Source organism: Dama dama, chromosome X (genome assembly GCF_033118175.1).
Source record: "Dama dama isolate Ldn47 chromosome X, ASM3311817v1, whole genome shotgun sequence".
In the NCBI taxonomy this organism is placed as follows: domain Eukaryota; kingdom Metazoa; phylum Chordata; class Mammalia; order Artiodactyla; family Cervidae; genus Dama; species Dama dama.
In genome coordinates this window covers 103,969,159-104,041,247 of record NC_083714.1, presented here as the reverse complement: position 1 = coordinate 104,041,247, position 72,089 = coordinate 103,969,159, and the positions used below count along the sequence as shown (strand labels likewise).

Genomic DNA, 72,089 nt, shown 5'->3' with positions numbered 1-72,089 from the left:
TGCCACCTTTTCTTAATATCTTCTACTTCTGTTAGATCCATACTGTTTCTATCCTTCATTGTGCCCACCTTTGCATGAAATGTTCCCTTTGTATCTTTAATTTTCTTGAAGAGATCTCTAGTCTTTTCAATTTTATTGTTTTCCTCCATTTTTTTTTCATTGATCTCTGAGGACGTCTTTCTTATCTCTCCTTTCTATTCTTTGGAACTCTGCACTCAGATGGGTGTATCTTTCCTTTTCTCCTTTGCCTTTCACTTATTGTTTTCTTAGATATTTGTATGGTCTCCTCAGACAATCATTAATTACACTATATTAACAAATTGAAATATTAAAACCATATTCTCATCTCAATAGATGCCGAGAAACATTTTGATAAAATTCAGCACCCCTTTATGACTAAAACTCTCCAGAAAATTAGCATAGAAGGAACCTACCTAAACATTGTAAAGGCCATATATGACAAACTCATAGCAAATATCATTCTCAATGGTGAAAAAACGAAATCATTTCCCCTAAGATCAAGAACACAACAAGTGTTCCCACTCTCACCACCATTATTCAGTATAATTTTGGAAGTCCTAGCCATGGAAATCAGAGAAGAAAAATAAATAAAATAAATTCAGATAGGAAAAGAAGTAAAACTCTCACTGTTTGGCAAGGTTGTGATTCTATACATAGAAAACCCTAAAATGCTACCCAGAAAGCTACTAGAGCTAATTGATGAATTTAGTAAAGTCACAGGATATAAAATTAATACACAGAAATCCCTTGCATTTCTATACACTCACAATAGAAAAAAATCAGAAAGTGAAATTAAAGAAACAATCACATTCATCATTACAACCAAAAGAATAAAATATCTATGAATAAACCTACCTAAAGAGATCAAAGACCTGTATGCAGAGAATTATAAGGCACTGATGTAAGAAATCAAAGATGACACACACAAATGGAGAAATACACCATGTTCTTGCATTGGAAGAATAAATATTGTCAAAATGACTATAATACCCAAAGCAATCTACAGATTAAATGCAATTCCCATTAAACTACCAATGACATTTTTCACTGTGCTAAAACAAAGAATTCACAATCTGCATGGAAACACAAAAGACAGTGAATATTGAGAAAGAAAAATGGAGCTGTAGAAATCAGCCTCCCTGAATTCAGACTATATTATAAAGCTACAGTCATCAAGATAGTGTGTTACTGGCACAAAAACAGAAATATAGACTAATGGAACATAATAGAAGGCCCAGAGACAAATCTACACACCTATTGGCACCTTATCTTTGACAAAGGATGCAAGAATATACAATGGAGAAAAGACAGCCTCTTCAATAAGTTGTTCTTGGAAAACAGTTATAATGAAATCAAAGCTTCTCCTAACACCATACACAAAAATATGGATTAAAGTCCTAAGTGTAAGGTCAGAAACCATAAAACTCTTAGAGGAAAACATAGGCAGTGGACTCTCTGACATAAATTGAAACAAGATTGATTCTGATCCACCTCCTATATTAATGGAAATAAAAACAAAAATAACTGGGACCTAATAAAAACTTTCACACAGCAAAGGAAACTATAATCAAGTGAAAACACAGCTCTCAGAATGAGGGAAAATAGTAGCAAATAATGGAAAGTGAAGAGGAACTGAAGAGCCTCTTGATGAAAGTGAAAGAGGAGAAGGAAAAAGCTGGCTTAAAACTAGACATTCAAAAAACAACAACAACAAAAAGATCATGGCATCGGGTCCCATCACTTCATGGCAAATAGATGGGGAAACAATGGAAACAGTAAGAGACTATTTTCTTGGGCTCCAAAATCACTGCAGATGGTGACTGCAGCCATGAAATTGAAAAACACTTGCTCCTTGGAAGAAAAGTTATGACAAACCAAGACAGCATATTAAAAAGCAGAGACATTACTTTGCTGATAAAGGTCCATCTAGTCAAAGCTATGGTTTTCCAGTAGCCATGTATGGACATGAGTGTTGGACTATTAAAAAAGCTGAACCTTGAAGAATTGATGGTTTTGAACTGTGGTGTTGGAGAAAACTCTTGAGAATCCCTTGGAATGCAAGGAGATCAAACCAGTCAAACCTAAAGGAAATCAGTCCTGAATATTCATTGGAAGGACTGATGCTGAAGCTGAAACTCCAATACTTTGACCACCTGATAGGAAGAACTGACTCATTGGAAAAGACCTTGATGCTGGGAAAGATTTAAGGAAGGAGGAGAAGGGGACAACACAGGATGAGGCGGTTGCTTGGCACGAGTTTGAGCAGGCTCTGGGAGTTGGTGATTGACAGGGAAGCCTGGCATGTTGCAGTCCATGTGGTCACAAAGAGTTGGATGCCACTGAGAAACTGAACTGAACTAAACTGCATAGGAAATAAAATAAAACAGGTGACAAAGGATTAATCTCCAAAATATACAAGCAGCTCATGCTGCTCAATTTCAGAAGAACAAAGAGCCCAATCAAAAAATGGACAGAAGACTTAAATAGACACTTCTCCAAAGAAGATATACAGAGGGCCAATAAATACATGAAAAGATGCTCAACATGGTTCATTATTAGAGAAATGCCAATCAAAACCACAATGAGGTATCATCTCACACCAACCAGAATGCTCATTATCAAAAAAAAAAAAATAAATCTGCAAATAGTAAATGCAGTAAAGGATATGGAGAAAAGGGGACACTCTTGCACTGTTAGTACAAATGTAAATTGATACAGCCTTTATGGAGAAGAGTATGGAGATTCTTTAAAAAACTAGGAATAAATCCACCATATGACCTAGCAATACCTCTACTGGGAATATACCCTGAGAGAACCACAATTCTAGAAGACACATGTACCCCCAATGTTCATTGCAGGAAAAATTACAATAGCCAGGACATGTATGCCACCTAGAAATCCACTGACATCTCTATCTCTATATATCTATACATATCCATTGATGAATGAACAAAAAAGTTGTACATATATAAAATAGAATATTTCTCAGCCATAAAACAGAATGAATCTGAGGCAGTTGTAGTGAGGAGGATAGACCTAGAGCCTCTTGTACAGAATGAAGTCAGAAAGAGAAAAACAAGTATCAAAAAGTAATGCATATATATGTAATCTAGGAAAATGGTACTGATGAACCTAGTAGAGAACAGACTTTTGGACACAGTAAAGGAAGAGGGTAGGTCAAAATGAGAAAGTAGCATTAACATATAGGCACCATCATGTGTAAAACCGGTAGCAGAATGTTTCAATGCAACACACAGTGCCCAGCCTGGCACTCTCTGATGACCTAGCAGGGTAGGATGGGTTAATAGGAGGGAGGTTCAAGAGGGTGTTGAAATATTCATAATTACGACTGATTCACATTGTATGGCAGAAACTAACACAATGCAGTAAAGCAATTTCCTACCTATTAAAAAATAACTACTAGACATAAACCAAAATAGTGGATATAATGTACAGCACAGAAAACACAGCCAATATTTTATAATTACTTTATATATATATATATATATATATATATAAATCTTGAAAAAATTGAAAATAAAGCATATTGTATGCATGTGTGTGCTCAGTCGCTTCAGCTGTGTCCAACTCTTTGCAACCCTGTGCACTATAGCCTCCCAGGCTCTTCTGTCCATGGGGATTCTCCAAGCAAGAATACTGGAGTGGGTTGCCACAACTTCCTCCATGGGATCTTCCTGATCCAGGGCTCAAACCAGTGTCCATGGTATCTCCTGCATTGGCAGGTGTGTTCTTTTATTTTATTTTTAAAATTTATTTATTATTTTAATTGGAAGAAAATTACTTTACAATATTTTGGTGGTTTTTGCCATACGTTGACATGAATCAACCATGGATGTACATGTGTCCCTTCTCAAACTTCCCTCCCACCTCCCTCCCCATCCCGTACCTCTGGGTTGTCCCAGTGCACCAGCTTTGAGTGCCCTGTTTTAAGCATCGAACTTGGACTGGTCCTCTATTTCAAATATAGTAATATACACGTTTCAATGCTATTCTCTCAAACCAAGCCACCCTCTCCTTCTCCTACAGAGTCCAAAATTCTGTTCTTTATATCTGTGCCTCTTTGATCTCTCACATATAGGGTCACTGTTACTATCTTTCTAAATTCCATATATGTGTGTTAATATGTGGTATTGGTGCTTTTCTTTCCAACTTACTTCACTCTGTATAATAGGCTCCAGTTTCATCAGTCTCAGTAGAACTGATTCAAATGCATTCTTTTTAATTGCTGAGTAATATTCCATAGTGTATATGTATCACGACATTCTTATCCATTCATCTGCTGATGGACATCTAGGTTGCTTCCATGTCCTAGCTAGTTTAAACAGTGCTGCGATGAACACTGCGGTACATGTGTCTCTTTCATTTCTGGTTTCCTCGGTGTGTATGCCCAACAATGGGATTGCTGGGTCATATGACAGTTCTATTTCCAGTTTCTTAAGGAATCTCCACACTGTTCTCCATAGTGGCTGTATTAGTTTGCATTCCCACCAACAGTATAAGAAGTTCCCTTTTCTCCACACCCTCTCCAGCATTGATTGTTTGTAGACATTTTGATGGCAGCCATTCTAACCAACATGAGATGGTACCTAATTGTGGTTTTGATTTGCACTTCTCTGATAATGAGTAATGTTGAGCATCTTTTAATGTGTTTGTTAGCCACCTGTATGTTTTCTTCAGAGAAATAACTGTTTAGTTCTTTGGTCCATTTTTGGATTGGGTCATTTGTTTTTCTGGAATTGAGCTGCATGAGCTGCTTGTATATTTTGCAGATTAATTCTTTGCCATTTGCTTCATTTGCTATTAATTACTCCCATTCTGAAGGCTATATTTTCAACTTGCTTATAGCTTCCTCCATTGTGCAAAAGCTTTTAAGTTTAATTTGGTCCCAGTTTCTTATCTTTGCTTTTATTTCCATTATTCTGGGAGTTGGGTCATAGAGGATCCTGCTCTGATTTATGTCAGAGAGTGTTTTGCTTATGTTTTCCTCTCAGAGCTTTATAGTTTCTGGTCTTACATTTCAATCTTTATTCTATTTTGAGTTTATTTTTGTGTATGGTGTTCGAAAGTGTTCTAGTTTCCTTCTTTTCACGTGATACACCAGTTTTCTCAGCATTACTTGTTAAAGAAATGTTCTTTACTCCATTGTATATCCTTAGCTCCTTTATCAAAGATATGTTGCCCACAGGTGCGTGGATTTATCTCTGGGCTTTCTATTTTGTTCCACTGGTCTATATTTCTGTCTATGTGCCAGTACCATACTGTCTTGATGACTGTAAATTTGTAGTATTGTCTGAAGTCAGGTGGGTTGATTCCTCCAGTTCCATTCTTCTTTCTCAAGATTACTTTGGCTATTCGAGGTTTTTTGTAGTTCCATACAAATTATAAAATCATTTATTCTAGTTCTGTGAAAAATACCATTGTTAGCTTGGTAGGGATTGCATTGAATCTATAGATTGTTTTGAGTAGTATACTCAGTTTCACTATATTGATTCTTCCAATCCATGAACATGGTATATTTCTCAATCTATTTGTGTCATCTTTGCTTTCTTTCATTAGCGTTTTATAGTTTTCTATATATAGGTCGTTTGTTTCCTAAGGTAGATTTATTCCTAGGTATTTTATTTTTTTTGTTGCAATGGTGGATGGGATTGTTCCCTTAATTTCTCTTTCTGCTTTCTCATTGTTAGTGTATAGGCATGCAAGGGATTACTGTGTGTTAATTTTATATCCTGTAACTTTGCTATATTCATTGATTAGCTTTAGTAATTTTCTGGTCTTTAAGGTTTTCTATGTAGAGGACCACGTCATCTGCAAACAGTGAAATTTTACTTCTTTCCCAATCTGGATTCCTTTTATTTATTTTGCTTCTCTGATTGCTGTGGCTAGGACTTCCAAAATTATGTTGATTAGTAGAGGTGAGAGTGGGCACCCTGTCTTTTTCCTGACTTTAAGGGAAATTCAATTTTTCACCATTGAGGATCATGTTTCCTGTGGGTTTCTGATATATGATTTTTATTATGTTGAGGTATGTTCCTTCTATGCCTGCTTTCTGGAGAATTTTCGTCATAAATTGGTGTTGAATTTTGTCACAGGCTTTCTCTACATTTATTTTATTTATTTTTTTTTTTGAGTTTCTAATTTTATTGCAGATAACTTGCAGGCCTGAAAATGATTAAAGTTGTTATACATTTCTTTTTTTTTTTTAATTTTTTTATTAGTTGGAGGCTAATTACTTCACAACATTTCAGTGGGTTTTGTCATACATTGATATGAATCAGCCATGGATTTACACGTCTTCCCCATCCCAATCCCCGCACCCACCTCCCTCTCCACCCGATTCCTCTCGAAACATCCCACCCTCGCCTTCTCCCAGAGAGTTCAAAAGTCTGTTCTGTATTTCTGTGTCTCTTTTTCTGTTTTGCATATAGGGTTATCGTTACCATCTTTCTAAATTCCATATACATGTGTCAGTATGCTGTAATGTTCTTTATCTTTCTGGCTTACTTCACTCTGTATAAGGGGCTCCAGCTTCATCCATCTCATTAGGACTGGTTCAAATGAATTCTTTTTAATGGCTGAGTAATATTCCATGGTGTATATGTACCACAGCTTCCTTATCCATTCATCTGCTGATGGGCATCTAGGTTGCTTCCATGTCCTGGCTATTATAAACAGTGCTGCGATGAACATTGGGGTGCACGTGTCTCTTTCAGATCTGGTTTCCTCAGTGTGTATGCCCAGAAGTGGGATTGCTGGGTCATATGGCAGTTCTATTTCCAGTTTTTTAAGAAATCTCCACACTGTTTTCCATAGCGGCTGTACTAGTTTGCATTCCCACCAACAGTGTAAGAGGGTTCCCTTTTCTTCACACCCTCTCCAGCATTTATTGCTTGTAGTCTTTTGGATAGCAGCCATCCTGACTGGCGTGTAATGGTACCTCATTGTGGTTTTGATTTGCATTTCTCTAATAATGAGTGATGTTGAGCATCTTTTCTCTACATTTATTGAGATAATCATATTGTTTTTATCTTTTGATTTGTTAATGTGGTGTATCACATTCACTGATTTGTGAATGTTGAAGAATCCTTGCATCCCTGGGATAAAGCCCACTTGGTCATGATGTATGATCTTTTTAATATGCTGTTGGATTCTGTTTGCTAGAATTTTCTTAAGGATTTTTGCATCTATGTTCATCGGTGATATTGGCCTGTAATTTTCTTTTTTGGTGACATCTTTGTCTGGTTTTGGTATTAGGGTGATGGTGGCCTCATAGAATGAGTTTGGGAGTTTACCTTCCTCTGCAATTTTCTGGAAGAGTTTGAGTAGGATAGGTGTTAGCTCTTCTCTAAATTTTTCATAGACTTCACTGGTTCTTTATCACTAGTGCCACCTGGGAAATCATTAGAGTTACTGGGAGTAGGTTAAAGATGCATATTAATCAACATAGTGAAAATGAGTATACTACCCAAACCAATCTAAAGATTCAATGCAATCCCTATCAAGCTAACAATGGTATTTTTCACAGAACTAGAACAAATAGTTTTACAATTTGTATGGAAATACAAAAAACCTCGAATAGCCAAAGCAATCTTGAGAAAGAAGAATGGAACTGGAGGAATCAACCCACCTGACTTCAGACAATACTACAAATTTACAGTCATCAAGACAGTATGGTACTGGCACAAAGACAGAAATATAGACCAGTGGAACAAAATAGAAAGCCCTGAGATAAATCCACACACCTATGGACCACACCTTATCTTTGACAAAGGAGGCAAGAATATACAATGGAGAAAAGACAATCTCTTTAACAAGTGGTGCTGGGAAAACTGGTGTACCACATGAAAAGAAGGAAACTAGAACACTTTCTAACACCATACACAAAAATAAACTCAAAATAGAATAAAGATTGAAATGTAAGACCAGAAACTATAAAACTCTTAGAGGAAAACAGGCAAAACACTCTCTGACATAAATCAGAGCAGGATCCTCTATGACCCACCTCCCAGAGTAATGGAAATAAAAGCAAAAATATACAAATGGTACCTAATTAAACTTCAACACTTTTGCACAATGAAGGAAACTATTAGCAAGGTGATAAGACAGCCTTCAGAATGGGAAAAAATAATAGCAAATGAAGTCACTGACAAAGAATTAATCTCAAAAATATACAAGAAGCTCCTGCAGCTCAATACAGAAAACTAAATGACCAAACAAAAAATGGGCCAAAGAACTAAACAGTTATTTCTCCAAAGAATATGTACAGATGGCTAACAAACACTTGAAAAGATGCTCAACATTACTCATTATCAGAGAAATGCAAATCAAAACCACAATTAGGTACCATCTCATGTTGGTCAGAAAGGATGCCATCAAATGGTCTAAAAACAATAAATGCTGGAGAGGGTGCAGAGAAAAGGGAACCCTCTTACACTATAAGACTGCAAACTAGTACAGCCACTATGGAGAACAGTGTGGAGATTCCTTAAAAAAATGGAAATAGAACTGCCACCCAAGCAAAAGGTGTGCAAAAGAACTAAACAGACATTTCTCCAAAGAAAGCATACAGATGGCTAATAAGCACATGAAAAGATGCTCAACATCACTCATTATTAGAGAAATGCAAATCAAAACCACAATGAGGTATTATCTCACACCAGTCAGAATGGGCATCATGAAAAAGTCTACAAACAATAAATGCTGGAGAGCGTATTGAGAAAATGGAACCCTTGCACAGTGGTGGTGGGAATGTGAGGTGGTACAGCCACTGAGGAGAACAGGGTGGAGATTCCTTTTAAAAACTGGAAATAGAACTGCCATATGACCCAGCAATCCCACTGCTAGGCATACACCCTCAGTAAACTAGAATTAAAAGAGACACATGTACCCCAAAGTTCATTGCAGAACTATTTACAATAGCTAGGATATGGAAGCAACCCAGATGTCCATTGACAGATGAAGGGATAAGGAAGTTGTGGTACATATACACAATGGACTATAACTCAGCTATAAAAAGGAATACATTTGAGTCGGTTCTAATGAGGTGGATGAAACTGGAGCCTATTATACAGTGTGAAGTCAGAAAGAGAAATACATATACTGTAAGTAAATGCATATATATATGGAATTTAGAAAGATGGTAATGACAATTCTATATGCAGGGCAGCAAAATAGACACGAATGTAAAGAACAGACTTTTCAACTCTGTAGGGGAAGATGAGGATGGGATGATTTGAGAGAATAGCATTGAAATATATATATTATCTTATGTAAAACATATGACCAGTGCAAGTTCGATGCATGATGCAGGGGACCTAAAACCAGTACCCTGGGACACCCAGAGGGATCGAGTGGGGAGGGAAGTGGGAGGAGTTTCAGGATGAGGAGACACGTGTGTACCTGTGGCTGACTCATGTCGATGTATGGCAAGAGCCATCACAGTACTGTTAGGTTATTAGCTTCCAATTAAAGTAAATTAATTAATTTAAAAAATTTGTATGGAAAAAAAAGACCCCGAATTTTCAAAGCAAACTTGAGAAAAAGAACAATGTTGGAGGTACCACTCTCCTTCAGACTATACTACAAAGCTACAGTCATCAAAGTGGCATGATACCGGCACAAAAACAGAAAAATAGATCAATGGAAGAGAATAGAGAGATCAGAAATAAACCCACACACCTATGGTCAATTAATCTATGACAAAAGAGGGAAGAATATACAATTTAAAAAAAGACTGTCATTAGTAAATGGTAAGGGGAAAACTGGGCAGCTACATGTTAAACAATGAGATAAGAATATTTCCTCACACTACATACAAAACTAACCTAAAAAAAATTTAAAAATTAATAAATATAAGAACTGAAACTATGAAACTTTTGAAGAAAGCATAGGCAGAAAACTTCTTGACATATATCATAACAATATTTTTTGGATCTCTGTCCTAAGGCAAATGAAATTAAAGCAAAAATAAACAAATGGGGCCTAAGCAAACTTATAATCTGTTATACAGCAAAGGAAAGGATCAACAAAATAAAAAGAAAACCTAATGAATAGGAGAAAATATTCACAAATGACATGACCTACAAGGACTTTATATATTTTGGATATTAATTACCCAAAATATAAACAAAAATTTGTTCAAAATTATAAATATCCAAAATTTTGGATTAATATCCAAAATATATAAACCCCCAATATGTCTATATTAAAGAAAAATACACAACACAATAAAAAGTGGGCAGAAGAATTGAATAGAAATTTTTTTTTCAAATAATACATACAGATGCCTAATAGGCACATGAAAAGATATTAATCATCTCTATTTAATAGGGAAATGCAAATAAAAACAACAAATGAGGTATCACCTCACACCTGTCAGAATGCCTTGTCTACCATCAAAATGTCTACAAATAGAAGTAGCAAATGTTGGACAAAATATAGAGAAAAGAGAACCTTGGTACACTCTTTTTGGGAATGTTAACTGATGTAGCCAGTATGGAAAACAGTACAGGGTTTTCTCAAAATACTAAAAATAGAACTATCATATGATCCTACAATTCCAGCTCAATGGACATGAATCTGAGCAAACTCTGGGAGATACTGAAGGACAGAGGAGCCTTGAATGCTGTAGTACATGGGGCTGCAGAGTCAGACACAGCATAGCAACTGAACAACAACAACAATGATCTTGCAACTTCACTCTTAGGTATATATCTGGATAAAACACACTATTTTGAAAAGATACATGCACCCCAATGCTCGTAACAGCAATATTTACAATAATGATAATATGGAAGCAATCCAAGTGTCCATCAATAGATAGATGGATATAGAAGTTATGGTATAGATACAATATTCCATGGGCTTACTCAAAAAATTCAAATGGATGTATATGAATAAAGAAAACACTCACAGATATAAAAAAAATGACTAGTGTTTACTAAAGTGGAGAGAGAAGAAGGGAGGGGCAAATAAGGTGTATGGAATTAAAAGATTAAAAACTGCTAACACAGGGAACTAGTAGTATTATCTTCTAATAACTTTTAATTGAGTGTACTCTACAAAAATACTGAATCATTATTCTGTACATCTGAAAGTAACATAATATTGTATATAATATTATAAATCAACTATAATTCAATTAAAATATATTAAACCAAATGTTTTACCTCTAAGATGGGGAACAAAGCAAGGATATTTCTTTTCATCACTTATTCAACATTGTACTAGAAGTCTTATCTAATAAAATTAGAGAAGCAGAGAAAAATATAGATACCTACTTTGGAAGAAAGAAATAAAACCATCTTTGTGACATGACTATGTAGAAAATTCCTAAGAATAATAATACAAAAATAACATTTTTGAGTTTATGAACTATTATAGCAGGTTGTAGGATACAAGGTTAAGATACAAAAAGGAAAGGAAAAACAATCGCTTTCTTATATACCATCAAAGAATGATTAGAATTAGAAATTAAAACACAACACCATAACATTAATACCATAAAATTTAGTCATAAATCTATCAAAATATGTGCAAGATCCATATGAGGAAAATTACCAAACTCTGATGAAAGAAATAAAGGACAGTGCAAATACATGTAGATATACTGCATGTTCATGGAAAAGAAAACTCAATATGTTATGGTATCAGTTCTTCCTAACTTGATCTATAGATTTGCAATGGCAATCAAAATTATAGCAAGTTACTTTGTGAATATAATTTTTAAAGGATTCTAATATTTACATGGAAATTCAAAAATATAGATTAGCCAATGAAGTATTGAAGAAAAATTTAGAATTCATAAAACTGACCCTTCTTGACAACAATATAGTTATAAAAAATGCAGTGTTATTGAAAGAATAGACAAATTGATCAATGAAGTAGAATACAAAACATAGAAATACACATACTTAACTATAGTCTACTGATGTTTGATAAGAGCAAAGGCAATACAATGGGAAAAGAATAATCTTTAAACAATAGGACTGGAACAACTGGGCATTCATATGTAAAAAAATTGATATTGACCTTACGCTTTTCACAAAGATTAATTCAAAGTGGATCTCAGACCTAAGTTAATTGCAAAACTCAAACTTCAGAAATATAACATAGGTGAAAATCGAGATGACCTTCGATTTGACAAAGTTTTTTTTTTGACAAAACATCAAAGGCAAGATCCATGAAAGAAAAATATATAAGCTTGGCTTCTTCAAAATTATAAATTTTTGCTGTGCCAATTACACTGTTAAAATAATGAGAAGACAATGCACACACTTAGAAAAATATTGTCAATATTTGCACATCTATTAAAATAGCCAAAATTCAACATGCTGCCAACACAAAATGCTGTTAAGAATGTGAAACTGGCACACTCCTTTATTACTGGTGGAAATATAAAATAGTACAACCACTGTGGAAGGCAGTTTAGCAGTTTCCTACTAAATAAACATACTTTTACAATGCAATTCAACAATTAAACTTCCTGGTAGTTACCCAAATGACTTTAAAACTTTTGAACTGGCAAAAATCTACATACAAATGTGCACAACAGCTTTATTAATAATTGCCCAACTGTGGTTGCATCTGTAGGTGTGCATCCCTCCTGCCTCATCGGGTTCTGGGAGAGCAGACACACCCTGTATAAGTTACCTCTGAGGGCCTTCCCATTGCCTGTATGCTCACCAGGGCCTGGAGGTGGCCAGGCCTGGCCAGCTCTCTATCACTTCCGAGCCATTTACATGGGGCCTGTGCTTTTCCTGAGGTGTCCCTAGTAACTCAAACCATAGAGAATCTGCCCTTAATGCAGGAGACTCATGTTTGATCCCTGGGTCAGGATGATCCCCTGGAGAAGGGAATGGCTGCCCACTCCAGTATTCCTGTCTGAAGAATTCCATGGAAACAGGAGCCTGGCAGGCTACAGTCAATGAGGTTGCAAAGAGTCTGACACAGCTGAGTGACTAACACTTTCACTTTCACTTTCTGTGCTTTTGCTAAGATTTTTCTCCTTCTGGAAATTAAAAGTCTGTCCGAGCTGGACAGGGTTTGAAGTCACCCTTTTAAAATAAGAAATGTTAGGACCAGGGGAAAAAAGATCACTTGTTGCAGGAGGCTGTTGAGAGATGTGTGGTCAGTCGATGTGTGCTGGTCATGCTGTGGAGGTCAGGAGGGCCTTAGACCAGGACTAGGAAGGCAAGGAAGAGGGCACCAGCAGGGATGGTTCTGGTGGCTCCTCTCACAGGGTGTGGGCAATGGAGTGAACTGTGTTGTGACATTCAGGAACGGGCCTGTGGCTGCTTCAGCCAGTTCCAGCAGCTCCTCTTTAACAAGCACTGTGCTTTGCTGTGGCAACTTCTTCCATGGCATGGCCTAGCCCATGCTGAGTACAACAGCTGCAACTGGGAAGCACAGACCAATGCTGCAACCAGCTGAAGTATGTGGTTTAGGATCAGATGGGACAGACAAGTATTTGGAATAGACATCAGGGGATCATGCCTAAACCGTGACAAATCTCCTTCTTAAAACTTCAGGCCATTCTGCTGGACTCCATCATCCCACCTCCCTGACAGCTAGGTGTGAGTTTGCCAGTAAATACTGGTCAATGGGAATTGAATGAAAGGAATGTGTGTCACTTCGGCAGTGCCCTGAAAAGCATGGATGTGTCTTGCCCTTTTCACTTCTCTGCTGTCTGGTGGCTATGGGAACAGCCACCTTGAACAAAGAAATGGAAATATGAGAATTGGGGGATTCACTTCCAGGCTGACAGCCACTTTCAACCATCTCAGCAGAAGCCAGGAATAGAGATAGATTACCCAGAAAAGATCTGGGGAGAAATCTCTTGTCTAATGAAGTGAATTCCCATGACACACACAAGAGACTCCCAAAGCTGAACATTTCACACCAGTAGAACCACTGCCACCTTGGACAGTGAGAGACAGAGAGGGGACAAAACAAAAGAGGGCTGTTGAACTCCCAAAATTCTAGGGGCAGGAAACAGGCTGATTAAAGGACACAGATATAAACAGGTACTTAGCTGAGTTCAGTTCAGTCACACAGTTGTGTCCGACTCTTTGCGACCACATGGTCTGCAGAGTGCTAGGCTTCCCTGCCTATCACCAACTCCCAAAACTTGCTTAAACTCATGTCCATTGAGTCGGTGATGCCATCCAACCATCTCATCCTCTGTCGTCCCCTTCTCCTCCCACCTTCAATCTTTCCCAGCATCAGGGACTTTTCCAATGAGTCAGTTCTTCACATCAGGTGGCCAAAGTATTGGAGTTTCAGCTTCAACATCAGTCCTTCCAATGAATATTCAGGACTGATTTCCTTTAGGATTGAGTGGTTTGGTCTCCTTGCAATCCAAGGGACTCTCAAGAATTTTCTCCAACACCACAGTTCAAAATCGTCAATTATTCGGCACTCCACTTTCTGTATAGTCCAACTTTCACATCCAAACATGACTACTGGCACTATCCTTCAGGAAAAAGAACAGATGGCTCCTGAGGAGGCAGTTCAAGTCCAGAGGATGTGCTCAGGCCCTAAAACCTAACAATGTTTGTGCTGCTAATTCTGTAACTGGTTGAAACCAGTGATGTCCAAAGCAATCTATAGATTCAGTGCAATCCGTATTAAGCTACCAACAGTATTTTTCACAGAACTAGAACAAATAATTTCACAATTTGTATGGAAATACAAAAAACCTCGAATAGCCAAAGTAATCTTGAAAAAGAAGAGTGGAACTGGAGGAATCAACCTGCCTGACTTCAGACTCTACTACAAAGTCACAGTCATCAAGACAGTATGGTACTGGCACAAAGACAGAAGTATAGATCAATGGAACAGAATAGAAAGCCCAGAGATAAATCAGCGAACCTATGGACACCTTATCTTCGACAAAGGAGGCAAGGATATACAATGGTAAAAACACAACCTCTTTAACAAATGGTGCTGGGAAAACTGGTCAGCCACTTGTAAAAGAATGAAACTAGAACACTTTCTAACACCATACACAATAATAAACTCAAAATGGATTAAAGATCTAAATGTAAGACCAGAAACTATAAAACTCCTAGAGGAGAACATAGGCAAAACCCTCTCCGACATAAATCACAGCAGGATCCTCTATGACCCACCTCCCAGAATATTGGAAATAAAAGCAAAAATAAAGAAATGAGACCTAATGAAACTTAAAAGCTTTTGCACAACAAAGGAAACTATAAGTAAGGTGAAAAGACAGCCCTCAGATTGGGAAAAAATATTAGCGAATGAAGCAACAGACAAAGGATTAATCTCAAAAATATACAAGCAACTCCTGCAGCTCAATTCCAGAAAAATAAATGACCCGATCAAAAAATGGGCCAAAGAACTAAACAGACATTTCTCCAAAGAAGACATACAGATGGAAACCAGTGATGTCTTTTCCTTCTATGGTCTCCCATTGTGAAGGTTAGTGTCCTCTGTCTTATTTCTGGTGTCTTATGCACCTCCCACTGATTTTGAGAAGCAAGCAAGTTATAAAACTTGATAGGAAGAAAAAAAAAAACCTCCTAAAAAAGATAGGAATTTTGTTCCAGGATGAATCATACCCAGAACTCACTCATACCTGATTTTAGACAATGAGATTGGAGATTTTGGAGCTAATGAAGTTTAGATGAGACTTCAATGGATGGACACTTTTGGTGATGTTGGGATGAGATGAATGCATTCTGCACAGGAACTGACTGTGGATCTTGAGGCTACAGACTCCAGCCTGATGTAGTAGCATACCCTCACTTTATGTACATTTTGGTCTCCCAAAATTGTGAACATTACCTTATATGGCAAAAGACTTTTGTAGCTGGAAAATTATTAATATTACAGTGGTTGACTCATAATCTAAGTGGATCTTGGATCATTTTATTCTTAGTGGAAAATAAAGATATGACAATATGAAACTAAAATAATAGAAGTATCCCAGAATATGATTCATTCTCACTTCTAGCATCTCAGGTTTTAATCAACTTTGGGCTTCTATGTCCCAATCTAGAGTTAACCAGTCGAAAATGCTAGAAACTTTCATACTCATGATGAGATGGCATTCTTTTAGGCCTAATAGGCCTAATAGTAATAACACCCAAGAAAATAATAAAAATGAGTTATTGTAGAATCCCAAAGAAGGAGTAAGATTGGAGCATCCCAAAGTTATAAGAAAAATTTTAATTATTAGTAAAACTTTAATTCATTAAAAGAATAATTTCCCCAAATTTAAAAAAAAAAAAACCTAAGATCTCTTTCAGAAAGTGAATGATTTCTTTAAAAAGCAAACCATGGAGAATTTCCTGTGGTCCAGTGGCTAGGCCTCTGTGCTTTCACTGCTAAGGGTTCAGGTTCAATACCTGGTTGGGGAACTAAGAGCCTGCAAGCCACATGCAGTGTGATTGGGAAAAACAAACAAACAACAACCAAAAAAAAAAAAAAACTATGGCAATCCTTAAAGTGAAATATTACCAATAATTAGAAAAAAATGAACTTTCAAACCAAGGAAGCAAGTGGAGAAATCATAAATAACTGTTACTATGTAATTCAATTAAAAAGGCTACATAGTGTATGCTTCCAATTATATATTCTGGTAAAAGCAAAACTACAGATGGTTAAAAGATCAGTGGTTGCCAAGGGGGAGGGTGAAGGAATGGATAGGTAGAGTACTGGAGATTTTTAGGTCAGTAAAACTACACTGTAAGATAGTGTAATAGTAGATACAATCCATCACGCATTGTCAAAGTTCATAGAATTGTACAACAACAACAACAACAAAAACAAACCCTAATGTGAACTAAAGACTTTAGCTAATAAAAATATAGAATTATTGCTTCTTCAATTGTAACAAATGTACCCCATCAGTGGAAGATGTTAATATGTGAAACTGTTAGGGGAAGCACATTGACTGAAATCGTCCACCCTGGCCAGGCACCATAGTAACCATTTGCTTGAGTTGTTTTATGACAGGAGGTCCTGCTAAGGAACACAGAACTAATAAGCCACTACCAACCGGAAGAGTTTGGGAAAGGTCAAAAGGAGACACCACAGGTCTGACCACCTTCAGAATCCTTCTCTCTGGCATCCATCTTGGCTGAACAAGGTGTGCACCACCAGGAAGGACTCTGAGTCAGAATGATTGTCTAAGGACAACCCAGAAATGAATCCCATCACCATAAAACCTGAGACTGCAAGCCATGTGGCAGAGCTGTTCTCCTGGGTTCCCTTACCCTACTGTTCTCCACCCGGGTACTCTTTCCCAATAAAATATCTTGCTTTGTCAGCGCATGTGTCTCCTCAAACAATTATTTTCCCAGTGTTAGACAAGAGCCCAGTTTCAAGCCCTGGAAGGGGTCCCCCTTCCTGCAACAAAACTGTCCACAGGAATGAGGAAGCATATAGAAATTCTTTATATTGTACTCGGTTTTCTTATAAACTTAAAATTGCTCAATGTTTTTCATTAATTTAAAAAATGTCAATTGTTTGGAAACAAAGCAAAAATCTTCTAAATAACATATAGGCCAAAGAAGTCAAAAAGGAAATTAAAAAATTATCTTTAGTAGGCTTGATTCTAACTATAGCCCCCAGGACTTCCTGCTTTACTGTAGGGACTGTGAATATTATGGGCTATCACTTTCGTGAATATACTCTTTGTTACATGGCAAAAGAAGCTTTCACATGTAACTAGGTTTACTAATCAGTTAACCTTAACAAACAGAGATTATACAAGTGAGTCAAAACTAATCAGATAAGCGCTTTTATTTAATTTTTAAAATTTTTTTAAATTAATTAATTAATTTATTTATTTGTTTGTTTTTTATTAGTTGGAGGCTAATTAAGCTCTTTCCAAAAATTGCAGAGGAAGGAACACTTCCAAACTCATTCTACAAGGCCACCATCACCCTGATACCAAAACCAGAAAAAGACAACACAGAAAACTAGACTACAGACCAATATCACTGATGAACATAGATGCAAAAACCCTTTACAGTCTTCTAGCAAACAGAATTCAACAGCACATTAAAAAGCTCATACACCATGATCAAGTTGGGTTTATTCCAGGGATGCAAGCATTCTTCAATATACACAAATCAATCAATGTGATACACCATATTAACAAATTGAAAGATAAAAACCATATGATCATCTCAATAGATGCAGAAAAAGCCTCTAACAAGATTCAGCACTCTTTTATAATTAAAACTCTTCCAAAAATGAGCATAGAAGGAACCTTCCTCAACATAGTTAAGGTCATATTTGATAAGACCACAGCAAACATTATTTTCAATGGTGAAAAACTGAAAGCATTCCCCCTAAGATCAAGAAAAAACAAAGGTGTCCACTCTCACCACTATTATTCAACATAGTTTTGGAAGTTCTAGCTAAAACAATCAGAGAAGAAAAAGGAATAAAATGAATCCAGACCAGAAAAGAAGAAGTAAAGCTCTCACTGTTTGCAGATGACATGATACTATACATAGAAAACCCTGAGGATACTATCAAAAAATTACTAGAGCTAATCAGTGAATTTAGCAAAGTCACAGGATACAAAATCAATACACAGAAATCACTTGCATTCCTATATGCTAACAATGAAAAATCAGAAAAAGAAACTAAGAAATCTGTCACATTCACCATTGCAACAAAATTAATAAAATATCTAGGAATGAACCTACCTAAGGAGACAAAAGAACTGTATACAGAAAATTATGAGAGACTGATGAAAAAATCAAAGGTGACATAAATAGATGGAGAGATGTTCCATGTTTCTGGGTAGGAAGAATCAATATTGTGAAAATGACTATAGTAACAAATGCAGTCTACAGATTCAATGTGATCCCTATCGAATGGCCAATGACATTTTTCACAGAACTAGAACAAACAATTCATATGGAAACACAAAAGACCCTGAATAGCCAAAGCAGTCTTGAGAAAGAAGAATGGAGCTGGAGGATTTAACCTTCCTGACTTCAGATTGTACTACAAAGTTATAGTCACCAAGACAATATGGTGCTGGCACAAAAACAGAAGTACAGACCAGTGGAACAAGATAGAAAGCCAAGAAAAAAGCCCACACTCTTATGGTTACCTTATTTTTGACAAAGAGGCAAGAATATACAATGGGCCAAAGAAAGCCTCTTCAATAAGTGGTGCTGGGAAAACTGGAGAGCTACATGTAAAAGAATTAAATTAGAACACTTCCTAAAACCATACACAAAGATAAACTCAAAATGCATTAAAGACCTAAATGTAAGATCAGAAACTATAAAATTCTTAGAGGAAAGCATAGGCAGATCTCTTGATGATATAAATCAAAGCAATTTTTCAGCGCTCAGCTTTCTTCACCATTCGACTCTCACATCCATACATGACTACTGGAAAAACCATAGCCTTGACTAGACGAACCTTTGTTGGCAAAGTAGTGTCTCTGCTTTTAAATATGCTATCTAGGTTGGTCATAATTTTCCTTCCAAGAAGTAAGTAGGTTTTTTTTTTTTTTTTAACTTCATGGTTGCAGTCACCATCTGCAGTGATTTTGGAGCCCAAAAAATAAAATCTGACACTGTTTCCTATCTATTTAACCAAGTTAAAAAATAAAACTTTTATTCACACACAAAAACCCTGCACTCAAATGTTTATAACAACTTTATTTCTAAATGTCAACAACTGGAAACAACTCAAATGCCCATTAAGAAGTAAATTAATAGGCAAATAACAATTCATCCATATGATGGAATATGCTTAGTAATAAAAGGAAGGAACTACTGATTCACATATATCACGAATGCATCTAAATATGATTTGCTAAGTGAAAGACACCAAACCCTCAATGCTACAAAATATTTGATTCTGTTTACAAAGACATTTTGGAAAAAGTAAAGAATATGAGGAAGGAAGAGATGAGTGCCAGTGATTGGGAGTGAGAGAATGTGTTGATTACAAAGGGACAATATTAAGAAAATTTTAAAGCTGGTGGAACTGTTCTGTATGGTAATATGATAATGGACATATAATTTCACGCATTTGTCAAGCTCTTAAAACTGCAAACCAAGAAAAGAAAAATCTACTGTATGCAAAGTAAAAAACCTATCAATTGGAATATCAGGAAAACCAAAGATACAGACAGAGACAAAAGAATCCAACTACATTCCAAATGAATGTCTTAAGCACACTGAAAAGGGTGAGGAAGAAACGTGACTTTGTAATTAAGTGATTTTGGAAGATAGTATCTTATCTGACAGTGAAGATAGAGACAAAAAAGAACTGTACACTAACACAAGCATTGTATTTACATTGGCAATTTGGCAAATTTGCTTTTAACATGGGCATAGATTATACATTGTGAAACTAGTTTACATATCCAACAGGTTGAACTGATATGTAAATATATTGCACATAATAGGGCATAGATTTCTTACTATTGGATAAGGAAGTTACAAATAAGCAAATGAGGAAAAATGGAATAAACACTGTGATCAAAAAAAAAAAAAAAAAAAACAAGAATTAACCTGAACATGCCCCCAGTTGTCACAATAGGAAAATTTTGTGTCATGAAATAAACATGGTATTTCATTATTACCCAGAGAATTCGTTACCCAGAGACTCATATATCTGAGTCCATACTGAGGTTTAATAAATGTTTAAGTAAATACATGGAAGAGTAAAAGACACCTCTGTCGAGAACTATGAAAGGGTCTGTGTGTTACCCTACTTAGTACTGTGGCAGATACTGTTATGCTCATAGATACTGGTTTTTCTCCTCTTTGAGTGTTCAACTAATATTAATTTCTTATATCCCTTCCAGGAAGATTTGAACTATGAGCTCTGTTCAAATGGAATTTTGGTAGACATGATAGGTACAATTTAAAGGAGTACCCCATAAATGACTACAAATATGCCATCCAATTATTTATGGGGTAGCTCATTAAATTGTATCTATCATTTCTACCAAAGCACTTTACACATGGACATCACTAAATGGTCAGATACTGAAGTCAGATTGATTACATTCTGTGTAGCTAAAGATGGACAGGCAGTCAGCAAAAACAAGACCTGGAGTTGTTTGTGGCTCAGATCATCAACTTCTCAAAGCAAAATCCAAACTTAAATTAAAGAAAGTGGGGAAACCACCTAGGCGAGTAAGGTACAACTTAAATCAAAATCCCTATGAATATACAGTGGAGATAATGAAGAGATTCAAGGTATTAGATCTGGTAAACAGAGTGCCTGAAGAACTATGGACAGAGGTTCATAATATTCTACAGGAGGCAGTGAACAAAACCATCCCAAAGAAAAAGAAATGCGGAGGGAGGAACTAAGATGGTGGAGGAATAGGACGGGGAGACCACTTTCTCCCCTACAAATTCATCAAAAGAACATTTGAACGCTGAGCAAGCTCCACAAGACAACTTCTGATCACTAGCAGAGGACATCAGGTGCCCAGAAAAGCAGCCCATTGTCTTTGAAAGGAGCACGACTGAACAAGCAAACCTAAACAAGAGACCACCTCCGCCGGCTTGTGTCAGGGTGGAAATTAGACACTGAAGAGACCAGCAAACAGAAGAAAAAGAGATGCAAGAAGGCAAAGTGGTTGTCTGAGGAGGCTTTACAAATAGTTGAAGAAAGAAGAGAAGTGAAAAGCAAGGGAGAAAAGGAAAGGTACATCCAATTAAATGTAATTCAGTTCAATTCAGTTCAGCCACTCAGTGGTGTCCAACTGTTTGCGACCCCACGGATCACAGCACGCCAGGCTTCCCAATCCATCAACAACCCCCAGAGTTTACTCAAACTCATGCCCATTGAGTTGGTGATGCTATCCAACCATCTCATCCTCTGTCCTCCCCTTCTCAGCCTGCCTTCAATCTTTCCCAGCATCAGGGTCTTTCCAAATGAGTCAGTTCTTCATATCAGGTGGCCAAAGTATTGGCGTTTCAGCTTCAACATCAGTCCTTCCAATCAACATTCAGGGCTGATATTCTTTAGGATAGACTGTTTGAATCTTCTCCCAAGGGACTCTCAAGAGTCTTCTCCAACACCACAGTTCAAAAGCATCAATTCTTCAGCGCTCATCTTTCTTTATTGTCCAATTCTTGCAGCCATACATGACTACTGGAAAAACCATAGCCTTGACTAGATGGATGTTTGTTGGCAAAGTAATGTCTTTGCTTTTTAATGTGCTGTCTAGGCTGATCATGACTTTTCATCCAAGGATTAAGCGTTTGTTTAGCTTCATGGCTTCAATCATCATCTGCAGAGACTTTGGAGCTGCCCCCAAAAAATGAAGTCTGGCTTTGTCTTCACTGTTTCCCCATCTACTTGTCATGAAGCAATGGGACCACGTGCCATGATCTTAGTTTTCTGAATGTTGAGCTTTAAGCCAACTTTTTCACTCTCCTCTTTCACTTTCATCAAGAGGCTCTTTGGTTCTTCTTTTCTCTCTGCCATAAAGGTGGTGTCATCTTCATATCTGAGATTATTGATATTTCTCCTAGCAATTGTGATTCCAGCTTGTGCTTCATCCAGCCCAGTGTTTCTCATGATGCACTCTGTATATAAGTTAAATAAGCAGAGTCAAGGCATATAAGTTATAAGGCATATAGCATTATAACTTATATGCCCAAGAATATTTAAAGTTAAAATAAGTTAAATAAATAAAATAAGTTAAATAAAATAAGTTAAAGAAGCCCAAGAATACTGGAGTAGGTAGCCTATCCCTTCTCCAGGGGATCTTCACAGCCCAGCAATCGAACTCACATCTCTTACATCTCTTGCATTGGCAAGAGAGTTCCTTACCACTAGTGCCAACTGGAAAATCCAAACTATACTTCAATTAAAGAAAAAACAAAACTTGCTTGTAAAGCTATGGTTAGAGAGAAAAAACAAAGGGCATGGGCCCTGCAGAGTCTAGCCCTGCAGACTCTGCAAGCCTTGATGTATTCCTTTTCCGATTTGGAACCAGTCTGTTGCTCCATGTCCAGTTCTAACTGTTGCTTCCTGGTCTGGATGCAGATTTCTCAAGAGGCAGGTGAGGTGGTCTATTATTCCCATCTCTTGAAGAATTTTCCACAGTTTATTGTGATCCACACAGTCAAAGGTTTTGGCATAATCAATAAAGCAGAAATATATGTTTGCTTGTTTGTTTCTGGAACTCTCTTGTTTTTTCAATGATCCAAGGGATGTTGGCAATTTAATCTTTGGTTCCTCTGCCTTTTCTAAAATCAGCTTGAACATCTGGAATTTCATGGCTCACGTACTTTTGTAGCCTGGTTTGGAGAATGTTGAGCATTACTTTACTAGCATGTGAGATGAGGGCAATTGTGCGGTAGTTTGAACATTGTTTGGCATTGTCTTTCTTTGGAATTGGAATGAAAACTCAATTTTTCCAGTCTGGTGTCCACCACTGAGTTTTCTAAATTTGCTGGCATATTGAATGCAGCACTTTCACAGCATCATCTTTTAGGATTTGAAATAGCTCAACTGGAATTCCATCACCTCCACTAGCTTTGTTCATAGTCATGCTTCTTAAGGCCCACTTGACTTCACATTCCAGGATGTCTGGCTCTAGGTGAGTGATCATACCATCATGATTATCCAGGTCATGAAGATCTTTTGTATAGTTCTTCTGTGTATTCTTGCCATCTCTTCTTAATATCTTCTGCTTCTCTTCAGTCCATACCATTTCTGTCCTATATTTAGTCCATCTTTGCATGAAATGTTCCCTTGGTATCTCTAATTTTCTTGAAGAAATCTCTAGCCTTTCCCATTCTATTGTTTTCCTCTATTTCTTTGAACTGATCACTGGAGAAGGCTTTCTTATCTTTCCTTGCTATTCTTTGGAACTCTGCATTAAAATGTGTATACCTTTCCTTTTCTCCTTTGCTTTTCACTTCTCTTCTTTTCAGAGTTATTTGTAAGGCCTCCTCAGACAGCCGTTTTGCTTTTTTGCACTTCTTTTTCTTGAGGGTGGTCTTCATCCTTGTCTCCTGTACAATGTCATGAATCTCTGTCCATAGTTCATCAGGCACTCTGTCTATCAGATATAATCCCTTGAATCTATTTGTTTCTTCCACTGTATAATTGTAAAGGATTTGATTTAGATCATACCTGAATGGTCTAGGGGGTGTCCCTACTTTCTTCAATTTAAGTCTGAATTTGGCAATAAGGAGTTCATGACCTGAGCTACAGTCAGCTCCTGGTCTTGTTTTTGCTGACTGTATAGAGCTTCTCCATCTTTGGCTCCAAAGAATATAATCAATCTGATTTCGGTATTGACCATTTGCTGATGTCCATGTGTAGAATCTTATGTTTTGTTGGAAGATGGTGTTTGCTGTGCGTTCTCTTGGCAAAACTCTATTAGCCTTTGCCCTTCTTCATTCTGTACTCCAAGGCCAAATTTGCCTGTTACTCCAGGTGTTTCTTGACTTTCTACTTTTCCATTCCAGTCCCCTTTAATGAAAAGGACATCTTTTTTTTAGGTGTTAGTTCTAGAAGGTCTGTAGGTCTTCATAGAACTGTTCAACTTCAGCTTCTTCAGCCTTACCGGTCAGGACATAGACTTGGATTACCATCATATTGAATGGTTTGCCTTGGAAACAAACGGAGATCATTCTGTCATTTTTGAGATTGCATCCAAGTATTGCATTTCAGACTCTTTTTGACCATGATGGCTACTCTATTTCTTCTAAGGGAGTCCTGCCCACAGTAGTAGATATAATGGTCATCTGAGTTAAATTCACACATTGCAGTCCATTTTAGTTCGCTGATCTCTAAAATGTCGTCGTTCACTCTTGCCATCTCCTGTTTGACCACTTCCAATTTGCCTTGATTCATGAACTTAACTTTCCAGGTCCCTATGCAATATTGCTCTTTACAGCATCGGACTTTGCTTTGATCACCAGTCACATTCACAACTGGGAGTTGTTTTTGCTTTGGCTCCTTCTCTTCATTCTTTCTGGAGTTATTTCTCCACTGATCTCCAGTAGCATATTAGGCACCTATTGACCTGGGGAGTTCATCTTTCAGTGTCCTATCTTTCTGCCTTTTCATATTGTGCATGGGATTCTCAAGGCAAGAATACTGAAATGGTTTGCCATTCTCTTCTCCAGTGGACCATATTTTGTCAGAACTGTCCACCATGACCCGTCCATCTTGGATGGCCCTACACGGCATGGCTTATAGTTTAATGCAGAGTTCCAGAGAATAGCAAGGAGAGACAAGAAGGCCTTCTTCAATGAGCACTACAAAGAAATAGAGGAAAACAACAGAAGGGAAATGAATAGAGATCTCTTCAAGAAAACTGGAAAGATCAAAGTAACATTTCATCCAAAGATCAGCACAATAAAAGACAGAAATTGTAAAGACATAATAGAAACAGAAGAGATGAAGAAGACATGGAATGAATACACAGAATAACTGTACATAAAAGATCTTAATGCTTCAGATAACCATGATGGTGTGGTCATTCACCCAGAGCCAGACATCCTGGAGTGTGAAGTCAAGTGGGCCTTAGGAAGCACTGCTGTCAATAAAGGTAGTGAAGGTGATGGAAATCCGGCAGAGCTCTTTGAAATCTTAAAAGATGATGCTGCACTCAGTATGTCAGTAAATTTGGAAAACTCAGCAGTGACCACAGAACTGGAAACAATCCACATCCCAATTCCCAAGAAGGCCAGTACTAAAGAATGTTCAAACCACAGGACAATTACATTCATCTCCGATGCTAGTAAAGTTATACTCAAAATCTTGCATGCCAGGCTTCAGCATTATTTGAACAGAGAAATTCAAGCTGGGCTTAGAAAAGGCAGAGGAGCCAGAGATCAATTTGCCAACATTTGCTAGATCATAGAAAAAGCAAGGGAACTCCAGAAAAAAAGCATCTACCTCTGATTCATTGACTACACTAAAGCCTTTGACTGTGGATCATAACAAACTGTGGAAAACTCTTAAAGAAATGGGAATACCAGACCGTCTTACCTGTCTCCTGAGAAACCTGTATGCCGGTTAAGAACCAACAGTTGGGGTGGGTGGTGGTCCCAAGGTGGCAGAGGAATAGGATGGAGAGACCATTTTCTCTCCCACAATTTCATCAAAAGATCATTTGAATGTGGAGCAACTTCCACAATTTAATGTGGCGCAACTTCCACAAAACAGAACGCTAGGAGAGGACATCAGACACTCAAAAAGGCAGCCCAATCTCTTTGAAAGGAGGTAGGACAAAATATAAAAGATGAAAACAGAGACAAAATATTTAGGGATGGATACCCGTCCTGCAGAGGAAGGAGGAGTAGTTTCCACACTATAGGAAACCCTCTCACAAGCATGTCGATAGGGAGCTTTGAAACCTCAGAGGACAATATAACCAAAAAAAAAAGAAAGAAAGAAAAACACCCACAAACTATGTGCCTAACCGCAACTATCAGCAAAGAAGAGGCACAAATATTCGCATCTGTGAGCAGCCAATGGGCGGGGGGGGAGGGGGCTGGGAGCAGAGACACAGGCTTCATTGTCTGTCCTTACAGTAAGGACTGGGCTTGAATGCCCTGAGGAAAATCTGAGGGGGCTAATGTGACATAGCAACCCAAACTGTGGGATAACCAGAGAGATCAAAAAAATAAATAGATAAAAGGACCTTTCCCAGGAAAGGTTCTAAGACCCTGGCATGCTCAGAGAACAAAGGACTGTGCCCTAGCAAATACTAAAGGAGGGCGAGACAGCTGCCCTTTAGGGCCCTCCCTCCCCAGAGGCAGAGAGGCAGGTGTACAAGAGCCAGAGCTGGAAGACAAGGAGCCACTGCAATCAGGGCCCCAGAGACCGAAGCCTCTGCCAAACTTTGCACAGGTTCCCAGTTGCTAACCATGTCTTCCTGGGATCCTGGACAGTTCACATTGGCTAGGAGGGTCACAGCCTGAGATTAGCTCCCCAGAGGAGACACATGGCACACCTGGGACTGTGCCCTCATGGTGCACCTGGGAAACCAAGTGGCCAGGAATGGGGAGATGCATAAGATGCATGGCCCACTTGGGATAGTGTGCTCCACAAGCACCCAGTTGCCTGAACAGCTTGGACCTTGGAAGGGCACAAAACACACAGTCCATCTGGGTCAGTGCCTTTGCAGTGCTTCCAAGAACCTGAGTGGCTTAGAACTGGGGGAAAAAAGTTAAATGCAGGGCCCACGTGGGACAGTGTCATTGTGGAGCACTCTGGAGCATGAGGAGTGTGGGCCCAGAAAGTACACGCCACCTTGGGCTGTGGCAAACCCAGTGTGGTGCATCCACTGTGCACTCCCCACAAATGCCAGCAAGGTTCATCGGCAGTGTCCCTCTCTCTCTACAGCACAACTGATGGCTAACAATTACCCATGAAAAGATACTCAATATCACTCATTAGAGAAATGCAGACCAAAACCACAATGAGGTATCACTTCACATCAGTCAGAATGGCCACCATCAAAAATTCTACAAACAATAAATGCTGGAGAGGGTCTGTAGAAAAGGGAACCCTCTTACACTGTTGGTGGGAATGCTAACTGGTACAGCCATAATGGAGAACAGTGTGGAGATTCCTTTAAAAACTGGAAATAAAATTGCCATGTAACCCAGAAATCCACTGTTGGGCATACACACTGAGGAAACCAGAATTGAAAGAGACACATGTACCCCCAATGTTCACTGCAGCACTGTTTACAGTAGCTAGGACATGGAAGCAACCTAGATGTCCATTGGCAGATGAATGGATAAGGAAGTTGTGGTACATATACACAATGAAATGTTACTCACCTATAAAAAGGAACAATTTGAGTCAGTTGTAATGAGATGGATAAAACTGGAGCCTATTTTACAGAGTGAAGTAAGTCAGAAAAAGAAACACCAATGCTGGATATTGATGCGTGTATATGGAATTCAGAAAGACAGTAATGACAGTCTTATATGCAAGGGAGCAAAAGAGCCATAGATGCAGAGAACAGACTTTTGCCCTCTGTGGGAGAAGGCGAGGGTGGGATGATTTGAGAGAATAGCATTGAAACATGTATACTGTCATATGTAAAACAGATGACCAGTGCAAGTTCAATGCATGAAGCAGGGCACTCAAAGCCAGTGCTCTTGGACAACCCAGAGGGATGGGTTGGAGAGGGAGATGGAAGGGGTGTTCAAAATAGGGGGACACATGTTCACCTGTGGCTGATTCATGTTGATGTACTGCAAAAAAAAATCACAATATTATAAATTAATTATCCTCCAATTAAAATAATTTTTTTTATGTTTTCAAAGTATTTTTTTTCATTTATTTTTATTAGTTGGAGGCTAAATGCTCCACAACATTGCAGTGGGTTCTGTCACATGTAAAATAATTTTTTAAAAATAAAATAAAAGAAGCAAGAGATAGAATCTTGTATGGAACAACTCACTGGTTGAGGATTGAGAAAGGAGTATGACAAGGATGTTTGTTGTCATCCTGTTTATTTAACTTATATGCAGAGTACATTATAAGTACATCAGAGTACATAATTGGGCTAGATGAGTTACAAGCTGGAATCAAGATTGCTAGGAGAAATATCAACAACCTCCGATATGTGGATGATACCCGCATGGCAGAAAACAAAGAGGAACTAAAGAACCTCTTGATGAGAGTGAAAGACGAGAGTGAAAAAGCTGGCTTAAAGAAAAAAAAAAAGCTCAACATTAAAAAAAAGAAATTATGATCATGGCATCCAGTCCCATCACTTCATGGCAAATAGAAAGGGAAAAGGTGGAAGCAGCGACAGATTTCCTCTTCTTGGGCTTGGAAATCATGGCAGATGGTGACTGCAGTCATAAAATTAGGAGACTATTGCTTCTTGGAAGGAAAGCTATGACAAACCTAGACAGTGTGTTAAAAAAGCAAAGACATCACTTTGCAGACAAAGGTCCATAAGTCAAGACTATGGTCTTTCCAGTAGTCATGTATGGATGTGACAGCTGGACCATAAAGAAGGCAAAGCACGGAAGAGTCGATGCTTTCAAACTCTCCAGAGTCCCTCAGACAGCAAGGAGATCAAACTAGTCAATCCTAAAGGAAATCAACCCTCAATATTCATTGGAAGGACTGATGCTGAAGCTCCAATACTGATGTGAACAGCTACCTGATGTAAACATCCAACTCATCGGAAAAGACCCTGATACTGTGAAAGATTGAAGGTAGAAAGATAAGGTGACAGAGGATAAGATGGTTGAATGTCATCACTAATTCAACAGATATGAATTTGGGCAAATTCTGGGAGATAGTGGAGGAAAGAGGAGCCTGGAGTGCTGCAGTCCATGGGGTCACCTAAGAGTTGGACATTACTTAGCAACTGAACAACAACAACATATCATCCAATACGATTTCCTTTAACCAAATATAGCTATTGAGCACTTGAAAAATGGCTAGGGTGAATTGAGATGTGCTATGAGTGCAACATACACACTAGACTCTGAAAACTTTGTATGAAAAATATCTTTAAATATCTCATTAATAATATTTATATTGATTGCATTTTAAAGTTGTAATTTTTGAAGTATGTGGGGCTAAGTGCATTACTAAACTTAGCTTTTACCTATTTCCTTTTGCGTTTTAATGTGACAATTGATAAATACTAAACTATTTAAGTGACTCATCTTTTTTTTCAAGCTTTGCTGAGATGCAATTGACATATAACATTGTATAAATTAAGATGACTTCTTATATGTGTACATATTAAAAATAATATGCAATAAGGTTTGTTAATATATTCATAACCTCACATAGTTACCATGTTTTTGTATATGTGGTGAGAACTTTTCAAATCTACTTCAGCAACTTTTAGATACATATACAATATATTCAACTCTACTTACCATTCTTACCAAAATCTTATTAATCTTATAACTGGAAGTTTGTACCCTTTGACCACCTTTAGTCATTTCCTCTACTCACATCTCATCCCTCAAACCTAACAACCACCAATCTTTTCTCTGTTTTTAATGGGTTTCTTAGGTTCCATATATAAGTGGAATCACACAGTATTTGTCTTTCTTTAATTTCACTTAGCATAATGTCCTCAAGGTCCATCTATTTTGTTGTAAATGCCAGGATTTTCTTTTTTCATAGCTTAACACTATTCCATTTTATATCTTCATTATACATTCATCTGTTGATGGACACTTAGAATGTTTTCATTACTTGGCTATTGTGAATAGTGCTTCAGTAAACACAGGAGTAATATATCTCTCCAACAACTTGTTTCCTTCCCTTGAAATATGTACCCAGAAGTGTAATAGCTAAAGTATATGATGGCCCCAAGTTTAAATTTTTGAGGACCCTTCATATTTTGTCATGGTGGTTATACCAACTTACATTCCCATTAACAATATACAAATGTTCCCCCTTTCCCACATTCTTGCCAGCACTTGCTATCTCTTGTCTTTCTTTCAAATCATTTTTTAAAAATTTAATTAGAGGCCAATTACTTTTACAATATTGTCGTGATTTTTCCCATACATCAACATGAATCAGCCATGGGTGCACATGTGTCCCCCTATCCTGAACACCCCTCCCACCTTCCTCCTCACCCCATCCCTCTGGGTTGTCCAAGAGCACTCACTTTGCCCTGCTTCATGTACAGAACTTGCACTGGTCATCTATTTTACATATGGTAATATGTATGTTTCAATGCTATTCTTTCAAATTATCCCACCCTTGCCTTCTCCCACATAGTTCAAAAGCCTGTACTTTATATGTGTGTCTCTTTTGCTTCCTTGCATATAGGGTCATTGCTACTGTCTTTCTAAATTCCGTATACATGTGTTAATATTCAGTATTTGTGTTTCTCTTTCTGACTTACTTCACTCTGTAAAATAGGCTCCAGTTTCATCCACCTCATGACAACTGACTCAAATGCATTCGTTTTTAATGCTGAGTAATATTCCATTGTGTATATGTACCACAACTTCCTTATCCATTCACCTGCCAATGGATATCTAGGCTGCTTCCTAGTCCTAGCTATTGTAAACAGCGCTGAAATGAACATTGGAGTACATGTGTCTCTTTCGATTCTGGTTTTCTCAGTGTGTATTCCCAACAGTGGGATTTCTGGGTCATATGGCAGTTCTATTTCCAGTTTTCTAAGGAATCTCCACACTGTTCTACATGGTGGCTGTACTAGTTTACATTCGCACCAATAGTGTAAGAGGATTCCCTTTCCTCCACACCCTCTCCAGCATTTACTGTTTGTAGATTTTTGACGAAAGTCATTCTGAACTGTGTAAGATGGCACCTCATTGTGGTTTTGATTTGCATTTCTCTAATAATTAGCGATGTTGATCATCTATTCATGGGTTTGTTAGCCATCTGTATGTCTTCTCTGGAGAAATGTCTGTTAAGTTCTTTGACCCACTTTTTGATTAGGTCGTTCATTTTTCTAATATTGAGCTTCATGAGATGTGTGTACATTTTGGAGCTTAATTCTTTGCCAATTTCTTCTTTTGCTATTATTTTCTCGCATTCTGAAGGCTGCCTTTTTGGCTTGCTTATACTTTCCTCCATTGTGCAAAATATTTTAATTTTAATTGGGTCCCATTTGTTTATTTTTGTTTTCCTTTCCATTACTCTGGAAGATTGGTCATAGAGGATCTGGCTGTGATTTATGTCAGAGAGTGCTCTGCCTATGTTTACCTCTAAGAGTTTTATAGTTTCTGGTTTTACATTTAGAATTTTAATCCATTTTGAGTTTATTTTTGTGTTAGAAAGTGTTCTCAGTTCAGTTCAGTTCAGTCGCTCAGTAGTGTCTGACTCTTTGTGACCCCATGAATCAGAGCATGCCAGGCCTCCCTGTCCATCACCAACTCCCGGAGTTCACTCAAACTCATGTCCATCGAGTCGGTGATGCCATCCAGCCATCTCATCCTCTGTCATCCCCTTCTCCTCCTGCCCCCAATCCCTCCCACCATCAGGGTCTTTTCCAATGAATCAACTCTTCGCATGAGGTGACCAAAGCACTGGAGTTTCTGCTTCAGCATCAGTCCTTCCAATGAACAGCCAGGACTGATCTCCTTTAGGATGGACTGGTTTAATCTCTTTGCAGTCCAAGGGACTCAAGAGTCTTCTCCAAAACGACAGTTCAAAACTTTCAATTTTTCAGCACTCAGCTTTCTTCACAGTCCAACTCTCACATCCATACATGACCACTGGAAAAAACACAGCCTTGACTAGACGGACCTTTGTTGGCAAAGTAATGTCTTTGCTTTTCAATATGCTATCTAGACTGCTCATAACTTTCCTTACAAGGAGTAAGTGTCTTTTAATTTCATGGCTGCAATCACCATCTGCAGTGATTTTTGGAGCACCCCAAAAATAATGTCTGCCACTGTTTCCCCATCTATTTGCCATGAGGTGATGAGACCAGATGCCATGATCTTAGTTTTCTGAATGTTAAGCTTTAAGTCAACTTTTTCACTCTCCTCCTTCACTTTGATCAAGAGGCTCTTTAGTTCCTCTTCACTTTCTGCCTTAAGGGTGTTTCATCTGCATATCTGAGGTTATTGATATTTCTCCTGGCAAACTTGATTCCAGCTTATGCTTCTTCCAGCCCAGTGTTTCTCATAATGTACTCTGCATATAAGTTAAATAAGCAGGGTGACAATATACAGCCTTGACATACTCCTTTTCCTATTTGGAACCAGTCTGTTGTTCCATGTCCAGTCCTAACTGTTGCTTCCTGACCTGCATATAAGTTTCTCAAGAGGCATGTCAAGTGGTCTGGTATTTCCATCTCTTTCAGAATTTTCCACAGCTTATTGTGATCCACACAGTCAAAGGCTTTGGCATAATCAATAAAGCAGAAATAGATGTTTTTCTGGAACTCTCTTGCTTTTTCGATGATCCATTGGATGTTGGCAATTTTATCTCTCGTTCTTCTGCTTTTTCTAAAACCAGCTTGAACATCTGGAAGTTCACAGTTCATGTATTGCTGAAGCCTGGCTTGGAGAATGTCAAGCATTACTTTACTAGCATGTGAGATGAGTGCAATTCTGCGGTAGTTTGAGCATTCTTTGGGATTGCCTTTCTTTGGGGTTGGAATGAAAACTGACCTTTTCCAGTCCTGTGGTCACTGCTGAATTTTCCAAATTTGCTGGCATATTGAATGCAGCACCATCACAGCATCATCTTTCAAGATTTGAAATAACTCAACTGGAATCCCATCATCTCCACTAGCTTTATTTGTAGTGATGCTTTCTCAGGCCCACTTGACTTCACATTCCAGGATGTCTGGCTCTAGGTGAGTGATCACACCATCGTGATTATCTGCGTTGGGAAGATCTTTTTTGTACAGTTTTTCTGTGTATTCTTGCCACCTTTTATTAATATCTCCTGCTTCTGTTAGGTCCATACCATTTCTGTCCTATTTCGAACCCATCTTTGCTTGAAATGTTCCTTTGGTATCTCTCATTTTCTTGAAAAGATATCTAGTCTTTCCCGTTCTGTTGTTTCCCTCTATTTCTTTGCATTGATCACTGAGGAAGGCTTACTTATCTCTCATTGCTCTTCTTTGGAACTCTGAATTAAAATAGGAATATCTTTCCTTTTTGCCTTTGCTTCTCACTTCTTTTCTTTTCACAGCTATTTGTAAGGTCTCCTCAGACAACCATTTGGCCTTTTTGCATTTCTTTTCCATGGGGATGGTCTTGATCCCTGTTTCCTGTACAATGTCATGAACCTCTGTCCATAGTTCATCAGGCACTTTGCCTATCAGATCTAGTCCCTTAAATCTATTTCTCACTTCCACTGTATAGTCATAAGAGATTTAGGTCATACATGAATGGTCTAGTGATTTTCCCTACTTTCTTATATTTAAGTCTGAATCTGGCAATAAGGAGTTCATGATCTGAGCCAAGTCAGCTCCTGGTCTTGTTTTGCTGACTGTATAGAGCTTCTCCATCTTTGGCTCCAAAGAATATAATCAATCTGATTTCGGTGTTGACCATCTGGTGATGTCCATGTGTAGAGTCTTCTCTTGTGTTGTTGGAAGAGGGTGTTTGCTATGACCAGTATGTTCTCTTGGCAAAACTCTATTAGCCTTTGCCCTGCTTCATTCCGTACTCTAAGGCCACATTTGCCTGTTACTCCAGGTGTTTCTTGACTTCCTACTTTTGCATTCCAGTCCCCTAGAATGAAAATGACATCTTTTTTGGGTGTTAGTTCTAAAAGGTCTTGTAGGTCTTCATAGAACCGTTCAGCTTCAGCTTCTTCAGCATTACTGGTTGGGGCATAGGCTTGGATTACAGTGATATTGAATGGTTTACCTTGGAAACGAACAGAGATCAATCTGTCGTTTTTGAAATTACATCCAATTACTGCATTTCAGACTCTTTTTTTTTTTTACCATGATGGCTACCTCATTTCTTCTAACGGATCCCTGCCCACAGTAGTAGATATAATGGTCATCTGAGTTAAATTCACCCATTCCTGTCCATTTTAGTTCGCTGATTCCTAGAATGTCGACGTTCACTCTTGCCATCTCCTGTTTGACCACTTCCAATTGGCCTTGACTCATGGACCTAACATTCCAGGTTCCAATGCAATATTGCTCTTTATAGCATTGGACATTGCTTCTATCACCAGTCACTTCCACAGCTGGGTATTGTTTTTGCTTTGGCTCCATCCCTTCATTCTTTCTGGAGTTATTTCTTTACTGATCTCCAGCAGCATATTGGGCACCTACCGATTGTGTTCTAGCCCCAGTCTTTTACAGGTACTCGACCAGTTTCCCAGCACCACTTGTTAAAGAGACTGTCTTTTTTCAATTGTATATTTTTGCCTCCTTTTTCAAAGATAAGGCTTCCATAGGTGTGTGGATTTGTCTCTCGATTTTGTATTTTGTTCCATTGATCTATCTTTCTGCTTTGTGCAAATATCATACTGTCTTGATGACAGTAGCTTTGTAGTGTAGTCTGAAGTCAGGAAGGTTGATTCCTCCAGTTCCATTCTTCTTTCTCAAGATTACTTTGGCTGTTTGAGGTTTCTTTGTGTTTCCATACAAATTATGAAATTATTTGTTCAATTTCTGTGAAAACCACCATTGGTGGTTTGATAGGGATTGCAATGAATCCATAGATTGCTTTTGGCAGTATACTCATTTTCACTGTATTCATTCTTCCAAGCCAAGAAATTGGTATATTTCTCCATCTATTTGTTTCATCTTTGATATTTTTCATCCGTGTTTTATAGTTTTCTATATATAGGGTTTTTTTTCCTCTAGATAAGTTTATTCCTAAGTATTTTATTATTTTTGTTGCAGTGTTGAATGGAATTGTTTCCTTAATTTCTCTTTCTCTTTTTTCATTGTTAGTGTATAGGAGTAAAAGGGATTTCTGTGTATTAACTTTATATCCTGCAACTTTCCTAGATTCATTGATTAGCTCTAAAAGTTTTCTGTTGGTATCTTTAGGGTTTTTTTCTATGTAGAGTATCATGTCATCTGCAAACAGAGAATTTTCCTTCTTTTCCAATCTGGATTCCTTTTATTTCTCTTATTGATGTGGCTAGGACTTCCAAACCTATGTTCAATAGTAGTGGTGAAATTAGTGGTTCAAAAGTAGTGTCTTGTTCCTGAATTTAGAAGACATAGTTTCAATTTTTCACTGTCGAGGATAATGTCTGCTGTGGGTTTGTCATATATGGCTTTTATTATTTTGAGATAGGTTCCTTTTATGCCTGCTTTCTGGAGAGTTTTTATCATAAATGCATGTTGAATTTTGTCAAAGACTTTCTCTTGAGGTAATCATATGGCTTCTTTCACTTTGTTAATATGATGTATGACATTGACTGATTTATGGATATTGAAGAATCCTTGCATCCCTTGGATAAAGCCCATTTGGTCATGATGTATGATCTTTTAAATATGCTGTTGGATTCTCTTTGCTAGACTTTTTTTTAGGTTTTTTGCATCTATGTTCATCAGTGATATTGGCCTGTAGGTTTCATGTTTGTGGGTGGGGCATTTTTGTCCGGTTTTGGTATTAGGGTAATGGTGGCTTCATAGGATGAGTTTGAGAGTTTACCTTCCTCTGCAACTTTCTGGAGGAATTTGAGTAGAAAAAGTGTTAACTCTTCTCTAAATTTTTGGTAGAATTCACCTGTGAAGACTTCTGGTTCTGGGCTTTTGTTTGTTGAAAGATTTTTTATTACAGTTTCTATTTCCAAGCTTGTGATATGCCTGTGAAGATTTTCTAATTCTTCCTGGTTCTGCTATGTATGGTTATACTTTTCTAAGAATCTATGTATTTCTTCCAGGTTGTCAATTTTATTGGCATATAATTGCTCATAATAGTTTCTTATGATCTTTTGTATTTCTGTGTTTTCTGTTGTGATTTCTCCATTTTCATTTCTAATTTTATTGATTTGATTCTTCTCCTTTCTTGATGAGTCTGGCTAATGGTTTGTCTATTTTATTTATCTTCTCAAAGAATCAGCTTTTGTTTTGCTGATTTTTGCTTTAGTCTCCATTCTTTTTCATTTATTTCTGATCTGATTTTTATGATTTCTTTCCTTCTACTCACTTTGACTTTCTTCTGTTCTTCTTTTTCTAGTTGCTTTAGGTGTAAAGTTAGGTTATTTATTTGGTGTCCCTCTTGTTTCTAGATTTAGGCTTATATTGCAATGAACCTCCCTCTTAGCACTGCTTTTACTAAATCCCATAGGTTTTGGGTTGTTGTGTTTTAATTTTCACTTGTTTCTCTGCCATATTTTTATTGGGCTTCCATGGTACCTCAGCTGTTAAAAATCTACCTGCAATGCAGAGACCTGGATTCTATCCCTGGGTGGGAAAGATCCCTGGAGAAGTAAACAGCTACCCATTCCAGTATTCTGCCTTAGAGAATTCCATGGATTGTATAGTCCATGGGCTTGCAAAGATTTAGACACGACTGAGCAACTTACATTTAGATTAATATTTTGATTTCCTTTTGATTTCTTCTGTGATCTATTGGTTATTCAGAAGTGTGTTGTTTAGCCTCCATATGTTTGTGCTTATGTGCATATGTGTCTCGGGGTGTTTTGCTTTGAATTTATCCTATTTGGGACTCTCTGGGTTTCTTGGACTTTGGTGGCTATTTCCTTCCCCATTTTAGGGAAGGTTTTGAATATTATCTCCTCAAGTATTTATCATGCCCTTTCATTTTGTCTTCTTCTTCTGGGACACCTATGATTTGAGTGTTGGATTGTTTAACATTGTCTCAGAGGTCTCTGAGTTTGTCGTCATTTAATACTTTTTTTTTTCTTTTATCCTCTCTGCTTCATTTATTTCCACCATTCTGTCTTCCACCTCACTGATCCTATCTTCTGCCTCAATTATTCTACTGTGGGTTTCCCCCCCCAGAGTGCTTTTAATCTCAGTTATTACATCGCTCACTATTGATTGTCTCTTCTTTATTTCTTCTAGGTCCTTTTTAAACATTTCTTGCATCTTCTCAATCCTTGTCTAGTCTATTTATCTGCAACTACATTTTTTCCCCAAGATTTGGATCATATTTGCTATCATTATTATGAAATTCTTTTTTAGGTAGACTCCTTGTCTCCTCTTTTTTAATTTAGTTTGGTGGGTTTTTATCATGTTCCTTCATCTGTTGAATATTTCTTTGCCTTTTCATTTTGTTTAAATTGCTGTGTTTGGAGTGCCCTTTCTGCAGGTTGGAAGTTCATGGTTTCTTTTGATTGTGGAGTCTGCTCCCTTTAGATGGGCTTGGACCAGTGTCTTTTCAAAGTTTCCTCGTTTGGGGAGCTTGGATCTGTGTTCTGGTGGGTGGAGTTGGATCTCCTCCCTCTGGAGTGCAATGAGGTGTCCAGTGGTGAATTGGTGGGGAGGGGGGGTGTAGTGTCTATAGGTTTAGCATGGCTTTGGTTCGTGTCTTTTAATGTTCATGTTTGTGTTCCTGTTTTCTTAGACAATTTATTGTGGTGTGTCTTGCATTGGAATTTTTGGCTCTTGGGTGGAGCTTGGTTTCAGTATAGGTATGGAGAATTTTGGGTGGGCTCCTGTCTATTAATGTTCTCTGGAGTCAGGAGTTCTATGATGTTCTAAAATTTTGGAGTTAAGCCTCCTGTCTCTTGCTTTCAGTCCTTCTCTTACAATAGCCTCAAGACTCCTTTTGAAGAGGTTGGACTGCCTTTCTGGGTTCCTGGTGTCCTCTGCCAGCATTCAGAAGTTCTTTGGTGGAAGTTGCTCAACCTTCAGATGGTCTTTTGATGAATTTGTGGGTGAGAACGTTGTCTCCCCTTCCTATTTCTCTGGCATCTTGGGACTTCCCTATCTCTTGTCTTTTTTATAATAGCTATTCTAACAGATGTGAGGTGATATTTCATGGGCTTCGATCTGCATTTCACTGAAAATTAGTGATGTTGAGCAGTTTTTAATGTCTCTAATGGCCATTTGAAGATATTCTTTGGAAAAGTGTCTGTTCAGTTGTGTTGTTGACTTTTCAAATAGGATTCTGGTGTTTCTTTGTTTGTTACTGAGTTGTATGAGTTCTTTATACATATTTGAGATTAACCCTTTATCAGATATGTGGCTTGAAAATATTTATTCCCATTATGTAAGTTGCCTTCTCATTTTATTGATTGTTACCTTTGCTGTGCAGACTTTCAGTTTGATGTAGTCCCATGTGACTTTTGCTTTTGTTGCTTCTGCTTTGGGTGTCATACCCCCCCCCCAAAAAAAAAAAAAAACCTGAAGTTTCTCTGTGTGTTTTCTTCTAGGAATTTTATGGTATCAAGTCTCGTGTTTAAGTCATTAATCCATTTTTAGTTCATTTTTCTTAAAAGTGTAAGATAGGGGTTCAGTGTCATTCTTTGGTATGAAAGTGAAAGTCACTGAGTCATGTCTGACACTTTGCGACCCCATGGACTGTACCCTGTCAGGTTCCTCTGTCCATGGATTTCTCTAGGCCAGAATACTGGAGTGGGTGACCATTCCTTTCTCCAGGGAATCTTCCCAACCCAAGGAATGAACCCAGGTCTCCCACATTACAAGTGGACTCTTTACCAGCTGAGCCACCGGGGAAACCCATTCTTTGGCATTTGGATATCCAATTTTCCCTGCACCATTTATTGAAGAGACAATCTTTTCTCCATTGTGTATTCTTGGCTTCCTTGCACATTGGGCTTATGTTAATATTTGTATTAGCACTGCTCTGGAAAAGTCTTTCTCTTTGTTTCTTGGAAAGCTGGATAGAGAGGATCTGGCTCTGAGAATCACAAAATTATAAGTATGATGAGCTCAAGATGCTTTCTCCTTTGAATTACCAATTCTCGGAAAACTGCCCACTGACTAGAAATGCCTGCATTGTACTGTTTCATGTGTGAGAAAATATTTTTAATATCACACTACTAAGATTTGGATGGTATTTGTAGAAGCAGTAAGCATATATTGATTAATACATGTAGCATGGGAAAGAGTTAATAAAGATAAAGAGGACTGAGAGCATTGGGACAAGAATTTTATTTATTTTTTTTTTTTTGGAGGGGGACAAGAATTTTAAACTAAGTCCTCAATATGGCTCCCATTGTGACTGTAGATAATGAAAAAGAACATTAAATGAGAATGCAAACACAAAAGCCTGAATGTTAGAGAACATTTTGTTTGTTCGAAGGGTATTAATGATTCCAGTGTGGAAGGAGCACAGTTAGATGATAGTTTGAGCATTTAGAATTGCTGAATCTATTATGACCTATAAACATAGAAATTTTATATTTTTCAGTGTTATGAGTGAAAATGGTAGAAGATATCAGAAAGAGATATAACAGACTAGGGGCAAAAAGACTGGATCAAATATAGTCTTGTAAGAAACTCTTTGTATGTTTACTTTTCTTCTGAGTGAAATGAGGAGTCATTATAGGTTTTGACTGATATAAGTGATCAGGCTATTAAGGAACAAGAGCACAATCAACAAGTCTACTATAAGCTAGTCATGAAATGAGGATGACTAAAATTAAGATAGTAGTAGTGAACGTGATAAATATGGTAAGACTTTAGACAAATTTTGAAAGTAGGGCCAACATAATCATGATAAGTTAAATATGGGCTTTGAGACAGAATGACGTTTAGTTTGTAGCCTTTGAATAGGGAACGATGGAGTTGCCATTTACTGCAATGGGGTGATAGGCCTGCAGGTGAAGCAGGTTTTAGGGGAAATATAAGACTCTTAGCATGAACGTATTGACTTTGTTAGACAGCCCCATGAAGATGTCTAGCAAGTAACTGGATTTACAAGTCTGGAGTGCAAAAAGAGGTCAGACAAGATATATTAATTTGAGACTTTTCAACTTCTAGATGACATTTTAAGCCGTAACCCTGGATGAGATCACCAAAGGAGAGAACGTGGATGGAGAAGGTATCTACTGATTGAGCTGGGAAACAATAAGATTAACAGATGGGCATGATAAGAAGGAACATATTTATAAAGGTGAATTTATAAGAGGTAGCCAGTGAGTTACCAGAAAAACCTGGAGAGTGTGGGATCCTTACTGTAGGAAAGTTTTCTAAGGAAGATGGAATGATCAAAGGCCACTGATAGATAAAGTAAGATGCAAAATGAAAGTGAAAGTCACTCATTTGTGTCAGACTCTTTGGGTTTTCATGGACTGTAGCCCACCAGGCTCTTCTGTCCATGGGATTTTCCAGGCAAGAATACTGGAGTGGGTTGCCATTCCCTTCTCCAGGGGATCTTCCTAACCCAGGAGTCAAACCTGGGTCTCCTGCATTGCAGGCAGATTCTCTTACAGTCTGATCCACCACAGAAACCCAGTAAAGTAAGATGGAGATTAATAAATGAAAATTGGTGGTCATTGATGACTCTTAAGAAGAACAGTTTTCATGAGTGGTGGGGGAATGAGGAGGGGAGCCAGACTAGAGTAGGAGAAGGTTTTAGAGACAATGAGAGGAAAATATTGAAGACAATGGATAAGAAACACCTTTAGGAGTTTTGTTGAAAAAGAGAGTAGAAATATGAGGTGGTAGCTGAAACAGTAAGTGAAATCAGAAGAGGGTATTTTTGAGATGGGAAAAATTGAAACCATGTTCTTTTGGTGATATAACCCTAAAACACATTGCTTAATGCAAAAATAAATTCTAGAAAATATAAACAATATGGCATAATTTATGCTTAAAAATTCACCAATAATACCATATTTCATCTAAGACCAAGATTTTCATGTATTTGTGGAGGAAAAAAATAGCATTTACTATTTCCATTTACTTTCCTTATATTTTTCCTTTTTTTACATTTTTATTTTTCACATTTTAACATCTCTAAATGTGTCATATATCTTTTAATTCATGGCTTATTATAGTTTAATTGTGGTCATTTTCTTTTTTAGTGGTACACAAAACTTTCTCAAAATTAACAGTAGTTACATTAAATGATATGCAAAATATATTTTCTATGGGTATATAAGTAAAGAAAGCAAATTAGCAAATTCATAACAGAGATAACAATCTGGGGCATACATAGAACCACAGTGACTGTGAATGTTGTAAATATTTATTTGCAATAGTCTAATGATTTAAAAGGAAAATGGATGCCAATATTTTATATGTAAATAAAAATACATATAAAATATATGAAACTGGATAATTTTAGAATCAAAAATATAAAAATAAATTTTAGAAAGATAAACAATTTAAAAGAAATATATGAAGAGAAACACACAATAGGACTACTGAATGGCAAAAAGACCCCACAGGAAAATAAGTTGAAACTCACTAATCAGAAATATATAAACTAAAGCAGTGAGCTACCAATCCTCACTCACTAGTTTGGCACACATTAAAAATATGAAAATATCAAGAGTTGACTAGAATGTGGAGAAGATGGAATACCTACAGCACTGATTATGCCATAATTTAGTTCAATGAGTTAATGCAAGAACTCGGCAACATTTAGGAATTTTGAATTGCTTTTACCTACAGCTCAGTATTTCTTTTTCCAGTGTATACACTGCAGAAACTCTGGAACAAGTCCAAGAAACTATTCATTGTATCATTGTTTGTAATAATGAAATGTTGAAATGAATTAAAGGACCATCAAGAGAATGGATGCTTGAATATATTGTTAAATGGATGACAAAAATGTTATATATGTATACTCTGCAATAGAGTTGAAGATAACAAAGAATGTTAGAGATATAACAGGAATAAATTTAAAAACAAAATATTGAGTAACAAAAGCAAGATGCAAAAAAAAACATACTCATGATTAAACTTATTTTCAAAATAAAGCTTAGCGAAATTAAATTATTAGACATATCAGAGTTCTATTTCAGGCTTGATGACAAGGCTTTTTTAAGAAAAAAAAGCCAAAACATTTTCTTGAATATCTGTAAGAGTGGATACATACATATACTTTTAAAAGGAAGTGCTAAATAAGCTTGTTCAACTAAGTACATGATTGTTTTACAAACTATACAAAACTATAGTTTTACAGACTATAGAGATATCATATTCCTATCAGTTGCACAGTACATATGCATAGATGGGTCATAAGAACACATAGCCATCTCCCAGAAATGTCTTGTGGGCCACTGAAAAATAATTATTCTCTTCCCCTCACAGTATGGGGTAATTAATTATCCTTCATAATGGACATTTTAAAAATAAATATGAAAAACAAAATTAATAATATGTTTGTAAATAATATAGGTCTGACTATAAAGAGGGTTAGGATATGCAAAAGTTGAGTGATGATTTTTAGCATTAGAGAGGAAGAAGAGACTAGGATCGGGATTAGAGAATAAAAGAGAATTACATTTTATTAATAATATTTTAATTTTAAAATGTTTCAATAAAAACAGGTAAATTTTTAATGGAGAGTATTTATTACTTGTAATATTGCTACATACACTGTATTTTCAAAATACCATAAAAATGATATTACAAAGAATTTTTAAGAATTGAATCTGCAAAGTGACCCTAGATCTCTAAAAGAGTAGAAAAAAAGGTGAAGGAAATAGAGTGTTCATATTTTGCTTGAAGCCCTGGGGAATGAGATTTGTAGTGGTTTTAGGGTAGATTATTTTCTTCAAGTGAATCTTCTGAATTTTACAAAGTCCACATAGTGCATGCAGTTCTTTTCAATCTGTGAAAAGAAAGAAAAGGGAAAATATATATATTTTTAAGAAGTCTGGAAATGACCGGAGAGTAAAAATTCCCTAGAGATTGTATCAAGATGCAAATAAGCACAAGCTCATTTCTCTCGTCCTACCTCAAATCCCCTTAAATGGCAAGAAACATAGGTTTCCGTATATAGAGACTAACATCAGAAGGGCACGAGGGCGGGGGGAGAAAAGGGAAATTCTTGAAAATTGGAAAACAGATGAGGCACGGGCACTGTGGTAGGGGTAGGGTGAAGGAAATGGGGGCTCCTGATCTGGAGACAGAACGCAAAGCTGGTTGGGGTGGTGCGTTGTGGGTTTAGCAAGGCGCCTCCAAATTTTGTAAAGGCGTAGAGTCAAGTGATAGAAACATCTCCCAGGCACAGGGCAGAGATGGGCTTGAGAGTGGAGGAGGCGGGGAGGGTGGCAATGTTTGGCAGGAAGGGGCGGCCTCTCTCCTGGCAGGAAGCTGCGCGATGGTAAGAGGGAGGAGACTGCGGCTGCGGCAGCGGCTTCTGGGATCCCGATGTGGCAGAGAGGCCGTCACCGCCAAAGAGGTGGAGGGCCCGCGACCGCGGTGTTGGAGACACTGCCGCCATCCTCTTCGTCAGCCCAGCTGTCTTCCTAGAAACGCTCCTCGCCTAAGAATCCTTCCCTCCCAGCTCTTGCAAACTCCGAACTCGTCGCCTGCTGATCCTCTTTCACCACAGGTTCACAGCGGAGGCAGCAGTGAGGTGTCCGATTTGGACACGTGAGACCTGCGGTCCCCCGACTTGGGGAGGTGGGCGCTGGACTAGAGAATCGGAGGATGCGGGTTGGTGGGTGCCAAGAGGGAAAATTTGGGTTCCGTGCTGGAATGGAAAATGAGGGAGACTCAGAAGGGTGATTTGGGGATGGGGGGTGGGGGAGGGAGAGCCGAAGAGCACCTGGGTGGTATATAAAGGTAGCCCCAGAAAGAGAAATAGATTTGCTCTGCGCACCCAGCGGCAAAATGGGGTAGACCAGGAAGAGATATGAAGGAGAGTTGAACAACTGGCAGAAGGAATCGGGGTGGGAGGCAAGACAGATGAAAAGCAAATGACAATGAGCAGGGGAAAAGGGTACTATGTTCATGCAAATGGAGAGACTGAGTGGGAACGAATAAATGATGAATATTTGTGTTTGGTGTGGGGAGTCTAAGATGGCAACAGAGGTATTAGCCAAAGGAACCTGCTCCCTCTTGCTGGGGGCTCAACAACCAAAGCTATCACCTTTCCAACCCTCCAGCACAGCCAAGTAAGTTTGGAGGGACTGCAGGCAAACATCCAATAATATTTTGATAGCCAGCATCTCTGCTGGACATCCAATAACTTAGATGGCAATACATATACCTGATGCCCAGGGAATTTGCAATGCAGAGAAATAAAATTCACACTACAGTACACTAAATGTTTCTCCCTAGCCTCTTTCCTCCCCTTGCAGGTATGAAGACACCTCACAAAAAGGCAACTGCAAGGCAGCAAACAAGGGACATTGTTGATGGCCACACCTTGTCTGCAAGTATGAGGAAGAAAAAGATTTCTCAAAAGAAACAGAGGGGCAGACCTTCCTCCCAGCCCCGCAGGAACATCGTGGGCTGCAGAATTTCACATGGATGGAAGGAAGGCGATGAGCCCATCACCCAGTGGAAAGGAACCGTTCTGGATCAGGTGCCTATAAATCCCTCTCTTTATCTGGTGAAATATGATGGAATTGACTGTGTCTATGGACTGGAACTTCACAGAGATAAAAGGATTTTAAAGCTTAAAATCCTTCCTGATAAAGTGCCATTTTCTCGAGTCAGAGATGTGCACCTTGCAAATACCATAATTGGTAAAGCTGTGGAACATATGTTTGAGGGTGAGCATGGTTCTAAGGATGGATGGAGGGGGATGGTCTTAGCCCAAGCACCCATTATGAAAGCCTGGTTTTATATTACCTATGAGAAAGATCCTGTTTTGTACATGTACCAGCTTTTAGATGATTATAAAGAAGGTGATCTCCATATCATGCCAGAGTCGAGTAAGTCTTCTCCAAAAGAGAGAGAGCCAGAAGGAGTTATAGATGGCCTCATAGGTAAACATGTAGAATATACCAAAGAAGATGGCTCCAAAAGGACAGGCAAAGTAATTCACCAAGTTAAAGCCAAACCTTCTGTGTACTTCATCAAGTTTGATGATGATTTCCATATCTATGTCTATGATTTGGTGAAAAAGTCTTAACGGTTAGGGTAAACCTTATCACGTGTATGTAGGCAAATGTATGATTTGGAGAAACACAAAAAAATGTTGCTTTTCAGTGTACTGAAAGTATAGGGGTCCCTAAAAACCCATCATCATTGCCAGCAAAACTGTTGTTTTGTTCTGAAAAATATAAGTTTATGTAGCTATGACATGCTGTGTGTAAGGCATTTGTCATGGTGAAAAGGTTGGGTGTGTTTGATTGAGGGAACATGAAAGAAAGGAACAAGTGTAAATTCAGGCTGTCAATAAATTTCAGCTAGTATCATAATCAGTCATCTAAAAATGGGACAGGACTTAGCTGGTCTGGTCTAAGGAGAGGAGAGAAGAAGGAACTAGAGATGGACTTTTGGGGAAAGGAGGAGAGATGGTTGCTTAAGAAAGGAGGTGGGAAGGGGTCAGAAATGGAGAGGCTTCTGGGGGGAGGGATAACCTAAGAGGGGGAGGCAGCCAACTGGGAGGGGGTTGAAGAATAACAGAGAGTGAAATCTTGGGGTTGAGAGGAAATCAGGATAAATTGAATAAAGAGGGACACAAATACATTTAGAAGAAGTTCAGAGCAAGGGAGACAAAGATAAAAGTTGGCAGAGATCTGAGGAGAAGCTAAAAGGATACTCCAAAAGGGGAGGAACACTGAGGAAGGAGAATTCTCCTCCTTCCACAGAGGGAGTGAAAATAGAGAAAACAGCCCATGAGGTGTGGGTTCCATGAGAGATTGGAAGACCCAAGAAAAATAGCACTTCTGGCAGTATCCAAGTTGCCCTCCCTATCTCTGTGCACAAAGATTGTGGCAACAAAGAAACCAGATGGATTGGAGCTTCTCTAGAGGGAAATTTTGACAGGAATGTCTCAAGAGTTAAGCAGGAGTCAAGTTTATACATAAAAGGCTTTTATTATATCAGGGAGTTCATGCCACACCTGCTAAGCAGAGGCCAGCCCTCAGCCTAAACACACTAGCATAGTGCTCCATAGCAGGAGGCTGTAGGCAGTTGCCTCGTATTTTCCAGAGGACCCAGGGGCAATAAATCTCAGGCCTGAAGTTCTTGGTTCACTTCCTCTACACTGAATAAATGATTTTTTCGGTAACGAGTCAGTGGAGTTCTCAGAACTTAAGAGATGTGCCACCTTGCATTTGGAAAGCATTTTATCCAGAAAAAAGGAAACTTGCTCAACCCAGATACTGCATCTCACTGTTCTTCAACTTCCTGAACTATACCTTGCCTCCTTACAGAGGACTTAGCTTAATGCTTCTCTCCAGGGCATGGGGGAATACTTGATTGTCCATGCTTCTCTCGGCAACTGCCTGAAACCACAGGTATCTCCTGCCAGTGCTTCACCAGATGGAGGTCTGCTGCCTCCAGAAGACCCATTCTGGCAATGCCCCAACAAAAAGAGTGCCTACTGACTCTTCACGGGTACCTCCTGACTAGTCTTGCCCACTTCAAGCACACAGGGAACTGTACTAGAAATGTGTGCAGTTCTATTTTCAGGTGAGATAGGTGGCATGGGCAGTTGGGTGGGGAGTTGTGACATTGTATAACTAAGTCCTTTGACTGTATAGTGCCACATAGGTCGTTGGTGTGAAGAGGGTGTGGTAACTCTCAATAAATTCCCTCTGAGGTATGGTGTCCCAATACATGGGTCTTTGTCCTTCTCTCTTCCTTTCCTTCCCCCAGTCCAGCTGTGGATGTTCCCTTTAAAATTCTCTCTGGTTTTCCCACTCCACGTTCTTCACTGCCGTCAAAGAAACAGTTCTGCTGTCTCTCTTCTGCCCAGTAACTGCAGGCATAGCAGGCAGAGGGGAAGTCAGGGAGCTTCCCGGAGTGGAAAGAAGTTGTTAATTACAGCTCATTCTCTCCACCCAACATGACCTGAAGCTGTTTGCCTCAAGAACTACACAAAGTGAGCCCACCTCACCAGAGCAGGGATAGGTTTTCTTTCATACATCACATAATTCAATCTAGAAAACACCTGCAGGCAACTCATGGGCCAGTTTCAGCCCACTGTCATGGTTTGCTTGATCTTCATGTTTTTATCATTCTCCATTTCACAATTAGCTATACAGTCATTTTGGGGATTTCACATTTCAAAAATCCACATTGCTGGCTTACCTTAAAAAAAAAAAAAAAGACCATGTGTTAGGGACCACATTCCAACAAGGACACAAGCAGTTGACTCTGAGGAAGGGCTCAGCCCATTTTAAACTCAGAATGCTCTCAAGTGGTCCAAGCCCCCAGATGGCCTGCTTCACGATAATAAAATGCCCAGATGTCCCCCGGAAGCATTTGCATTGGTCGATTTGAGATTAGATCCAGGGGAAATTGCTAAGCTCCTCTTTGGCTTACTTTGACTGCCTTTGCTTTTTAATTTATTTGCTTTATCTTCATCTCACCATTACTTACTTCAGGTGGGCTCTCAGCCAGTCAGTCTTCTAGACACAGGAACTTATGGTAATAAAGAAAAGAAACAAAATAATCTTACCCTCATGGAACTTTCATTTTAGTGTGGGAGAGAGTAGCCAAGATAAAATAAAAGTATAAATTATTTTCAAAATGATAATGTTAAGTAGAAAAATAAGGAATGGGCTATGGAAGTCCCAGGGAGGCTGAAGTTGGGCAGATTATGAAGTAAGAGAGGGCTTCACTTAGATGGTCTAGTGGTTTTCCCTACTTTCTTCAATTTAAGTCTCAATTTGGCAATATCGAGTTCATGATTGAAGCCACAGTCAGCTCCCAGTCTTGTTTTTTCTGACTGTATAGAGCTTCTCCATCTTTGGCTCCAAAGAATGTAATCAATCTGATTTCAATATTGACTATCTGGTGATGTCCATGTGTAGAGTCTTCTCTTGTGTTGTTGGAAGAGGGTGTTTGCTATGACCAGTATGTTCTCTTGGCAAAACTCTATTAGCCTTTGCCCTGCTTCATTCCGTACTCCAAGGTCAAATTTGCTTGTTACTCCAGGTGTTTCTTGACTTCCTACTTTTGCATTCCAGTCCCTTATAATGAAAAGGACAACTTTGTGGGGTGTTAGTTCTAAGAGGTCTTATAAGTCTTCATACAACCGTCCAACTTCAGCTTCTTCAGCATTACTGGACAGGGCATAGACTTGAATTACTGTGATATTGAATGGTTTGCCTTGAACATGAACAGAGGTCATTCTGTCATTTTTGAGACTGCATCCAAGTACTGCATTTCAGACTCTTTTTTTGACCATGATGGCTACTCCATTTCTTCTAAGGAAGTCCTGTCCACAGTAGTAGATATAATGGTCATCTGAGTTAAATTCACCCATTCCTGTCCATTTTAGTTTGCTGATTCCTAAAATGTCAATGTTCACCCTTACCATCTCCTGTTTGACCACTTCCAATTTGCCTTGATTCATGGACCTAACATTCCAGGTTCCTATGCAATATTGCTCTTTACAGCATTAAACTTTACTTCTATCACCAGTCACATCCACAACTGGATGTGTTGTATTTGCTTTGCTTTTGCTTTGTTGTGTTTGTTTTTGCTTTGGCTCCATCTCTTCATTCTTTCTGGAGTTATTTCTTTACTGATCTCCAGTAGCATATTGGGCACATACCGACCTGGGAGTTCATCTTTCAGTGTCCTATCTTTTTGCCTTTTCATACTGTTCATGGTGTTCTCAAGGCAAGAATACTGAAGTGGTTTGCCATTCCCTTTTCTAGTGTATCAGAACTCTCCATCATGACCCGTCTGTCTTGGGTGGCTCTACACCACTCGGCTTAGTTTCATTGAGTTAGACAAGGCTGTCAGTAGTGTGCAACACCATGAACTGTAGCTCGCCAGACTTCTCTGTCCATGGGATTTTCCAGGCAAGAGTACTGGACTGGTTTGCCATTTCCTTCTCCAGAGGATCTTCCCAACCCGGGGATCGAATCCGGGTCTCCCACATGATAGGCAGAGGCTTTACTGTCTGAGCCGCCAGGGAAGTCTTATGGTAGGGCTAACCTTCTTCAAAAGAACCTTTGCATGCACTGTTGTATTCAGTGCCCTTAACCCCACAGCAGACCACTGTCAACCCAGGCCTCTGCCAGAGATTCTTGGACACACATGGGCAAGTCTGGCTCAGTCTTTTGTGGGGACACTGCTCCTCTTTCCTGGCTCCTCGTGTACACACAGTTTTTACTTTGTGACCTGCCCCCCGTCCCCGCCCCTGCCAAAGCATCTCTTTCCCCAGTCCTGAGGAAGTTCTGTGATCACATCCCACTGGCCTGCAAAGTCAAATTCCCTGGGGGTTCTCAGTCCCTTTGCCAGATCCACAGGTTGGGAAATCTGTTGTGGGTCTTAGAACTTTCTTAATGGTGTAAGAATTTCTTTGGTATAATCATTCTGCAATTTGTGGGTTGTCTCCTTGGTGGCTCTATGTTGGGGCTAATGGTGACCTCCTCCAAGAGGCCTTTTGCCACATGCTGCATGACCCAGGTCTGTTGCAGCCAGAGCCTCTGTCCCCATGGCCGGCCACTGCTGACCCATGCCTCCACAGGAGACACAAACACTCAAAGGCAGGTCTGGCTCAGCCTCTGTGGAGTCTCTGGGTTCTGGTGCACAGAAGGCTTAGTTTAAGCCCTCCAAGTGTTTCTGGTGGGTATGAGGTTTGATTCTAAATGCGATTTTGCATCTCCTACCATCTTGTTGGGGCTTATCCTTTGCCCTCGGATGTGGGGTATCTTTTTGTGGTGGGATCCAACATTCTCCTATTGATGGTTGTTCAGCAGTGAGTTGCAATTTTGGAATTATCACAGGAGATGAGCACACATCCTTCTACTCAGCCATGGTTTATGTAAGTCAAATCACTATGCTGTGTATGTTAAACAGTGCTGAATGTCAACTATGTCTCAGTATAGTTGATGTACCCATCTCAGTAGAGTCAGCTCTCAACTCCTTGCTTATCCCTACGGAGTGAAGGGTTTCACCACACATCTAGTACCCTAACTTTTATGGCTGCCACTGAAGGATGGGTCCATAAATCACCCAGCTCTGATAGACAACAGGGCTTGCTTTCACAGGCCCTCCAGGAACATAGCAAAAGAAGAAGCAGTTTATAAAATAGTTCATGAGCACTCCCACAGCTATATCACCTGGTCTCATTGCAGAGAAAGCAGGCAAAAATGCCCTTCTCCTAGTTACTCCATGGGGCTTTCCAGGTGGTGCTAGTGGTAAGGAACCTGCCTGCCAATGCAGGAGACATGAGAGACACGGGTTTGATCCCTGGGTTGGGAAGATCCCCTGGGGGAGGCAACTGCAACCAACTCCAGTACTCTTGCCTGGAGAACCCAATGGACAGGGGAGCCTAGCAGACTGCAGTCCCTGGGGTTGCAAAAAGTCAGACACAACTGAAGTGACTTGGCACACAGCATAGCACACAGTTACTCCATAGAAGGGATTTGACAGTATATGTTCCCAGCTGCTACCTAAGAGGGAATCAGCCTGTCTGAAAGTAGACTAAAAGTCTTCTGAGATTCTGAAAAAACTTATGGGCACACCCTCTTCTGTCTCTTCCTGGCTTGCTTGAACAGTAAAACCAATTCTTCAGATTCAAGCTAGAAAGAACTTGTTCACACATTAAGTGCCCCAGCTGTTAAGGCTTCCACTTGAGTAACAGGCTTCCTAATCACCTAGGTCTGGGAGCTGATAGGGCTTGGTGTACACAAGTCACACAGGACCACTCAGGGCACACAAAACCCTCAGAGACTATTCACTCTGGGTCAGCACAGAATCACTAAGAAAACATCCAGCTCCTGGATTGACCATGATGACTAGATTGTATATCTAATGCCATGAATGCGCCAGCTTCTACTTGAGGTTTGGCTTTAAAGTAACCAATATTTGAAGCTGAAATATCTGGAACTGAAAGACCAGACAATTAGCAGTCCACTGTGAGTCTGGACAAATGAGGGTGGGGGGGCGGGGCTTTGCAATGACTTTGGGACACTGATGGGTCTAATAACTCCTTAATTTACTGGAAGCCACTAAGAATAGAAGGTGGCAGCTTGAAAAATCACAAAGGTTTATGAGGCAACCAGGAACTCCAGGCAGGATAATTGATGATGTTCACCTAGTGCACAAGGCTAGGGTGTTTTATGTAATGTACAGACCAACACAGGGAGTCAAAAAAAAGCAAAGAAAGAATGGTATATGTTCTAAGCAAAAGAACATAAATATCCAGGATCCAATCTTAATAAGAGGGATATAAGTGACTTACCAAACAAAGACTTCAAAATAATGGTCATAAAGATGTTCACTGAGGTCAGGGGAGCAATGCATGAAAAAGTGAAAATTAAATTGCCAATTTTTTTCAATGATAATTTTTTTTTCAATGATAATTTTTTAAATGGCCTGCTTTCTTCAGTTTCATTCTTCTTTCTCAAGATTCTCTTCTTCAGAGCTGCATAAATCACATGCCTTGACTTCAGACTATACTACAAAGCTATAGAAATCAAAAGAGTATGGTATTAGCACAAAAAACAGACATATAGATCAATGGGACAGAATAGAGAGCCCAGAAATAAACTCAAACACTTACAGTCACTTAATCTACAACAAATGAGACAAGAATATACAGAAAGATAGTTTATTCAATAATGGTTATGGGAAAACTGGACAGCTACATGTAAAAGGATTAAATTAGAACTTTCTCTAATATACAAAAATATGCATATTAAACTCAAAATGGATTAAAGACCTAAGTGGAAGATGAGATTCTATAAATATATTGGATTAAATCATAGGTGGAACACTTTTTGACATAAATCAAAGAGGCAAAAGACCTATTCTCTGAAAACTATAAGATGCTGATGAAAGACATTGAAGATAATCCACACAGATGGAAAGATATACCATATTATTGGGTTGGAAAAATCAATATTGTCAAAATGACTATACACCCTACAGCAATCTACAGATTCAATGCAATCCCTAGCAAATTTTCAATGACAATTTTCATGGAACTAAAACAAAAAGTCTTAAAATTCGTGTGAAATCACAAAAGACCCCAGACAGCCTAAGCAATTCTGAGAAAGAAAAATAGAGCTGGAGGAATCAGGCTTTCTGACTTCAAACTATACTACAAAGCTACAGTAATCAAAACAGTATGGTACTGCCACAAAAACAGAAGTAGAGATCAATAAAACAGGATAGAAAGCCCAGAAATAAACCCATGCATGTATAGTCAATTAATCTATGACAAATATTATACATGCAATTATATTATATATACAATGGAGAAAAGTATCTCTTCAGTACGTGATGCTGAGAAAACTGGACTACACGTAAAATAATAAAATTCTTTAATATCCATGGACATTTAGATTGCTTGCATGTCTTTGGCTATTGTGAACAACATGACAATGAACATTATGGTGCATGTTTCTTTTCAGACCGCATCTTTCTACAGATATATTCCTAGGATTGGGCTTGCTGGATCGATTGGTAGCTCGTACAGTTACACTCATTTCACATGGTAGAAAAGTAGTACTCAGAATCCTTCAATCTAGGTCTCAACAGTATGTGAACCAAGAACTTCCAGATATTCCCTTGTTCTGTCTTGTAGTTGTTCTCAAAGTATATAGTTACCACTCAAACGCAGATTCAGCTTAACTGCAAGATTTTAATCTGTTGCACCTGTCACTTCTGAGGTGGTTCTCCCTTCTTTTCTTTGTTTAGGTTGACCACCTCTGCTTGCAAATCTCATCTGTGTCTGATCTCCACCCTGACAGGAGTGAACGAAAGTGACCACTTATTTGGGTTCACTTGCTCAGTTATGCTGTAGTGAGGGAGGGACACTGCAAACAAACACTGCTAGCGTGTGTGGTGAGCGCTAGCACTGTATGGACCATATGAGGGGTGCCACAGTCCAAAGCAGTGTGCACCTCCGAGGTCCAAGCCACTCAGGCTTCTGGGTGCACCATGATGCCACAGTCCCAGGTAGGCTGTGTGTCTCCTCAGGAGAGCTGGTCTTAGGCTGTGACATGCACAGAAGGTATGAACCATCCAGGATCCTAGGAAGAGATGTGGTTAGCAACTGGCCACCCTTTCACAGCTTGGCTGAACATGCAGTCTCTAGGGCCGAGATTGCAGTGGCCCTTTGCCTTCCACCTCTGACTGTCACACACCTGCCTCTCTGCCTCTGGGGAGGGCTGTAAATGGGTTCCAGCTTACTCTCCTTAGGTATTCACTAAGGCATGATACTTTGTTCTGTAAGCACGCCAAGTGTCACAGTGCAGCGGTAGAGCCTTCCCATGGGAAAGGTCCTTTGTTTTAGTTTCTCTGGCATTCCCACTGTTTGGGTTTTCCCCATTCTGTCTGTGGTATGTCACATTAGTCTCCTCAGAGTGTCTTCACGGCATTCAACCCTAGTCCTTGCTCTAAGATCAAAGACTCAGGGAATGCCTCCACACTCAGCCCCCACTCTCTGTGGGAAGATGCAAGCTTGTGAGCCACTTCTCAGCTGGTAATTGCTGTTTGGTGCAATTGCTGTGGTGATTTTTTTTTTTTTTTCAGATAAGCTGCCCTCTTAGATTCCAGAGCTCCCCACTGACCCCGCCTGTGAGAGGGTTTCCTATCATGTGGAAACTTCTCCTCAATGACTCCCTCCACAGGATGGGTTTCTGTCCCCAAATCTTTAGTTTCTCTTTTCATCTTTATCTTTTGTCCTACCTCATTTCAAAGAGACTGGTTTGTCTTTCTGAGTATCTGGGGGTCCTCCACCAGCATTCAGAAGCTATTCTAAGGGAGTTGCTCCACATACAGATGATCTTTTGATGTATTTGTAGGGAAGAAAGTGGTCTCCCCATCCTATTTCTCCACCATCTTGGGACCACCCCTGAAAGAGTTTTATGGTATCCAGACTCACAGTTAGATTTTTAATTCATTTTGGGTTTATTTTTGAGTATGGTGTTAAATAATGTTTTAATTTCATTTTTACAAGTAGCTGTCCAGTTTTCCCAACACCATTTATTGAACAGTCATCTTTTCTGCATTGTACAGTCTTGCTTCATTTGTCATAGATTAATTGACCATAGGTCTGGGGGTTTATTTCTGAGGTTTCTAACCTGTTCTATTGGTCTCTAAATCTGTCTTTGTATCAGTACCATACTGTTTTGATTTCTGTAACTGTAGTATAGTCTGATATTAGGGAGCTTGGTTCCTCCAGCTTTATTTTCCTTAATCAGGATTGTTTTTGTTATTTGAAGTCTTTTGTGTCTCCATACAAGTTTCCATTTTTTTGGTCCCAGTTCTGTTGAAAATACCATTGGGAATTTGATATGGATTGTATAACATCTGTAGATTGCCTTGGATAGCATAGTCATGTTGAAAATACTGATTATTCCAATCTAAGAATGTGATATCTTTTCATCTATTTGTGTCATCTTCAGTTTCATTCATCAATGTCTTACTGTTTTCAGAGTACAGGCCTTTTGCCTCCTTAGGTATGTGTATTTCTAAAATGAGATTATTTACCAAACAGAAGTAGACTCATAGACTTTGAGAGCAAACTTATGTTTACCAGGTAAGAAGGGCTAGGGGAGGCATAGATAGGGATTTTGAGACTGATGCATGCACACTGCTATATTTCAAATAAATAACTACTCTGTGATACTGTATGACACAGAGAAATCTGTTCCTAATGACCTAAATGGAAAAGGAATTGGAAGAAGAATAAGTACACGTATCCACAAAAAGTAAATAAACAAGAGTTTACTTGGTTTGTTCCTAGGTATTTTTTTCTTTTTGATGTAATGCTAAGTGGCATTGTTTCTTTAATTTCTCTTTCTAATATTTTATTGCTAGTGTATAGAAATGCAACAGATTTCTAGGTATTTATTTTGTATCCTGCAACTTGACCAAATACAGCGATGAGCTGTAATAGGTTTTTGGTAGCATCTTTAGAATTTTTCAGGTATAGTATCATGTCACTTGCAAAGAGTGACAGTTTTACTACTTCTTTTCCAGTCTGAATTCCTTTCATTTCTTTTTCTTCTCCGATTGCCATGGCTAAGAATTTCAAAACCATAAAAATGGTAGGCATGTAAATTGTTGTCTTGTCCTTGATCTGTTGATAGTACAACCGTTAGGGAAGACATCTGACAATTATTTATGAAATTAAACATACACCTATGTGATGACCTTCCTTTTCCAACCATAGGTATATAGGCAAGAATTATGAAAGTATTTCCACAAACAGACTTGTATAAAAACATTCATAGCAGCCTCAGTTTTAACAAATTGAGGTATATTAGTAAAGTAAAATAGTAATCAGTAACATAAGGAGACAAATTCTGACACATAGTAGTATGAATGAATCTTTAAAATATTATCCTGAATGAAATATCACATATATAAAAGAGTACATGCTGTGTGATTTCATTTACATGAATTTCTGAAAGAGGCAAAACTATGATGGTAAAAAAGAATATAAATAGTAGTTGCCTCTGAGTTTATGTAGATGAAATAAAGGCCACAAAGGAACTTGCTAGAGTGATGCTAATATTTTGTATCCTTTTAATGATTTGTTACACAAATATATCCATTTGTCAAAAATTTTTGAATGATACACTTTTAAAAATAAAACTGTATAAATACATGTAACCAAATAACACAAAAATACAGTCACAGTTTGTGAGGTGAAGTTAGAAAGTGTGATGTGAGGAAAATTTATAGCACTAAATGCCTACATGATAAAATAGGGAAAGCCTAGAAATGATCATCTATGGGCCCATTTAAGAAACTGCAATAAGAAGAACAATTTATCCCCAGAGCAAGCAGAAGGAGAAAATAGTAATAAAGATAAAGGCATAAATTCATAGACTTTGAAACCAAATTAGAAAAAAAATAATGAAACAAAAAGTTTATTATTTTGAAAAATCAATAAAATTTGGAAACCTGTAGGAAGATAAGATGAACAGAGATGCAAAAGGGAAAGGCACAAATCACCAATATTAAGAATTAAACATGGAGTATCACTACAATTTCTACAGTCATTTAAATAATAATATGGGAGTTCTATTAGCAACAGTAAGATATTTGATTTGACAATTTAGAAGGAATGTACCAAATCTTCAAAACCCACAAAGTATGAAAAAGAAATCAAGATAAAATAATAAGAACAATTCTCTAACAATTAAAGAAATTGAATACAAAATCTAAATGCTCCCCCCCAAAGAAATTTCCATACCTGCCCAGCTTCACTGGAGAATTTTACAAAAATTTAAAGAATAATTAACAACTATACACTATTTCATGTAGAAAATGGAAACAGAAGGAGCACTTTCAAAATTATCTTATTAGGCCAGTATTACTCTGATATTAGAAACAGACAAACATAATATTTTTTTAAAAAGGAAACAGCAGACTGATAATTCTCATGAACTTAAATGTAAAAATCCTCCACAAAATATTAGCAAAGAAAATTCAACAAAATTTGAAAAGAATTATACACCACAGTTAAGAGGGATTTGTGGGTAGGTAGGCAAAACTAATAATTAACCAGATCAAAAGGATAAAGAAGAAAAAGTATACCTAATTGATGCAGAAAATGCATTTGTCACAGTGTGAAACTAATTCATAACAGTAATTCTTAAACACTTTTAGTATGTCAGGAAAATAAGGGAACTTCCTCAATTTGACAAATAACACACAAAAAAACCTACAGTTAACATCAAAATTAATGGTGAAAGACTGAATGCTTTTCCTGCAAGATCAGAAAGAGGACAAGAGTCCTCACACACATTAATCTTAGTCAACATAGTACCAGAAGTTCTAGTTAACACAATAAGGCAATATTTTCAGATGACATAATTAGCCGTGTAGAGCATCTCAAGGAATCATTTTTTTTTTTAATTCCTAGAACTAATAAGAGTACAGATGAGTAAAGGAAAGTTTCAGAATGCAAGTTCAACACATACAACCAATGAAATTTTTAAATATTAACAACAAAACATGCAAACTGAAATTAAAAACACAATAACTGATGATGTGTGTATGTGAAAGGGTTAATGGTCAGGCAGGTCTTGATAGGGAGGCCAGAGTTCCCTGCGTTCAAGCTGCAGGAGGAAACAAACAAACAGCAAGCAATGGACATTTTTTTCCACACTTTTTGGCTCTACTTTACTCAAGTAGGAGGCTCCTTTTAACCCTGTGTTGCTATGATAACAATTTGTTCTACGTGAAACTAACTTTTTTCCAAACCTTGAACTGCTAATTGCCCAACAAAACAATACACTTTACTCATGGAATTGTTTTTCCTAAGCTATGTTAATGAAACTATGTATCTTGCTTCAGCTCAGTTCAGTCACTCAGTCATGTCTGACTCTTTGAGACCCCATGAACCGCAGCATGCCAGGCCTCCCTGTCCATCACTAACTCGTGGAGTTTACTCAAACTCATGTCCATTGAGTCGGTGATGCCATCTAACCATCTCATCCTCTGTCGTCCCCTTCTCCTCCTGCCTTCAATCCTTCCCAACAGCAGGGTCTTTTCAAATGAGTCAGCTCTTCGCATCAAGTGGCCAAAATACGGGGGTTTCAGCTTTAACAGCAGTCCTTCCAGTGAACATCTTGCTTGGAGGTCTGGTTTTTCTTCAAAACTTATGTCAATTGTTTTATGGATACAATATATCTCACCCAGAGACATCTCATCTGGAGACGACTCCCCTTGTGCCAAAACAATTTCAGGATGTATGTTATGGGAGAGGAACCTGGTGCAACTCTCTCAGCCTTGGGGTATTTCTTTTATCTATGATTAACAGCTCGCTAACAAGTATAAAATGCCTTGCTAAAAACTAGCAGAGTGGTATCTTTTTTGTCCCCTTCTGATATCTATGTCAGAAGCTTTCTCTACCCTTTTAATACTTTAATAAAACTTTGATATACAAAAGCTCAGAGTGATCAAGCCTCATCTCTAGCCCCAGATTGAAATTCTCTCCTCTAGAAGCCAAGAATCCCAGCGTCGTTCACAGCTCACAGCTACAACTTTTCGTGTGTGTGTGTGTGTGTGTGTGTGTGTGTGTGTGTGGAGAGAGAGAGAGAAAGCTCACTCTAAAATTTATATGGAAAGGTACAGGCCCTAAAAGAGATAAAACAATTTTTAGAAAGAATAAGATGGGACAAACCTATACACCTAAATATCAGACTTTGTATCTAGCTACATTAATCAAAACATTGTGATTTTAGCAGGCAGACGGATAGACACAGATCAATGAACAGAACATAAAACAAAATTAGACCCACAGAAATAAATAAATAGCATTTTGGTTTTTTTTATAAGAGAGAAAAAACACTTTAATTGGAGGGATGACATCAACAAGGATGGCAGAATAAGAAGCCCCAGAACTTCCTTCCTCCCATGAAGACACCAATTCAACAATATACACCTTGGCTATTTTATGGAGAATCCAGAAACCAGTGAAGAGGTTTTCTGTATCCCAGGTGAGTGTGAAATAGTAGGCAAATTTGAAGTCAGTAGGAAAATTCATAGTGCCTTCTCACCATAGTTTCTATCCTCAGAACTACAGCACACAATATGGAGGAAACTCCCAGCTTCTCCTCTACCTGGAGAGGAAAAGAGAAGACTGAACTCTACACACAATATTCTCACATTTTGAGTAAATGATCCCAGGGACTGGTTTCTATCTAGGCTGACCCAGGATACTGATAAGACTTGACATACTCTAGATGTCTGCGGGCCAATGAGAATAAAATAACACCAGCCTATATACCACTATTAAAAAGGACCCATTGTACTGTTGTAGCCAAATGCTCCAGGAAGCAAACTCACTCAGAAGTACAGCATGGATAGTGGAGTGCAGTTTATTACACCAGAGGGTCCGAGGCAGAGTTTCCTCTTTAGCCAGGGACCCCAACCGATTTTTGTAACAACTTCTTATACCTGAAGTGTATGTGCCCAAGCCCACATCCCCAAATTTCTTAAGCCTGTTCTGGAAAGTGTTAGATACAATCAGGTTACAGCCATAATTCACAATCGGGAGGTCACCTAATCATGCAGTGTAGCCCACATCAATAGGCATTACAAAGATTACAGAGGTGATTGATTACGTAGTGGATCATTGCACTCTTTCTGGCTCCAGGGAGTCTAAGTGTGAAATGAGGAGCCTGGTCTGGTGTTTGTCCATTCAGGAGGCCTCCTCGGCCATTTGGTATGTTGTCTCCATGGTTACCAGATAAGTAGTCGAAAGTTCATCAAGAGTGCAAGATGGAGTTCCTTTCCTTTTAAAAATGGAGTCAGTTCAGTCAGGGCAACCTGTTCCTTTCATCCTTCAGTACAACACACAAACAAACAAAAAGCCCTATAAGTAGAATTCTACACAAAAGTCTAGAGAAGGCACATCCAAAGAAGTTTCAGAAGTCAGAAAAATGTAAGTTCTACTTTCAACCCAGTTGTTCATTTTCAGTCACTAGATTGTGTCCAACTCTTTGCAAGCCCATGAACTGAAGTCAGCCAGGCTCCTCTGTCTATGGGGTATTTTCAGGAAAGAACAGTGAAATAGGCTGCCATTTCCTCCTCCAGGGGATCTTCCCAACCCAGGGATAGAACCCACGTCTCCTGCATTGGCAGGCAGATTCCTTACCACTGAGCCACCAGGGAAGCCTTTCTACTCAACAATAGCATGTGATTTTGTCAAGTTTTCTTTATAATAAGGAGTGCATTTTCTCTACTATTCAGTAACATGTTTCTCATTTCCATCAGAGACATCACCAGAATGACTTTTACTGGTCATAATTCTACCAACATTCTATTTATGATTATTTGTGTATTCTCTAAAAAGATGGATGCTTTCTCTACAGTGCTCCTTTATTCCTTGAGCTGTTATCAGAATTGTCCTTAACATTCATATTTCTAACATAAACTTTACCATTACCTACTCATTACACAGTTCCAAAATTGTTTCTTCATTTTCAGATATTTGTTAGAGCAGCATCCTATTTTTCAGTACAAATTACTGTATTAGAGTTCCCCATAGAAATAGAACCAAAAGAATTTATTTAATTACTTTCTTATTTGCTTGCATATTTGTTGTAAAGAATGGTTTACTACCGTTATGGAGGCTGAGAATTCCCACAATTTTCAGTCAGCAAACTGGAAACCCAGGAGAGTCAATGGTTTAGGTCCAGTCCAATTCCAAAGGCCTGAGAAATAGAAGAGGTGTAAGTCACATTATAAGAACAGGAGAAGACTGATAGCTCAGCTCAAGGAATCAGTAAGGCAGAGAAAGGGGGCCTGAGGGGAGGAGAGAGAGAGAATTATTTCTGCCAACTTGTAGTTCTACGGAGACCTTCAGCAAATTGGAAGATGTTTATCCAGCATTCAGTGAATAGGGGAACGTTGTTGTTGTTGTTCAGGCACTAACTTGTGTTTGTCTCTTTGCTAAATCTTGGACTATAGCAGGCCAGATGCTTCTGTCCTCCACTATCTCCCAGAATTTGGTCACATTCAAGTCCACTGAGTCAGAGAGGCTTTGTAAACATCTCATCCTCTGCCTCCCCCTTATCCTTTTCTCTTCAATCTTTCCCAGCATCAGAAATTTTTCCAGTGAATCAGGTCTTCACATCAGGTTGCCAAAGTATTGGAAATTCAGCTTCAACAACAGTTATCACAATGAATATTCAAAGTTGATTTCCTTCAGGATTGACTAGTTTGATCTCCTAGAAGTCCAAGGGACTCTCAAGAGTATTCTCCAGCAGAAAGCAAAGAACTAAAGAGCCTCTTGATGAAAGTGAAAGAGGAGAGTGAAAAAGTTGGCTTAAAACTCAACATTCAAAAAACAGAAATCATGGCATACAGTCCCATCACTTCATGGCAAGTACATGGGGAAACAATGGAAACAGTGACAGACTTTATTTTGGGGGGCTCCAACATCACTGCAGATGGTTGACTGTAGCCACGAAATTAAAAGACACTTGCTCTTGGAAGAAAAGCTATGACAAACCTAGACAGTATATTAAAAAGCAGAGACATTACTTTGCCAACAAAGGTCCATCTAGTCAAAGCTATGGTTTTTCCAGCAGTCATGTATGGATGTGAGAATTGGACCATAAATAAAGCTGAGTCCCAAAGAACTGATGATTTTGAACTGTGGTGTCAGAGAGGACTCTTGAGAGTCTCTTGGATGCCGAGGAGACCAAACCAGTCAATCCTAAACGAAATCAGTCCTGAATATTAATTTGAAGGACTGATGCTGGGAAAGATTGAAGGCAGGAGGAGAAGGGGATGACAGAGGCTGAGATGGTTGGATGGCATCACCGACTCAATAGACATGAGTTTTAGCTAGCTATGGGAATTGGTGATGGACAGGAAAGCCCGGCATGCTGCAGTCCATGGGGTTTCAGAGTCAGACATGACTAAGAAACTCAGCTGAACTGATATATATATATATATATATATATATATATATATATATATATATATAAAACATAAATATATGTTCAGAAGATATACATATTTTTTTTCTGCCATATTTTGATGGACTTATATCTACAATCCTTTTAACTGAACAGGGAATATTCTCCAAGATTGATCACATGCTAGGCTACAAAATGAAACTCTATGAAGGTTAGATTGTTCCTGTTGTTGTTCAGATGCTCAGTCATGTCTGACTTTTTGCAACCCCATGGACTGTAGCACACCAGGCTTCCCTGTCCATCACCAATTCCCATAGCTTGCTAAAACTCATGTCCATTGAGTTCTTGATCTCATCTTAGCACCTCATTCTCTGTCATCCCCTTCTCATGCTTTCTATCTTTCCCAGCATCAGAGTCTTTTCCAGTGAGTTGGCTCTTTGCATCAGGGGGCCAAAGTATTGGAACTTCAGTATCAGTCCTTCCAATGAATATTAAGGGCTGATTTCCTTTAGATTTCCTGGTTTGATCTCCTTGCAGTCCAAGGGACACTCAAGAGGCTTCTCTAGCATCACAGTTTGAAAGCATCAATTCTTCAGCACTCAGCCTTCTTTATGGACAACTCTCACATCCATATGTGACTACTGGAAAAACCATAGCTTTGACTATATAGACCTTTGTGGGAAAAAGTAATGTCTCTGCTTTTTTAATATGCTGTCCAGGTTTGTCATGCCTTTTCTTCTAAAGAGCAAGCATCTTTTAATTTCATGGCTGCGGTCACCAACTACAGTGATTTTGGAGCCCAAGAAAATAAATTCTGTCACTTTTTCCATTTTTTCCCCATCTATTTGCCATGAAGTATAGGACCAGATGCCATGATCTTAGATATCTGAATGTTGAGTTTTAAGCCAGCTTTTTCACTCCCTTCTTTCACCTTCATCAAGAGGCTCTTTAGTTCCTCTTCACTTTCTGCCATAAGCGTGGTGTCATCTGCGTATCTGATGTTAGTGATATTTATTGAAATGCTAGATATTTCTAATCATATCAAGCATCTATTCAGAGCTAAATGCTATGAGGTTTTAAATCAACTACAGAAAAAACACTTGGCGTGTAGACAATATGCTATCAAACAAATAATGACACTGAAGACATTCATGAGGAAATAGAAAAAAATATCAGGAAAAAATGATAGTGGAAAATCAACAATGCATAAGGTATAAAATGCAGCAAAAGTGATTCTAAACAGAAAGCTTATGGTGATTCAAGGCTATTTCAGGAAATAAGAAAATTGCCAAATAAACAAACTAAGTTTCACCTAAAGGAAATATGAAAAGAACAAACAAAAGTCAGATATAATAGAAGAAATTCAATACTAAAATCAAATGATAATCAAGTTAAAGACCAAAAATAAAAACACAAATAAGATTAATAAAACTATATACTGGATATTTGAAAAGGTAAACAGATCAGGAGTGGCCTGCTACAGGGACAGAAGCTCTGGATGCAACAACCCTGGTGTCATGGCATGTGGCATAAGTCCTCTTAGAGGATGTTGCCATTACCCCAATGTAGAGTTGCCAAGCAGACAACTCATAAACTGGAGAACAATTATACCAAAGAAGTTCTCACACTGTTGTAAAAGTTCTGGGCCCACAACAGATTTCCCAACCTGGGGATCCAGCAAAGGGATGGAGAACCCACAGGGAATTTGACTTTGAAGGCCAGTGGGTTTTGATTACAACATTTCCACAGGACTGGGGAAACAGACTCTTGGAGGGCACAAAAAAAAAAAAACTTTGTGCCCACCAGAACCCAGGAGAAAGGAGCAGTGGCCCCACAAGAGACTGAGTCAGACTTCCCTGTGAGTGTCCATGAGCCTCGAGCAGAGGTGTGGGTCTACAGTGCACTGCCGGGAAGTCAGGGGTACTGAATACAACAGTCCTGGGAACTGCAGCTTGCTGGCATAAGTCCTTTAGAAGGAGGTCACCATTACTGCCATTACCCCTACCATAGTTTGGCCTCAGGCCAAACTACAGGGATGGAACACAGCCCTGCCCATCAACATAATATTGGATTAGATATTTACAGAGCATGGCCCAGAGCAAGACCCACTCTTTTCCCCACAGTCAGTCCCTCCCATTGGAAGCTTCCACAAGGCTCTTATTTTCATCCATCAGAGTGCAGACAGGATGAAAACCACAGTCACAGAAAACTAACCAAACTTATCACATGTATCACAGTCTTGTCTAACTCAGTGAAACTATGAGTCATGCTGTGTAAGGCCACCCAAGATGGACAGGTCATGATGGAGAGTTCTAACAAAACGTGGTTAACTGGAGAAGGGAATGGCAAATAATTTCAGCATACTTGCCTTGAGAACCCTATGAACAATATGAAAAGACAAAAAGATATGACCTTGAAAGATTGGAAGGTTCCCCAGGTTGGGCACCCCAGGTTGGTAGATGCCCAATATGGTACTGGAGAAGAGCATAGAAATAGCTCCAGAAGGAATGAAGAGGATGAGCCAAAGCAAAAACTGTGCCCAGTTGTGGATGTGTCTGGTGGTGGAAGCAAAGTCCAATGATGTAAAGAACAATATTGCATAGGAACCTGGAATGTTAGGTACATGAATCAAGGTAAATTGGAAGTGGTTTAGGGAACCAGTGAACTGAAATGGACCATAATGAACGAGTTTAATTCAGATGACCATTATCTCTACTACTGTGGGCAAGAATTCCTTATAACAAATCGAGTAGCCCTCATAGTCAACAAGAGTCTGAAATGCAGTACTTGGCTGCAATCTCAAAAACGACAGAATGGTATCAGTTCATTTCCAAGGCAAACCATTCAGTATCACTGTAATCCAATTCTATGCCCCAACCACTAATGTCAAAGAAACTGAAGTTGAACAGTACGATGGCAAGAACACAGAAGAACTGTACAAAAAAGATCGTCACGACCCAGATAATCACAATGGTGTGATCACTCACCTAGAGCCAGACATCCTGGAATGTGAAGTCAAGTGGGCCTTAGCAAGCATCAGTACGAACAAAGCTAGTGGATGTGATGGAATTCCAGTTGAGCTATTTCAAATCCTGAAAGATGATACTGTGAAGGTGCTGCACTTAATATGCCATCAAATTTGGAAAATTCGGCAGTGGCCACAGGACTGGAAAAGGTCAGTTTTCATTCTGATCCCTAAGAAAGGCAATCCCAGAGAATACTCAAACTACTGCACAATTGCACTCATCTCACACACTAGCAAAGTAATGCTCGAAATTCTCCAAACCAGGCTTCAGCAATACGTGAACTGAGAACTTCCAGATGTTCAAGTTGGTTTTAGAAAAGGCAGAGGAACCAGAGATCAAATTGCCAATATCCGCTGGATCATCAAAAAAGCAAGAGAGTTCCAGAAAAATATCTATTTCTGCTTTATTGACTATGCCAAAGCCTTCGACTGTGTAGATCACAATAAACTGTGGAAAATTCTGAAAGAGATGGGAATACAAGACCACCTGAACTGCCTCTTGAGAAACCTATATGCAGGTCAGGAAGGAACAGTTAGAACTGGACATGGAACAACAGACTGGTTCCAAATAGGAAAAGGAGCACGCCAAGGCTGTATATTTTCACCCTGCTTATTTAACTTATATGCAGAGTACATCATGAGAAACGCTGGTCTGGAAGAAGCACAAGCTGGAATCAAGAATGCCGGGAGAAATATCAATAACCTCAGATATGCAGATGACACCACCCTTATGGCAGAGAGTGAAGAGGAACTGAAAAGCCTCTTGATGAAAGTGAAAGAGGAGAGTGAAAAAGTTGGCTTAAAGCTCAACATTCAGAAAACTAAGATCATAGCATCTGGTCCCATCACCTCACAGGAAATAGATGGGGAGACAGTGGAAACAGTGTCAGACTTTATTTTTTGGTGCTCCAAAATCACTGCAGATGGTGACTGCAGACATGAAATTAAAAGACGCTTACTCCTTGGAAGGAAAGTTATGACCAACCTAGATAGCATATTAAAAAGCAGAGACATTACTTTGCCAACAAAGGTCCATCTGGCCAAGGCTATGGTTTTTCCAGTGGTCGTGTATGGATGTGAGAGTTGGACTGTGAAGAAAGCTGAGCGCCGAAAAATTTATGCTTTTGAACTGTGGTGTTGGAGAAGACTCTTGAGAGTCCCTTGAACTGCAAGGAGATCCAACCAGTCCATCCTAAAGGAGATCAGTCCTGGGTGTTCATTGGAAGGACTGATGCTGAAGCTGAAACTCCAATACTTTGGCCACCTCATGCGAAGAGTTGACTCATTGGACAAGACCCTGATGCTGGGAGGGATTGGGTGCAGGAGGAGAAGGGGACAACAGAGGATGAGATGTCTGGATGGCATCACCGACTCGATGGGCATAAGTTTGAGTAAACTCCAGGAGTTGGTGATGGACAGGGAGGCTTGGCCTGCTGCGATTCATGGGGTTGCAAAGAGTCGGACACGACTGAGCGAGTGAACTGAACTTACTGATGAAGACCTATAAGACCTTCCAGAACTAACACCCAAAAAAGATGCCATTTTCATCATCTGAGATTGGAATGTAAAATAGGAAGTCAAGAGATACATGAAGTAACAGGCAAGTTTGGCCTTGGAATACAAAATGAAGCAGGGCAAAGGCTAACAGTTTTGTTGAGAAAACACACTGGTCATACCAAACAACCTCTTCCAACAACACAAGAGATGACTCTACACATGGTCATCATTAAATGGTCAATAACGAAATCAGATTGCTTATATTCGTTGCAGTCAAAGATGGAGAAGCTCTATACAGTCAGTAAAAATAAGACTGGGAGCTGACTGTGGCTCAGATCATGAACTCCTTATTGCCAAATTCAGACTTAAATTGAAGAAAACAGGAAAAATCACTAGGCCATTCAGGTATAACCTAAATCAAGATAAAACAAGAGCCCAAGTAAATAAAATCAGAAGGAAAAGAGAAATTACAGCTCATTCCACAAAATCACAAAATACCCTAAGACCTTACAAAGAATAATTAGTCTAGAAATTTATGCTTTTCTCTTTGGTTGTCCATTTTATTTGCGTGCATGCAATCACAACAGACTGAATTGGGAAAAAATAAAAACCATAAACAAACCAATTAGCAATAGTAACATTGAATCAGTGATTTTAAAAGTAAGTGAAATACAAAGTCTAGGAAAAAAAATAATTCACATGTAATTTCTACCAAACATTTAAAGAAGAGTTGACACATATCTTTCTTTTGTTTTCAATTTATTTTTTAACTGGAGGAAAAATACTTTACAATGTTGTATTGGTCTCTGAAGTACAACAGCACAGATCAGCCATAATTATACATATAACCCCCCCTCTTGAACCTCCCTCTGCTTCTTGCATCCCGCACCTCTAGGGCATCACAGAGTACCAAGCTGGGTTCCCTGTGTTATATATCAACTTATCACCAGCTATATTTTTTACACATGATGGTGTATATATTTACCAATGCTACTTTCTTCACTCATCCCACTCCCTCCTTGCCCCACTGTGTCCATGAGTCCATTCTCCACACCTCCATTTCCATTCCTTCCCTGCAAATAGGTTCATCAATGCCATTGTTCTAGATTCCATATTTAAACTTAAAACTCAGCAATCAAAAATCTAAGATCATGGCATACAGTCCCATCCTCTCATGGCAAAAAATGGGGGAAACAATGGAAACAGTGACAGACTTTATTTTCTTGGGCTCCAAAATCACTACAGATGGTAACTTCAACCATGAAATTAAAAAATGCTTGTTCCTTGGAAGAAAAGCTATGACAAACCTAGACAGCATATTCAAAAGCAGAGACATTACTTTGCCCACAAAGTTCTGTATAGTCAAAGCTATGGTTTTCCCTTAATCATGTGTGGAGGTGAGAGTTGGACCATAAAGAAAGCTGAGTGCTGAAGAAGTGATGCTTTTGAACTGTGGTGTTGGAGAAGACTCTTGAGATTCCCTTGGATTGCAAGATCAAACCAGTCAATCCTAAAGGAAATCAGCCATGAATGCTTATTGAAAGGACTGATACTGAAGCTGAAACTCGAATACTTTGGCCATCTGATGCAAAGAGCCAACTCACTGGGAAAGACCCTGATGCTGGGAAAAATTGAAGGCAAGGGGAGAAGCGGATGACAAGGGATGAGATGGTTGGATGTATAGAATCATTGACTCAATGGACATGAGTTTTAGCAAACACAGGGAGATAGTGAAGGACAGGGGCACATGGCATGCTGCAGTTCATGGGGTCACAAAGAGTCACAACTTAGTGAGACAACTTAGAGACAGAACAACACTTTCTCTTAGATGATTCTGGGGAAAAAGTTTTTAAAACTCACTGCCTTAAGGCCCTCCCTAAGGCTATTCTGCACTTTCCAAAATCATTATTTAATTAAATGATTAAATGCATGGATAGTTAGCTCTCTTATGACACATCAATAGGTTTCGTATAAAACTTTGAAGTTTTATGTAATCTTTACTTGCATTATAAGCATTTCTTTGGCTCATGAAAGATTCTGCCTCCTTTAATTTTTTAGTAGATGGGCAGCTCTGATTTGCTGTCAGGTTTACTTCACACTATTCAACAACTCTCTTCTGGACCAGTGTCTTGTGTGGAGTGCATGATAAAAAGCACATTTTGTTTGAGGGATGAATGGTGCTAATACATTGTACCAACAGGGACTCCATACCTTTTGATCTGCTAAAGGTTTCTACAGGTTTGTTTTGGTAATGGCATCAGAGTTAGAGGCCAGCTGTTGCTCACAGGAAATGCCACACGGACTATAGGTCTGGAGGATGGATAATCACACTGAAGGGCCAAAACTTTGAAACTTTCCTCATGCTTCTAAGGTACTTGTCTCATTATCATTTCAACTCCTTATCCAATGTGTTATTTTCCTGAATTCAGAGGAACTTGGGATGGTAGGTACAGGGTGAACTTAAGATTCAGAATTAAGGGATTGCAAACCCTTTTAAACTCTGTTTAAACTGAGAGAGTGACCAGAATCCCAGAGCTCCAACAAGAAAAGGCAATTAGAGGCATTCTAGATCCTCAGATTCCCTCAACTCCTTGATGCTCTGCCTTGCCATTATCAGTGTAATTTCTTATGTCTGCTGTCTTAGTCTCTCTCCACCTAGAATCCAAGGTATTATTGGTTCACTACTTTTATAATGCTGAATCCATTTATGGTTATTGTGTCATTTTAACATTGATTGGGGTGTAGCTAAGCATAGCTATTTGGGCATGCTCCTACCCAGGGGTTAATGGTTAATGTGGCATATCCCAGGGTTTTTTCACCTCTAATGTCAATAAACTTCAAGTTCAAGCCTTCCTTACCACTGTCTGAAATTCAAAAACATAATCTCATAGTGGATCTTTTGCCTGGTTAAGCTCCTAAGGCATTTTCTGCTAGAGAATATCATTACTCTGCACTGAACTTATTTCTTATTATTTATTTTATTTTATTTATTATTATTTATTATTTTATTATTTTATTTTTTTGCTGAACCATGTGCATGTAATATCCTTGTTTGCTAAACAGAGATAGGACCCATGCCCTCTGAAGTGGACACATGGAGTCTTAACCACTGGACCACCAGGGGAGTTCCCTACATTGAATTGAAAATACAATGTAGTTAGATACACATTTTCAAATCTGGAGTTCTCTTCTTGCAAAAATTTAAAGATACTACTTTATATTTTTCTTGCATCAGTTTTCAAAAATCTTCTGATATTAATCTTTACATGATGCTTTGTAAGTGCAATGCTTTTCCCTTTGGAGGGTGTTTTAATTTTTTAATCAAAATTTTATTATATACATGTATCAAATAAGCAATACTTTCATATGATTAAGACATTTCAGAGTTAAAAAGTGTGCCTTCTTTTGTGCCCTCTCTCCCCTTTGCTCTTCTCTCATGTGACTAGTGACCAGTGAAAGTTGCTCAGTCGTGTTCAACTCTTTGCGACAGTCCATGAAATTCTCTAGGCCAGAATACTGAAGTGGGTAACGTTTCTCTTCTCCAGAGGATCTTCCCAACCCAGGGATCAAACTCAGGTCTTCTGCATAGCAGGGAGATTCTTTACCAGCTGACCAAACCTAAAAAACAACAACAACAAAAATTATCCCACTTACCCAGAGAGAATAGTTTTCTTTCCTTTGTATGCTCTTAGGCCCCTGATATTTTTCCAAAGTTATTTTATAAAGAATTATTATACAAAAATCATTCCCTACAGGAGAGGAATTACTGTGCCTCCTAGTTATACTTGGGTGCTAGTATTCGGTGTTGGCTCTTAGATTACAGTTCCCCTACTTTCCTTACTTGAATTCTGAACTAGAATGGAACTATGTTCTTGCTGTTTCATGGTTGCATCTCATCTCCTCTGCAGCATATTTCACCTCACTTCCCCCACATTACTTCTCTCTATATGTAATCATAAATACACTACAGATATTAAGCTTCTCTACACTTAACTCAACAGATACAAGACTAACAACTCTGAAATGCTTATGTTCCATCTATTTTGACGTTTACCTGAACCTCTCTCTAAATCTTCTTGTGGAGGTCTCATCATAAATTTAGATCTATACTTACTTCGTTGTTTTGATTCTTTTCTACAGGATAAGATTTCCTCACATCCAAACAGCATACATGCTAGCCATATGTTCCAGGCTGCAGATTGTACTCAAGGTAACTCATGTGATCAAAAAGACAAAATGTGTGAAATCAAGCCTATGTCTGAAAATATGGATGCATGCTACAGTCACTGCAGTGTTAAGAAATTCAACAGAGATATCTATGCCTAGATTGTGGAAATGTGGGAACTACATTAATGGTACAGAAATATTCAACAAATCCAAAATTATAAGAAACATACCATCTTTTAAAATCATATAAAATTTGACTCTGATTTTCCATCTTGTTTTTGCTGTTTATGCAAATAATTTATTTATTATTGAAGTATAGTTAATTTAAAATATTGTGTTAGTTTCAGGTGTACAGAAAGCTAACTCAGATATATATGTATATCTATGTATATATATAGCAACACACTGCAGATTATTATCCATTATAGGTTATTACAAGATATTGAGTACAGTTCCTTCAGCTATCAGAAAACCTTTTTTTTCTTTTTGCTTTTTTCATTTTATAATTTATGAAAGTGTAATAACATATCACAAAAAACTTGGAAAATATAGAACAAAATTACATGTGAAAGTGAAGTTGTTCAGTCATGTCTGACTTTTTGCGACCCCATGGACTGTAGCCTACCAGGCTTCTCCGTCCATGGGATTTTCTAGGCAAGAATACTTGAATGGGCTGCCATTTCCTTCTCCAGGAGATCTTCCCAACCCAGGGATTGAACCCGGGTCTCCCACATTGTAGGCAGATGCTTTACCGTCTGAGTCACCAGGGAAGTTACATATAATTCCACTATATATTACATTTATTTTTAAGTACATAAATTAAGCTATTTAGTCAGAGTTTAGATTTCAAGCTCTCAAAAATTAATAGAATGAATATACATAAAATTAGAAGGATACAGTAGACCTGAAAAGAACTTTGAACCAATTCAGCATAATTAAGATTTATACAAATTATATTCACGTTCCCATAGAACGTGCTGTGAACTGCTGCTGTTGCTGCTGCTAAGTCACTTCAGTCGTGTCCGACTCTGTGCGACCCCATGGAGTGCAGCCTACCAGGCTCCTCTGTCCATGGGATTGTCCAGGAAAGAGTACTGGAGTGGATTGCCATTGCCTTCTCCGTGCTGTGAACTAGGAGACACTGAAATATATCCAGGGGTATAAAATAAAATACAAAATTTTCATGGTCTTAAGGTATTGATATCATAGAAGGTCTTTTCTCTTATCACTATGGATTTATGTTAGAAATCAATATAAAAAGATATTTGACTATAACTGGTATATTTTCAAGTGCAATGTGACATTTACCAAGAGAAATCTTGGACTGAGCAATTGAAAGTCTCTATAAAGTTAGAAGACTGAAAAAACACAGAGGGTGATTGCAGAGAAGAAAGTATTTAAATGAGAATTTAATATCAAAATGAGAAATTAATATCAAAGATATTTTAAACACCCCATGTATTTGACTATTAAACATCCACTTTTAATTGATGGGTGTAACTAAGAAGCCATAACAAAGAAAATTAGAAAATATTTGTAACAGAATAAAAATGAAAAGAAAATTTGCCCAAAT

General features: G+C 38.5%; 1 protein-coding gene across 4 annotated transcripts; it reads left to right on the top strand.

Annotated features, from left to right (window-relative positions):
- The first annotated feature begins 43,686 nt into the window (after window positions 1-43,686).
- LOC133051960 (spindlin-2) lies at window positions 43,687-45,863 on the top strand. Of its 4 annotated transcripts, none has more exons than XM_061136640.1 (2): window positions 43,687-43,972; window positions 44,653-45,863. In XM_061136640.1, the coding sequence occupies exon 2, from the start codon at window positions 44,655-44,657 to the stop codon at window positions 45,429-45,431; it is 777 nt and encodes a 258-aa protein (XP_060992623.1). In that variant the 5' UTR covers window positions 43,687-43,972; window positions 44,653-44,654; the 3' UTR covers window positions 45,432-45,863. The 4 variants fall into 4 exon arrangements, with proteins under 4 accessions (XP_060992623.1, XP_060992621.1, XP_060992625.1 ...); XM_061136638.1 differs by having other exon boundaries at window positions 43,687-44,009; XM_061136642.1 differs by having other exon boundaries at window positions 43,687-44,009; window positions 44,633-45,863.
- The last annotated feature ends 26,226 nt before the right edge of the window (window positions 45,864-72,089 follow it).